We start from the raw sequence: 71,488 nt of genomic DNA, 5'->3' as shown, positions 1-71,488 counted from the left end.
TATTATAACTAGAATATCCACAAGTACGTCATCGTGACATGTCAGAAGTTTTGATTGGTGGGGGTCCGAGCACTGAGACCCCCACCGATCGCTAGAACAAAGCGGCAGAAGTGCTCAGGTGAGCGCTGAGCCTCTTAGTTTCGGATCGGCTTTTTTCGGAAAGTCGATGTAGCGGTGTACAGGCCCGTAGACTTTCTATTGAGTCCGTACACTGTTACATTGGCTTTCCGAGAAAAGATCAGAAACTAAGAGGCTCAGCGCTCACCCGAGCGCTTCTGCCGCTTCGCTCTAGCGATCGGTGGGGGTCTCAGTGCTCGGATCCTCACCGATCAAAACTTATGACATCACTAAGGCCTAATAGGTACACAGCACTGGCAGCGACCAGTGGGGGACAGGAGAATAATTTCAACAGTAAGTATAATTGGAGGGGGGGGGGGTAAAAACCCCTTTAATCCTAAACACGTAGAGCGCAGCGCTATACTTACAATAGACAGAGTGGTTCTGTAATGCGACTTGCGACGCTTGGCTGGACACGTTGACAATAGCACCGGGCACTCCGCGCTCAATCATTTGACGGGCAACAATCTGGTGGGAAAAATAAAAGGGGCATTTAGAACGGAGACATGAAAGATCTGCACTGTGCTATACTAGCGATGACTGACCTGCGACACCAAGATGGCAGCTCTCACATTCACATCAAAGCTCCTACAAAATAATAGTGTAGACATAAGATAAAACAATGCTGGTGTCATGCCAAGCGCCATCGTGACGACAGCCACTGGCACCAATAACAGGACCATACCGGAAGTGAACAGGAAATATTGTTTCTGTATATCCTGGATGTAAATTTACCTGTCAAACGCTTCCTGTGTGACTTCAAGAAAGGGCTGCAGCAAAGCAACACCCGCATTATTCACCAGAAGGTCCACAGGTGCAGTGTTACTCAGTGCAGCCTCTGTCGCTGACCAGTCCCCCAGGTCCACGCACACAGTCTCCACTCCTGGGCACTGGGGGGAAAACTTTTATATAGAGCGTATCTGATATGACATCATGTATGGAGCAGAGGGTCAACTACCACAATGCACCTGATTATCCTGCCGGGGGGGGGGGGGGCAGGAGATGCTGTTCTAATGTGATCCTCGTACTTTGTTTTTTTTTAGAATATAATTTTTTATTGTTGATTTAAATAACAAAATATTCCATACTACATAACAAAAAAAAACTAAGAGTGTTCCGAGTTAACGTTATAATAAACCAAAATATTATATCGTACAGACACTATCCCAAAAGTCAATGCTGGAAAATCAAGTCACCCCCTTAAAACCCTGGAAAGTATTGCGTGGGGAGGGGAGAGAGAGAAAACATTTTTTATAAAAAAAATTAAATAAATAAAAAATTCTAATAAAAAAAAAATAATACAGTATTCCTCAAACAACTACTAACACATAAAACCGGCCCTAAGCACCACGTGCTTTTCTGTTTACAAACATCCGAACGGAGTGTCTTAGAGATGACCGAACCGAACTTCACCGGGTTTTGACCGAACCCGGCAGGAGACAGTCACTATCCAGGGTGCTGAAAGAGTTAAACTGTTTCAGCACCCTAGACAGTGACTTCCAATCCCAATATACATGAACGTGTAAAAAAAAAAAAAGTTCTAACTTACCGATAACTCCCGGCTTCTTCCTCCAGTCTGACCTCCCGGGATGACAATTCAGTCCAAGTGACAGCTGCAGCCAATCACAAGCCAAGCACAGGCTGCAGCGGTCACATGGACTGCCACGTCATCCAGGGAGGTGGGGCCAGATGTCAAGAGAGGCGCGTCACCAAGGACGCGTCACCAAGGCAACGGCCGGGAAGTTCTCGGTAAGTACGAACCTCTTTTTTTTTTAAACAGGTTACTCGATATGGTGATCGGAATTCACTGTCGAGGGTGCTGAAAGAGTTACTGCCGATCAGTTAACTCTTTCAGCACCCTGGACAGTGATTGACGTCGACTAGCCTCATCTCTATGATGGCGGCTGCGCGAAAATCACGCAGCCGCGCATCATACACTGATGACACACGGAGCTTTCAAGTGCCTTTTGCGCACGCCAAACGCTGCGTTTTTTGGCGTGCGCAAAACGCACACGCTCGTGTAAATGAGGCCTAAGTGACAGACAGCGATCGAGCCGCTTATCAGTCACCACCTGCATCTATCAGCAGACTCCATATTTGTGAACCAATGTTGCTACATGAGGGTCATAGTCTATATACTTCTCTCTGGGACACATTGTACAAGTAGCCATATGAAAAACCTATTCTTTTCCTGCAAGCCTTTGGTTTGTGTCTTCTGGGAGAATGTATCTCAAAAGGGTTGTCCAAAAGTTTTAGGCCCTGTTCACACAGCGTAATCTTTGTAGCAGAACACGGAACAAGTGGATGTACAACAGGTCATCGCTGCAGGAAAATAAGCAAAGACCCTCAGAGACCACCAAAGCAATGGCGCTGAAGCAGCTGGAGATTTATCAGGTAAGTAACGTTCGTCTTTTATTTTCCATGATTTCCTGCAGCTACTTTAATTCATTCAACTCTGGGACAATCCTTTTAATGTTCCTAAAGCAAGTAACGCCCACTCGGATAAGGTGTCCCCCATGCTCTGATCATACGCAGTATAGTACCCTATAGAGACATGGCGTTCACACCCTGCCGCACACATGCCACAGGTTAAAGAGACTCTGTCACCACATTATAAGTGTCCTATCTCCTACATAAGCAGATCGGCGCTGTAATGTAGGTGACAGTAATGCTTTTTATTTAAAAAAACGATCTTTTTTCACAAAGTTAGGAGCGATTTAAGTTTATGCTAATGAGCTTTCTTAATGCCCAAGTGGGCGTACTTTTACTTTCGACCAAGTGGGCGTTGTACAGAGGAGTGCATGACGCTGACCAATCAGCATCATGCACTCCTCTCCATTCATTTACACTGCACTAGCGATATAGATATATCACTATGTGCAGCCTCATACACAAGCCCTAACATTACTAGTGTCCTGATAATGAATACACATGAAATCCAGCCTGGACGACATGTGTACTCAGAATCCTGACACTTCTGAATCTTTTTTTGTGAGATTCCGGCAAGTGAAACCAAATCTCGTTTAGCTCCGAGATCTCGCGAGATTTCGTATCCGTTGCTGGAATCTCACAAAAAAGATTCAGAAGTGTCAGGATTCTGAGTACACATGACGTCCAGGCTGGATTTCATGTGTATTCATTATCAGGACACTGCAGTAATGTTAGGGCTTGTGTATGAGGCTGCACATAGTGATATATCTATATCGCTAGTGCAGTGTAAATGAATGGAGAGGAGTGCATGATGCCGATTGGTCAGCGTCATGCACTCCTCTGTACAACGCCCACTTGGTCGAAAGTAAAAGTACACCCACTTGGGCATTAAGAAAGCTCATTAGCATAAACCAAAATCGCTCCTAACGTTGTGAAAAAAGATTGTTTTTTTAAATAAAAAGCATTACTGTCACCTACATTACAGCGCTAATCTCCTTATGTAGGAGATAGGGCACTTATAATGTGGTGACAGAGTCTCTTTAAGGACCTAGGACTGCGGCTGTCAGGACTGTTGTGGTTTCACAACAGGTGAAGGGCCGCAGGTTTCAGGCCACAGACCTATGATCTAGAGGAGGACAAAAGGGCGAGATCAGACGCATGAACAGACAGCTTCTAAGGTTAAAGATCACTTAACTATGTCTAATAATACAGTGTTTCGGAGGATGGACTGCCGCTTATCAGATTCAGAGACGTCCTGCAATACCTACACTGTACAAAATACACTGTGAAAGATGCTAGCACAAGGATGTGACCCCTCTCTCTACTAGGTCTAGAGGACAGTACAAGCCTGTACTTACCCCAGTACCCGCACTAGAGTGCCCGGCCAGAGAATCGCAAGATCTCTGGCCGGGGACTCCGGTCTTGGGAAAGCCCTTGACGTCAATGTCCATATATGGACAGTGGCATCAGGGTCTCCCTCTGACCCCCCTGTAGATAGCACCAACCCCCCCCCCCTGTAGATAGCACCCCCTGCCTGTAGATAGCACCCCCTGCCTGTAGATAGCGCCACTGTAGCTCCCCAGGGAGCGGAATCCCCAGCAGCCAAAGCCTGCTCTGGCCGGGGATTCCGCTCCTGGAGAAGCCCCCGACGTCACTGTCCATATATGTACAATGACGTCTGCTGTTACTCCTGAAGCGGAATCCCTGGCCAGAATGCTGCCAACGCTCTGGCAGGGGATTCCGCTCTTAGAGGAAGCCCCTGATGTCAGTGTCCATATATGGACAGAGATGTCAGGTGCTCCGTCTATGAGCGGAATTCCCGGCTAGAGGGATTCCGCTCCTACAGGGAGTTACCGTGGCACTACAGGGGGGGGGGTTGCTATATACAAGGGGGTGCTATCTACAGGGGGTTGGCGCTATCTACATGGGCACTATATGGGAAGCGTGGCACTATCTACAGGGGGACACTGGCGCTATCTACATGGGCACTGTGGCACTACGTGGGCTCTGGCACTTTGTATGTGGGCACTGTGACACTATCTACATGGGCACCGTGGTGTTTTCAGAGGGTTGGGACAAAAAAAAAACCTGCCAAATTAAATCCATCCTTTTTTTTTTTAACGGCCAGTTGATCAGTTTTTAATGGCCAGTTTTTTTCCGCTGTCGTGTAGATGTAGCCTTATTATCTCATAGGCCTTCTAGAGGGCGATATAATAGTATAATTACCTCTCAAACCCTCCAGGGGGTAGTAGAATACTGAAATAACCATCTAAAGGGCGGTATAATAGTGTAATTATCTGAGGTGCCCTCTAGGGAGCAGTATAACAGCGGGATTACCACTAGAGGGCAGTAGAACAGTGTAATTACCTCCCGGGCCAGGCTGTCCAGGTCTTCAGAGCTCCGGCTCAGCGCAATCACTTCTGCTCCGGCTGCCCGAAGCGCCTTCACCGTGTCCCGCCCGATCCCTGCGGGGAGAAGCCTCGGTTATTCATTACAGTGCCAGCAATGTCTTCCCCCTCCGGCCCTGCACTCACCCTTCCCTGCCCCGGTGACCAGGGCTCGGTGTCCTGTGAAGCGGATCTCCATCACGGCGGGGATTGTGGCAGAGCTGCGGGCACTGGGAGGATCCGCGGATGTAGCGGAAAATGTCAACTCTGCAGAAAGTGAAGCGGCCACGAGAGTGAGCAGGAGGCGGCGAGCAGTACAGGGAGGACAGCCGGCCCTGCCTCCCCTGCACTCACTGCTCCCATTATACAGGGTGTGCGCTTCATTAACTGCTCAAGCTCTGGTGTAAAGCTGCATTTGGCCTTATTCACACTGTCGTTTTGGTACGGTGTTTTTATGCTGTTTTTGAAGCCACAAACAGGAGTAAATAAAGGGAGGGGAAATATAAAAAAAAATTATTCTGCTTCCCTCAGGCCCAGTTCGCAATAAGTTGTTGATGTTGAAACCATATCGTCGTAAGCAGCGCCAAAAAAACTTCTGAGATGTCTCCCCATTGATTTAAATGGGAGACAGAGGCGTTTTTTTCCCGTGAAAAAAAACCCCCACTTTTTAGGGGAAAAAAGAAAGCATATCCCTTCTTTCTGCAGTCTGCGCCTGTGACTTCCCGTTGAAATCAATGGGAGGCTGGAAAAACCTGCGGCACTCGTTTCCGAGCGTTTAATGGCTGCGGGCAAAAAAAACAAATCCGTGGCACAAAAATTGCAGGCTGGTCAAAATCTGCCTCAAAATTGCTGAAGGAATTCTGAGGCAGATTTTTTTTCTGCCTGTAAAAAAAACTCAGTGTGAACAGCGCCTAAGGGTATGTTTGTTTACATGAGTTGTTTTTTGACCACGTGGTTATACCACGAATTGACACGCAGATGTGGTTTTCGGTCATGTGCTTTTTTCAACATGAAAAATGCACAGGACGAACACTACACTACAAAACCGCATGCAATTTTTGACCGCACGGTCAAAAACGACTCACGTAGGCATACCCTTAGGCCTTATTTACACAAACATGTTTAACGGCCGTGATACGCGCCTGACTATGTCGATTTTGACGCAGAAACCGCGGCGGAATCGGCACCAAAAAAACGCCCCAAATCTACCTCCATTGATATTAATGGGTAGGTGGAGGCATCCCCCCCCCCCCCCACCCGGTATTTTTTATTCACTCGGGGGGGTGCATACTGCGATGTCTTGGAGCTTTTTCCGCCTCTTGACATTTAAAGGCCTCATTTGCATATCAGGCACCAAAACTAACGGCACCGATATCTCAGCAACGGCGGGGGCTGTACCGGGTGACTGGTTCTCTTTAAACTTTTCCAAGTGAAGGCGTAGCAGAAAGACTATCGATGGTCCAAATACAGGATGATCTGTAGGCACCTGCTGAGCCCTGACCTTAGTGCACCCAATTGGCCAGAAGGTTGATCCGCGACCTATAGACTCTTTAGACGTGGGAAGTCCTTGAATCGAGGCTGGAGGCATCACATGAGCCTCCTCAACCCTTCTGAATGGTGGTCAAGACATGCCGTGGGCGCCCCCTTTTCACATAATTTACTTAATTTTGGTCTCCTGGCACTTCAGAGGCCATAAACGTGGAGTACTATCCCGGGAAAGACATTGATAAGGAACGGACAGAGTACATGGACTATTTCTAGCAATATCCTCAGGTGTCTTGAGAACGCACTGTCAAACAACAACTCAAAAACAGGTTGTCTGGGGTGCGGAGATCCACTATTCATACAAGAATTCATGGTCAATGAAGCGCTTCGTGAAGCTCGCCTTGAGGTATAGTCCTCTTGCACTGATGAGGGTTGTGATCATCTATGGTGATAGGTTTGACATATTCATGTTTTTCTTTGCAGCGTAGAAAGCTCATCCCATGGTCCGCGCTGTAAATACCATTACGCTGCATTATGGCGCTTACTTCAGTTGTCCCTGGGATAGTCCCGTTTACATATGTAGTTGGCCCGATTATGACCAAATGACAGAGGGGCTTGTCACCATGACTACGGGTACGTAGAATCTGGCAATTCAAAATCCCTGAAGGAATTTTGCTGCAGATTTTTTTGCCTACAAAAAATTTGTAACTCCTAGTTTATATCACGAAGTGATAATTAGAGATAAATTCGAAATTCTGACTCCGCGCCTACTTTGTTACTCCGTATACCAGGTTGTTAAGGGAAATTCACCCGGTAAACGGATCCTGTTACGTCTCCATGTGAAATACATATACCAGACTAGCTATCTGTGTATACGGGCTCCTTCCCCAGCGTCCACGCTCCCGATGTCTTCACGAAGACGTCACTGTTCGTGCTTTGGCAATATCCGCCTCCACTGTTGACGTCGTAACTGTAGGCAACGGCTCAAGTTTTGTATCAAGAATCACCGGTGCCACTTATACGCACCACGACTCGTCATTGTCCCAGAAACTGAAAGTGCCGTGCGTGCTCCTGATCCAACCACATTGAATGCTGGAGAGTGAGGGCGCCGGTTGTGTAAAGCTCTGACAGCATTACCTATTGGTTACATTCTCCACTGCTGCAATGTAAGGCTTCGTTCACATCTGCGTCGGAACGGAGCCCTGACTGACACAAACTGTCGACTACGGAATTCATCAGGTCAAAACGACGGAACCCTTGCACAACAGAGACAATCTCAAACCATTGGCATCGGGTCCGTCACCATTGAAATCAATGATGATGGAAACGGAAACCTACGGTTTCAGTTTCTGTTAGTCAGTGCTCCGTTCCGATGGAAAGCTACGACGGAACGGAGCCCTGGCGCAGATGTGAACGAAGCCTAAGGCTATGAGCAGTCCGAAGCCTAAGGCTATGAGCAGTCCGAAGCCTAAGGCTATGAGCAGTCCGAAGCCTAAGGCTATGAGCAGTCCGAAGCCTAAGGCTATGAGCAGTCCGAAGCCTAAGGCTTTGAGCAGATGTGGCTTTGTACAGCCATTGCATCCCAAGTTGCAACTCAAGTAGCCATCCCTGACCTTACGAGTCTAGCTAGCTACCACTTTAGAAACCACCAATGAGTTTACGCTTTACAAAATACCCAATTTTTTAAGCCTATCATTACGGGAAAATAAAACGTGGGATCTCAATGGAACATCATTGTTCACATAAACATGGTGGAAAGAAAAAGTGGGGGGGGGGGCAGAGCAGAGGTGTCTTATGAAGCTCCCAGCCTTCCCATCATCATGTGCCAATTATGGTACTGGTGACCTATGTGGTAGAGGGGCCCAGGTGCGACTATAATCTCTGCACCCCCTATAGCTAAACCGTACCAGTCTGTAGCAACATAATAGTCTCCTTTATTATAGACGAGTGGTGGACAGAATTTAAAAAAAATAAATCTGTAATTTTCAGTGAATGCTCACACCAGATATAGAGGTCAGGGCATAAAATGAGGAGGCCTGGAAATATCAAAATAATCTAATGTGCACCCTCAAGCAAAGGTAGTAAGGGCTCTTAGACCTGAGATACGAAGTACGTGTAAAGGATCTGCAAGGCACAACTTCTGTGTATACGCCCATAGGTAATCAGTCTGTCTCTGAGACTGACTCCATTTTCCACCACTCAGGATGGCAGGCTTAGGAGTGGGAGAGCCTATCGCAGCCTGGCCAGACGGAGCTAGCTCCCGCCCTCTGTCTATTTATACCTGCCTTTCCTGTTCCTCCTTTGCTTGTGATTCTTCTCGTGTGGTTTCCTAGCCCAGCTACAGCTTCTGACTATTTGATCCTGCTCCATACTGACCCTGGCTTACTGACTACTCTCCTGCTCTGCGTTTGGTACCTCGTGCACTCCTGGTTTGACTCGGCTCGTTCACCACTCTTGTTGCTCACGGTGTTGCCGTGGGCAACTGCCCCATTTCCCTTAGCTTTGTGTACCCTTGTCTGTTTGTCTCGTGCACTTACTGAGCGTAGAGACCGCCGCCCAGTTGTACCCCGTCGCCTAGGGCGGGTCGTTGCAAGTAGGCAGGGACAGAGTGGCGGGTAGATTAGGGCTCACTTGTCCGTTTCCCTACCCCCATCATTACAGTACGGCTTGGAAATTGCCACTTGGTGGATGACCAGTTCAATGGTGGGCCACAAAGGCTTTTGAGCCCAATAGCAATAGGGTGACTTGCTTTTATCCCACTGATAGTAAAGGGGAAAAACTAAATTGACCTATTAAGTGCTTATTGTTTCTCAGTCGTCCTGGAAGTGTACAAACCATATGTATGAAGTACTGACGGGTCAAATTTTGCTGCAATTTTGGGAATGTAAATTATTTATTCATTCAGGTACAAAAATGTTGTTCATTCAAATTGTACACCTAGAGGAAACATGCCAGCCATGCAATAAGTACATTCATCGTCTTTTTTACGTAAAATTGGAGCAGTGATTTTACACGATACCTATTCACTAAACAGTTGGGTCACAGAGATGGGTCATATAAACCATTATATCTTCATGGAAACTTTATAGGGATTGTCTGAGATTACAAAAAAGGGTCTTCCGTCCCCCAGAAACAGTGCCACTCCTGTCCATGGCCTGTATCTGGTATTCAGCTCAACCCCATTCACTTGAAAACGGGTAAACTACAATACCAGAAACCACCTTCTATCTACTCCGACAACCCCTTTCACAGGGATAAAGAAAGACACATGTCAATGCTCCAATCACATGTCGTCTTTGCTGTCTGGCGTTCAGGCGGTTAGGAACCCTCCTTCCACATTAAGGCAGGATCCGGTGGTCATGGCGCTCTTATCGCTGAGCAGGAAGAGAATGCTATTGACCACATCATCAATCTCTGAAATAAAAAAAAAAGAGGTATAGGCAAGTAATGCAAGGGTTCAAAGGTAGGGAGCACTGGGAAGCAGGGAGAAAAAGCATCAACAAGAATTATAGTAGTTTAGTACAAAGCCCCAGGTTGTCAATGAAAAAACTGCATACTTAAAGCGGAGATCCAATTAATTAGGGCTGGGCAATTAGTCGAAAAATAACCTAAATTCAGCGCAATTAGCAGATCTTGCGCTTTTTCATTTCTTCGGGTTTTTTTTCCCAAATTTCAACTTTGTCTGCATCCTCAGGACGCAGATACTGTTGAGTCCAATGGTAGAAAAGGGAGCTGTAAGGTCCCTGCTCTACCATTCACTATGTATTGCTGGATGCTCACGGCTCGGCTCAGACAGGTGCGAGGCAGTGATGTCATCACACCTGTTTGCGCCGAGCCACACAGACCAGAGGGATCTCCTCCACTCGTCGTTGGAACGGGTTTAGGTGAGTATGTATTTTATTGGGCCTGTGTGAGGGCATTATACTGTTTGGGGGCAGCTGTGGGGCATTGTACTGTGTGGTCGCAACTATGGGGGCCATTATACTGTGTGGAGGGCAGCTATGGGAGCCATTATACTGAGTGGGGGCATTATACTGTATGGAGGAAAGTTATAGGGGCATTATACTGTGCATAGGCAGCTATGACATTATGCTGTGATGGGGGCATTATACAGTGGGGGCATCTATGGGAGCATTATACTGTGTAGAGGCAGCTATGGGGGCATTATACTGTGGTGGCAGCTATAGGCATTAGTGTCAGGGAGTATATTATATACAGTAGTTTACAGCAGGTTCAGGGGATAAATATTAATTCAATGGCGTAGCATGCAAATAGGGGGCGTGGTATGCAAAAAGGCATGTGGCTTAAATACTCGTTCATTAATTGTAATCGAGATTACATGTTCAATTAATTGTGATTTTGATTTAGGTCATGATCGCCCAGCCCTACTATTAATACATATGAGAAGCTGAAATCCAGAAGAAAGGACTGGGGCTCATCACTCATCAATGCATGCAAACCCCTTCATTGTTTTTTGCAATCGTCCATTACTTGGGTTCTACCATACAGCCTCAAAGAGGGTTGAGTTAGGGGAATCTCCAACCAGTGTCATAGTCCCTTTGTTTTGGGAACTGTTGGAGGTCTCAGACCACAACGCTATCTCACTCTCATACGGTCTACGAGCCTCTGTCTAGATGTTCCCAGTAAACAAGACGACCCCACGTGGCAGATTTTATATTGGTTTTGCGCCAGAATTCTGGCCTAAGTTACACCTTCTTTTTGGTACACATCATTTTAGACAAATTTTTACGTTAAATGCCCCAAAAAGAACAGGTTTGTGACACATCCACCAAGGGGGCATGGCATGGCTTAACACGACATTATATTTCTTCATAACATCCCATGAGAATCTCTATACGAATTCCATTGTGGATCATGACGGATGCAGGAACCTATGATGTCATGCTCCTTCCTGAGCATATAGACAGAAGCCTGGAGATAGGACCCCAGGATATTAAAGTGGAACTAAACTTTCAACAAACTTCTGACATGTCGGAAGTTTTGATCGGTGGAGGTCCAAGCACTGAGGCACCCACTTAATGCTAAAACAAAGCGGCAGGAGAGCTCAGTCGCTTGGTTTCTGATCGGCTTTCCTCGGAAATAGAAAGTCTTTCCGAAATAAGCCGATCAGAAATACCTGAGCGCTTCTGCTGCTTTGTTTTACCGATCGGTGGGGGTCTCAGTGCTCGGACCCCCACCGATCAAAACTTCTGACATGTCAAAAGTTTTTTGAACGTTTAGTTACTTTAAGGTATTCTGTGGGAGGTTAACTCGTTACTAGGAGTAGGAGTTTTCTATTTTAATTTTGGTGTGATGTCAGACACGGCTATGAATGATGAATGGCACATTGCAATAGGCTGCTTTAGTCTAGGGAAGCGGTGGGTAATGCCTTGAATTATCTAAAATGAATTTCCGAAGAGCAAAGTCATAGCTGAAAGCGGGCATACACACCGGCAACACACCCTAAAGGAATACGACTTAATAATCCTGCAATCTTCTCAGGGTTATTCATAATAGACTGTCCCATTTTAGTCATTACGATTGTGGGGTTAACACAGTTGACACGGATCTGAAAAATATGAAAAGTTGACGGGATGACAGACTAACATGATGTGAATAACAGTAACAGTCAAATGCCATCTATTATGTCATTACTTTCTAAATAAGTCCACGTGGCAGAAGGTCTTCCACTTATTTGGGGCAACTAAACCACCAGGTAACTGATACGCATACGGTAAACTGTGGCAAAAGGGCCTCTTAATGGGTGATCCTGCATTAAAGCTGCTCATTACGGTTGGTTTTTAATAAACACTACCGTGCAAACGGCCTACATAATGGCGCCCCGAGTTCTTGTATAGAGTATAAAGTGTATGTCCGCTATACTGTGGTCGGAGCCTTCTGATTCTGGCACCGACCCCTGAATAGCTTCTGGAGGCAGCCAGAAAAGCTGATCGGTGCGGGATCCACGTATCGGACCACACCGATCATATAATGATCCTGTATAAAAAACAGCCCCCCAACATGGACAACCACTTTAAGTAAAAAATAAATAATCTACTATCGTTTTGTTACCATGCGGGTCACAAACCATGTGCGTAGACTGACAGCCATTCTCACTTTCATCTATCTCTTACTTTTCACTATGGTTTTTCACATGACTGTGTCCGATTTTGCATCTGGAAAAAACTGACGCACGGACCATTTAGCATGTCTGTGTTGCATCAGATTTGCATCCGTGTGCCCGTTTTTCTCGTCTGGATAACATTAGTTTTTCTCGTTATACCATTTTTGTCACATTTTAGTCCTAACCCTCTGAAAATATCCAAGGAAGGCTACATGATCGCACAGATGCCCAAGGCAGAAGCTGTGCCCAATTGTCATGTTGGGCAGAAACAAAATGCCGAAGATAATTTTCTAATATTTAATTGGTCCTTTCCACTTGACCATTATACTGTGGGTGATAGGCAGAAGAGAAATCCAACTTCACATCCAGGAGATTACACATGGCTCTCCAGAATTTGGACGTGAACTGTACTCCCCGGTCCAAGACAATATTGGAGGGGTAGTCCGTGTAGGACCGCCAGAAAATTAGCCAGTACCTTAAAGGCGTCTACATTGTCTGCCAACAGCGGAATGTACACTATAACCACAACAACCGCAGAGAATTCACGTAGTGGATCATAAGGACGAAGGGTGACCGCTAAAATCTCAATACTTCGACAACAGTGAGGCACCCGAACAGTCGCATGCCCTTCATGACAATATTTTGTGTTAATGTACAATACTCCTTTCTTTTTCCCACTCGACCGCACGTTTCTATCAGTTCTCAGTAGATGAAACCCAGGTACTGACACATTAGTGCAGGTCTCAGTAAAGAAAATAAGAGATTAGACTCCCTGAATTCCCTCTTGACTCCCAACTAAGGCCCGTAATTTGTCAACCTTGTTACCCAGTAAGCGTACATTACCCATGATAATAGACGTAACGAAAGGTTTAAAGGGGTTTTCCAATCTAGGACATTTATGGCATATCCACAGGATATGCCATAAATGTTAGATACGCATCCCACCTCTGGGACTCCCACGTAACTGTAGGACGGGGCCTCCTAAAACCCGTTCTAACTTTCTCAGCTCCCACTGCCTCCCGGCCACTTCCTGATTAGTTGGTCGGGTTACGAAAAGAGCGTAGCTTGCTGAGCGACGCTGTTTCCATAACTCTCATAGAAGTGATTGGCAGATACAGAAGCAGCGTAGCATGCGAAACGCACTCCACTCGCTCCATGGCACCAGCCCTCACCAGTTGAGCAAGACCTCTCCAGATCAGCGTCCCTAACGGCCTTCGGTATCGGCACTCGTCCTCCATGCCTGTGCTCGACACTACCTCACACACCGCTCCAGCACAACCAATCTTCACTCCACCATCGCTCAGGCAGAGGCCGGGCACCCAGACAAGCAGGACACCCCACGACTCTGAAGCAAACCCACAGCTGGAACATCTCAGCAGGATTAGCCACCAGGACAACACGCTGAACCACAACCAGGGCACAGGTAATATTACACAGTGCATGAGACAAACCGCACAGAACAAAGCGACCAGCTGCCATAGACATGAATGGCCTAGTCCAATCCAAGAAACTGAGCTGAATAGCACATGCACTGAGTTTCTTGGACCGGACACTCAGATCTATTAAAAAAAAAAAACGGATGTGTAACTAGCTCGATTGACTTGTATGGGTCAGTATGCTGTACATTTTTAGAATGGACAGCACAATGAAGAGAAAAACGGTCGTGTGAATAAAGCCTGACATACATTTGGTAGATTAGCAACGAGTAGAAGACAGATGGACGGGAATATGACTGCAGGATCAGACTACTACACACGGTTTGTTTGTAGTTGTTACCGTGGAGACACATAAGTCTCCATAGGAGCTGTAGACAGAAAACGGTAAGTGTTTTTTACCTCTACATTTCAAATACATTGGAACTATAAAAAAAACAATTGCAACGGTGTACCTACCATTTAAAGCAAGAACAAAAAATACCTGTACCATGCAAAAGAGAGCTTTCAAGATGTCCAGGTAAAATACGTCCATAGGTTTAATGGGGGAGATTTATCATGTGATTTGCGCCAGTTTTCTTCTGGAAAAAAAAGTCTAATTTTGGCACAAGCCTGTTTTGCTTAACAAAATGTGAGTTTTGTTCCATTCTATACCGCTCTCGCCACTTTTCTAAAAATTGGATGAGCCTAAGCAGAAGACAGCGGGGCCACCCGCAGAATATGGCGTAGATTTCAGTTTGTAGTGCATGGACAGCCTAAGATGTACAAAACTTGTTAAGAAGTTAGCGCCCCTTTACTCCAGCGGCATATGATACACCAGTCTAAGTAAATTCTCCCCAATGAATCGTTGAAGGGGTCTTCCCAGTATAGAAATATATCACCTATCCGTAGGATAGGTGATAAGTGTCTGAATTCTTGGGGCCCCACTGCTCGGACCCCCATCTAATTACTAGAACGGTGTCTGGCACCCCCGTTCCTACTCACTACACCCCTTGCAGTGAGGAGGAGCTTGAATGGAGCGGATGATGAGCATGCGCCCTGACGCTCTATTCAATGTCTATGGGTTTGATGGAAATCGAAGCGCTCTACTCAGCTGTTTCCGTAATTTCTATAGACATTGAATGAAGCGGTAGAAGGCATGCTCGACCGCCGTTCCATTCAAAGTTATTCTCACTACTGTCTTGCAGTGAGGAACAGGGGGCTCCCGACCACCTTTCTAGTGGGGCCTCCAGTGATCAGGCACTTATCACCGATCCTGTGGGTAGGTGATACATATCTATTCTGGGAAAACAAATATAAATTACATAATCTGTTTAAATATTCAAACAGCAACTACAATCTACAATGTCACCTTTTGGGGTCCCAGTTCAAGTGCCATAACTTTAGTTAGCATGTCCAGAGCTGCTTTACAGGTACCTGAAAACCAGAAAGACAATGTTATCAATAATTAGAATTTCAACTACTACTTTGGCTTTATTAAAAGTTTTTCCCACCACCCACGGTACATGGCATGAGTGTTTGATAAGTGGGGATCCCATCTCTGGGCCCCCCAATCTGTCTGGTGCTGCCGCAATCAAGCGGAGATTGAATGGAGAGATTGCCACACATCTACGGCTTTCTCCATTTGAGTCTATGGGAGTTCTGGAAACAGCCGACCTTTACATCTGAAACGTTTATGGCATGTCCCGTGGGTGCGCCAAAAATATCTCCCTAACCTACAGTTGTCTATCTGGAAACAGATTTGTAGCACCATATGTAACCCCATGGAGATGCCAAATCATTCTAGTCCAAAAACTATATTACGCAGTGTACGAATTGAGATGTATTGATGATCTTATGTTGGCATCCTACAAGAGTGTCATCTATAAAGTGATGTAATCACTGGAATTGTAATTTATTTTCTAGTATCCATGAGTTTATTACACTACTGTTTTTACTTTGCTTCTGCCAGATAATGATATGGCTGCTGTGACTGGCACGGTGATGAAGGCATCGTCATTCAGGTGGTTTTCTAGGGGTAGATCACAAACCCGGTAACTTGCACCGATCAGTCGATCAACACTCGTTTGCTCTATTTACATGGAGCAATGATCGTGGCTGTATCGGGACGATTGATCGTTAATACGATCGTTTGTCTGCCTATAGTTTAAATATTGTCAGCAGCACAACTCCGTTTACAGAGGGAGATGTGCTGCCGACAAACGATGCTTTTATAGCAGCATAAAAGATCGGCTCAGCCGACGAACTAGTGTTTGTACAACATCGGTCCGTGTAAAAAGACCTGTAGCCAACTAAAGCTAAACATCTGATAAAAGTATATTTACCTTGATGACAGTAAAATTAAATTTTTTGTAGGAAAAAAAAATTCCTGTAATTTTGTTTTTAGGATTGCTGGGTGGCCAACTATTTAGCTCTTGCAGTTACGCTCCTGCAGTGGTTGTGTTGATCCTATCCCACTTCTCTGTCTTTCTTCCTATCAGATTGAAGGGTGGAGTATTTAATTCTGGATTGGTTCTGTTTTCTTTGCTTGTGATTTTCCTTGTTTGCATGTGTTTGATCAAGCTTCCAACTATACCCTGTACCTTTGACTATTTGCACTTTTTGGAACTAGACCTCGGCTTTTCTCTGGATTACCCCTTGCTTACTGATTTGGACTTTCTGCTCCCGCCTGGTTTTGACCTCTGCTATCCTGGATATCCAATAGCTTTGTGAATTGGACTTTCTGTTTACCCTCTGGCTGCCTCGTTATCCGTTCTGGTTTTGCCTGCATTGCACCTCTTATCCAACACTGAACTCTGTTAAAGCAACCTGGGTTCTATGCTGCAAAGGTCCAACCTGCCTTGTGGTGGGCTCTGGTGAAGACCATAGAGTAGCCTTAGACTCTGTTGATCAGAGTTGTGACGGATTTGAGGTTGCGGATTTATTTGCACGCTCATTCCTAACAGTCTCTAGCAGCCTTTGGGGAATCGCTCACCTAGCAATTCCACAAACCTCCACCCTGGGAATTGCTCAACTGGTGATTCCATAACCGGCAAATCAATATGTCTAGTTATGAAATATGGGTAGAAGGATGTATTAGTGCTAGGCAGATTTGACATTAATATTTTGCAAGCCATACTCGTGGCCATATTAAACGTCACTCAGTTTTACTACAAATCGACGTTTTAGAGCAGTGTTCCCCCAACCAGTGGCTTCGGAGCCACATGTGGCTCTCGGGCTCCCTGCATGTGGCTTCCAGCTGTTGGCAGCTGCCGATGCCAACGGCACCAGGGGAGTCGTAGCATTATTAGAACTTGATGCCAGGGTCAAAACCAATTTGCTTTAGAGCTTTGGCCTTTAACCCGCGGCTCTAAGGCCATTGTGAAACTACAACCCCCAGGTTGCCACAGCCACATACATGTTATGGCATGCTGAGAGTTGTAATTTCCCCAGCAAGGTAAGAACACATCCATAATTGAATTTGCTTGAAGAGTTAAAATAATTTCCTACTGGCCCACATTTCTCATGAGCCGAGTCACATTTTCTTATGAAGGATCCATGTGAATATATTATACCAATAACTCAGTGCTTACCGTAGACACCAAGATTCTTCATTGCTGCTTGAGATAATTGGCTGGAGACGTTGACGATAGAGCCGGGCACCCCACGCTCAATCATCTGACGGGCCACAATCTGAGGGGTTAAGAATATGATAATTAGAAATTACTTGTTTATTGTCATCCAAAGTAATAATCGGTTTTATGGCCTGTATTATGAGTGTTTTACCTGTGATACAGGGATTACTGCTCTTGTATTAATGGCAAAACACCTAACAAGATAAGACAATATAATATTGAGACAGAACCATGCATGACTAGGAAACCACAAATCTATACTTAGTATAGACATAGCACTTCTTAAAGGGAAACTCCAGTAAAGTGATTTTTCAATACCGATACCTTCCGACTCCTTAATAAATATTTTGGCACAAGTATGAATTGGTTGTTGCTTTGCAGGAGATAGTGTCCCCATTGGGCGACAACTCCAGATCTTCACTTTTGGTACTAGTGCCAGTAGAACATGGCTGCTCACTACTCGTTCTATTAATCAGAATCATTATTGTGCCGGTTTTAAAGAGGGCACCCACTCTCTGCCACAGTTCTTTATTGGCACCACATGGAGCTAATAATGAGGGTGAGACCAACATCTTATTATAAGGAAGTCATCAATTTTAGTAGTAGGCAAAGTTTGTGTAGTCACCTAACCCACATAGTCAGCACCACTTGCCTTTGAAACATGGCATTATGCCGTTAGTATTGATGACCTTGTGTTCATACTGGCCATGAGTGGCAAGGTGGGTGGTATTTACTGTGTGTATGAAGATGAGTAGCCCAATTCTATCTACACACCTGGACCGTAAGACCTACTAGACTTGGTCTACAGAATGCAGCTTGAGGTGCCCACTTATCAAATATGATGGGAACATACGGTATATGGATATGCAAAACTGAACAATATCTGGGCAGTAAATGTCCGATAAAATGACGTAATAGGTTAGTAAATATGTCGGTCATGTCAAGCCCAATTCTTCCATACGTTTTCAAGCCAAGGGCCCATTCAAGCATGAGCCCCATCTGTACTGCTATCTGGTAGCTAGAAAGTAGGTAGAAAACTCATAAAAGCCCTAGTCAAGTCTGAGCAGAGACATTTACAAAACGTTAGTTTACTAATAATATCTTCGATTCCCCCATGATTTGTATGGATGGAGATTGTATAGGGCACATGCTTCCGCTAAATAGATCATACTGTGCACAATTGGACACTATATTGTACATTAGAAATATTTAGAGATCGCTCGCTTGAATAATAACTGCATCCAGAACGATCACGACCCTCATAGAGATGATGATCGTCTTGTGTAGGAGACTTACCTGTCAAACGAATCCTGTTTAATATCAAGAAAGGACTGTTCTTCGACAATCGCTGCATTGTTCACCAAAAGGTCCACAGGTCCAATGGAGCTTAGGGCAGCCTCTGTTGCGGGCCAGTCCACCAAGTCCACACACACGGTCTCCACACCAGGACACTAAAGAATAATTCCTCATTTAAAGCAGCGGTTGAATGACTGAAGAACCATCAATGATGGACAGAACCTGGTCATTTACTCATAAATTCTTCCCTCCCTCGAAAGAGGCAATTCCTCGTCAGTGGTTGGTATTTCAATTGCCTCAATCTCAAAAAAAAGGACCAAAAAGCCTGGTGAAGTTGGTACCTCTTGAGGAGCTAATGCTGTACCTCCAAAATATGTAGATTTAGAGGGTCTGCTATTGGGTATGTTAATACTGTGCTTTGAGTCTTTATATTAAAGGTACATTTATGCCATTTTATTCTTGTGTGTCAATAAAGAGTTTATATATATATATATGCTTGTGGTATGTGCACTTTTTCTATAAGTATTTTATATGAGAGAAATGGCTCTAGCAGTGATATGCCTGTGCTGTAGATGAAGCGCTTTATACAGTATTGATTCTTCTATGTGGAGTATACATTAATCCCTTCTTGCTGTCAGTGAATGTAAAATGACACAGATAAAACTAAATCCCAAATAGGGTACGGCAGATAATGGGGCCCAAATAAAAAGAAGAGAGGAAGCAATCCGATGACTTCCGTTCTAGTTTTATACCTATTATCTGCATTATTATTATTAGTGAGAAGAGGATTTTTGAGCTATACATAAAAAACAAGCTTTGTTGAGGGTCATAAAGCGTGAACAGAGCAAAATCAGCAAACCTTATGAAACATGCAGAGTATTACAAATTTTTTAGAGACATGCAGAGCATATTTATTGTCAGAACGATACCTACTAGAGACAGTATATGGGTCAAATTACCTCCTGGACCAGACTCTCCAGGTCTTCTGAAGTCCGGCTTAGTGCGACTACTTTAGCTCCCGATGCCCACAGAGCCTTTACCGTTCCCCGACCTATCCCTGCAATAAGAAACCTTAGCTATACAGATCGACTATTCATCAATGCACCATGCACGGCCAAAGTTTTCCAGCTTGATCGTCTATTAAGATGTCAGGTCGGGAAATCATATTTTTAGATATTTTCTATAGTCTTTGTTGGTAAAACTTTCTTTAGGGACAATCTTTGGTCCCTATGGTTGAAGAGTCAGCAAAACTAAACCATGAATAAAAAGGTTACTTAGTGCCACTACCACACGGTCAATGAGTTCAGTTAGCCTACTTACCCTTCCCTGCCCCTGTCACTAGAGCTCGTTGTCCTTTAAAACTGATCTCCATCACGCCAGCAATGCAAGATGGTGATGAGGGTGCAGTGTCTCCTGTTTACGACTCTTCACAAATTTTTCAGAAGCTGCTAGAAGTTTCTCTTCCCTCTGGGGTAAACAGAACAGGCTAGAACAAATACCAGCAGTCCTGGCACCAGCTAAATTCATTAACACCTGCAGAGAACCATCCCTTAACTCTTCCCTTACTTATACCATAAGCACAATGCCCACGTGGATTCTCACCTCAGGGAACATCCGATGGAGAACAAGTTAGGCTTGGGTGGCATAATTTAAAGGGAAACTCTAACCAAAACTAAAGTGTCCCACGTGTTCCTTGTGTCAGTCTCTTACTGTTATAATATAACACTGGGGCGGTTGAATCAGGCTTTAGTGACACTTTCTCTACTTGAGTCAATGGGCATAAGACTGCCACTCAAACAGGCACCAGAACTTCCCGTATAAAGTAATTGTATTGACTGTTCCACACAAGTTCTCCACAGGGGGAGCACAAACACTTATTAGTTACTGCTGATGATTTGCCCGGCACCGGTCATACAATAATACGAAGATTACAGTTCAGCCTCCCTGGCTCTATACTTACCTCTTAGCTTCCAGCATAATTGTACATACAGGAAGATGCCTCATGCCCACTCCAGTTATTTTCTTCAGTTTTAACGGATAGCACACTGACACATTCATTTCTATGGGGCCATTCACACTTCGGAACCGTGTGGCCGTTACAAACAAAATAGGACAGGTCCGTGTGGAGTCCCGTGTTTCACGGAATCTGTCATTAGCGGCCGTACGACAGCCAACGGAAATGTGCATGAGGCCTAAAACAAAAGGGAAGAGTAAAGGAAAAATAATAATTGTCCTGAAGTCAGGACTACAAAGTATCGGGGGTAACCGAGTATTACTTGGTACATTGACCTAATACAATTAAATACTACCTACAAAAATAGGTAAATTAACACGCAAACGTAGAAAAAAAAATAGACACTTTATTAGACAATAGTGTATACAAAGGGTTAAAAATGAGTCATACAATGCAAAAAAGGAGGGCGTCTGCCTGTGCAAGGAGCCTATACAAAAGCTAGTATATGGGCAATTGCTCCAAAAAATTATAACAGTATAAGATGCATACATCCACGAATTGAAATATAATCCCTGCAATATCAGATGATAATAATAATAATAATAGCTACTCTGGAGTGTGACATGTGACAAAAATACGAGACCAAATAGAAAAAACGGTGTGTGTGTGTGTGTGTGTGTGTGTGTGTGTGTGTGTGTGTGTGTGTTTAAAGGGAATGTGTCGCTATAAAAAAAATTTTTTTTTTTTTTTAAGTTAAACAGTTAGTGTATACATGATTAGACATTGTTATAATTTTTTTTCATTTTTTCACAAGTCAGGAAATATTATAAATTTGATTCTAATTTATAACATTTCCCTGTGCTGGTCACTAGAGGGGGCAATTCCCAAAATTGCAGCATTGGCATGTGGTAAAGCAACCTCATTGCTTTATGGTGCAAATTTGGTGTAAACACACACGCTCTAGTGTCCTCACACAATCCCCCCTCCCTTATCCTGGCTAGTGCCAGGAGAAAAGAGGGGATTGAATGTTCAAGCCTCCTACACTGTGTGTCACCATTTTTTGACTGAATACACAGTGTAGTAGGCTTACATACAGTGGTTATAACACAAAACATACATAAACATAACTTACCTGCTCCTGCCGCCGCCTCTCCCTCCGGTCCGTCTGCTCCCTCTGCTTGCTCTGAACACATTCCCGGAAGCCGCAACCGGTAGTCGTCATCTTACTGTCCGGCTGCGGCTTCCGGTGCATAAGAAAATGGCACCGGATGTCGCTCGGCCGAAGACCTTCCATTTGGACTGTGTGGGAGCGGCGCATGCGCCGTTCCCACACAGACGGCGTACAGCATAGTGAATGGAACGGCTCCCGTTCGCATTCTCTATGGGGATGTATGTGTCGTATTCCATCTCTGTATGTGTCGTTAATCGACACATACAGAGATGAAAAAAAAAATGGCAGGCCCCATAGAGAAGAAAAAGTTTTAAAAAAAAAAGTTAAACACAAACACACAAATAAACTTTTTTTTAATAAAACACTAAAAGCAAATTTATCGAAAAAAATATTTTTTCGCGACACCCTTCCTTTAAAGACCACGTGGATGAAACAAGTTGTATAAAGGGAGGTGGCAGGGAAACTTAATGGCACCAAACCTACAAAGCAAACACATTATGTGGCAGAAAGCAATTAATTCAGTGAACTATAATGCAAATAACAAAGGTGCCAAAAGTGAAGGGTACGTAAAAGTATAAATGAGGGTGGGGGAGAATCCCCGCTCTTCATAGATGGGGACATGTGGAAGTAATAGTCGAAGATATGCGAGTTAACTAAATAGATGCAGTACTACGAAAACAGCGCAGTGGAAAAACAAAACTAGGATATAATAAAGACAATATACTCATCAGATATATATATATAAAACTTGCTCATAAAGTCCCACTTATGGTATTAGTCAAGTCTTCCAATCTTTTTCAATGATACCGGCGATCTTTTCAAATTCATTCTTAACTGAACCAAAGTCTTCATATCACCCGTTCTTAGGCCGGTTCAGACGACCGTAGTATACATCCTTGTGACGGTCGTCACAGGGACGCGTGTATTTCAATGGGGCCGATCACACGGCCGTTGTTTCAATGTAACTTGTGATGGGTCCGATGAAAAATATAACATGTCCTATCTTCTACCGTTTTCATGTCCGAGTTTGCATTCGTTCGTGTGAATCTGGCCTTACAATGAGGAAAGAAATTCTATACAAAGTGATATTCATAAAGTAAGAGGCAATTAGATATCTATTCATAAATGACCATATTAAAAACAAAGAAACGTTAAAAACAGACCCGCTAGGAGTCAATGTTCATAGAAACGGGGCAAAACTCAAGGTCTCATTTAATCCAGATGGGTGCATTGTTTTAAGAGTTTAGATCCATTTGGATTCGCATTGCGCCAGTTTGTGTGGTAGCTCCTCCATGGATCCCACTCGTGTTCCCTTACCCCCACTTTCAATTCTCTGGGGGTTAAATCAACATAAAGTTTTGGACAAGGGCATGTGGCAAAATACTGCTTTCGTGGAACACGTAATATGGTGAGTAATGACGAATGTTTTTGTACATGCTGCATCGGAGAAGTTGATTGCTCTTTTGATGTTAGGGCAGGCCACACACAGATAACGCCACCCCCGGAACACAGGCATCGCAGAAACGTGGGCCGGGTTTAGCGTCATCCCTGTGAAGGGGCTCAATAATGGGTATGCTTTTATTCACATTTTTTTCTATTGTCGTTCGCTGTAGATGTATGATCTATTTTGTTTTTTTATCATTATATAATTCACCATTAGAAACAGTCATGGGAGAGCGATTAGCTGAGAGAGATCGGAGCGATTAGATGAGAGAGATCGGAGCGATTAGCTGAGAGAGATCGGAGCGATTAGATGAGAGAGATCAGAGCGATTAGATGAGAGAGATCGGAGCGATTAGATTAGAGAGATCGGAGCGATTAAATGAGAGAGATCGGAGCGATTAAATGAGAGAGATCGGAGCGATTAGATGAGAGAGATCGGAGCGATTAGCTGAGAGAGATCAAAGCGATTAGATCAGAGCGATTAGATGAGAGATCAGATAAGCAATATTAGGATAGAGAGATATATATATATGTATATATACACACACACTCGCTCTATCCATTGTAATAGCTATTATTATCATCTGATCTGCAGAGATTATATTTCAAATCGTGGATGTATGCATCTCATATGGTTTCAATTTTTTGGCACCAATTGCCCATATACTAGCTCCTTGCACAGGCAGACGCCCTGCCCTCCCTTTTGCATTGTATGACTCATTTTTACCCCTTTGTATACACTATTGTCTAATTGACCTCTTATTGTAGGTAGTGCTCTCTTAGCTGGTTTAGGAGAATATTGAAGGGAGGATAATCACACTGTCCTCCCCAGCAGGCAGCGTGGTTACTGGCTCTAGCTGCTCATGTGATGCTGTACTGAGGCATCATGGGATTGTAGCATCGCACAGAGGGAGCAGCGTGAAATCTAAAATTCAATATGGCATCTGATCAGAAGCAGACAGGAGGCCAGACTGTAGGGAAGTAGATACAATATATATAAAAGTCGTCCAAAACTACCTAGACAATCAGATTGGGGCAAGGGGTGCAGCGATGCAAAGTTGTGTTGCCGCAGTTTATTGATACCGTCACCTCCCTAAAACAGTAATCTGCAAATAACTTTAGATGCCGATTCAGAATCTGCAATTTTTATCTTTCTACTCACTTGCATTCCCCCGCTGTAAGGCCGCACACTGGGACGCGGATGTATAAAAAGGACGATATAATGGAGGACTCCTTGGACTCGTCATCCGCATGCAGCGCACGGCCCGTTTGTGGGTTTGCAGCAGGGGAATACAAGTGAGTAGACAGATAAATCATACAGATTCTGAATCAGCGTCTTTTACAGATTATTGTAGCAGGGGGGGGGGGGGGGGCGGTCATGCAGATGACAGTCTATTTAAAGACCAGAGGCACTGCAATTACCATTAGCCTGGAATCCCAGAGTCTTAAAAAGGGATTGTTTGTAATAAGAAATTTAAAAAAATTAAATATAGGGGTCTGCCCACGGGGTCTGCCCACCCCCCCTTCCAGAGGCATTTGCACTCATATAAGTAGAACAATGTTAGCTAGCAGCAAATTAGAGGGTAACTAAAAACTTTCCAAAAACTCTTGACAGGTCATAGAAGTGGTGTACGGGCTCAATAGAAAGTCTTTCCGAGAAAAGCTGATCAGAGACGGAGCAGCACAGCGATCACCCGAGCGCTTCGGGTCTAAATACTTTGACCCCCAATGTGACGATCGCCAATCTCGTCACAGGGGTGAATTACACTACTGAGCTTATTAATTTACCACATAAATCCAAGCCCACCTACTCTAGATGACAGGATTATGCTAAATTACTCACATAGTTTCCCAACACCCCAATAATTTATACCACAGTATGCTACCACCGCCTATACTTATCTAGGCAAAAGGGGCCTACATCTCTATGTCCCTTAACACCAGTTAGGGTATGTTCACACGTACAAGTCCGATACGCCTGAAATTACGGAGCTGTTTTCAGGAGAAAACAGCTCCGGAATTTCAGACATAATGGCAAGTGCAGGCGTTTTTCGCAGCATCCATTACGGACGTAATTGGAGCTGTTTTTCTATGGAGTCAATGGAAAACGGCTCCAATTACGTCCCAAGAAGTGACATGCACTTCTTTCACGCGGGCGTCTTTTTTACGTGCCGTCTTCTGACAGCGGCGCGTAAAAAAAAATTACCGTCGGCACAGTACATCGTAAAACCCATTCAAATGACTGGTCAGATGTTTGCTGCCGCTTTGGAGCCGTATTTTCGGACGTAATTCGAGGTTAAACCGCTCTAATTACGTCCGTAAATAGGGCGTGTGAACCCAGCCTTACAATAACACAGGTTAACTAAATGAAACATAAAATACAGGTAACGTTCTTCACCTTCGGAAGATTAAGTTCTGTAAGACTACAAGGAAGAGACTTAATATTTCAAATTTAATACACAATCGTGCAGTGCAATACAAAAAATAGTTGTCAGATTAAAAGATGAAAAATATACATACAGTTACAATGCATTCAGTTTATAAAAATAAAACGGATAAAAGAAACAGAACAAAACTGTTGTACGGACGTACAGCAGTGATATCCTGGCTGTGGGGACAGCTGAAAATGTGGGCAGTCACTCCAACCGAGATATAGATCCCCAACGACTGACACTGACCCTCTTCTCCTGGCATTTTAAACCCATTTTTTCCCCCCAGTCCACTGGCTGGTGATGTCACTGAGAGGCTGGTGATGTCACTGAGAGGAGGCTGTTCATATGATAATGAAGCGTACTCCTCCCATTACACAGTTGTATTTCTATAGAGAAACATAAAAATGATGTGTCCTTGCAGGAATCCCCTAGAAATATAATATTACCTGCATTCACCTGTGCAGACATTTACCAACCAGGGCATATCATACACCACTATAATAGGCCCATGTTTTTAGCCAATTCCAGGTAGTTCCTCTGGGTGTATGGATGTGAATTTGACATATGAGGACTATTTCCCCTGATCATAACTAGTTATGTGGGTCTCTCCAAATATCAATTATGATGGGGTTTGCCTTGATGTATCATACTTTTTCTAAGTGTAGGCCATTGTTACATGTTTCTCCTGGTCCACATGGCAGACACACTACAGGCATCCATTTGCATAGCTTTAGATGTTTGGTCAGGATGTGTGGGCAATTACTTCTAATCCTGGGGGAGAATGTTATCTGATGCGAGATACAGGCCCTGGTGACAAATTCTTAATCAACACATCTCGAACCTTGGCGAGGAAAGGGACAATTACACATTTGCCTGATAGTGGACGTCCTTTGATGGCCAAAGATCTGCATATCTTCGGGAAATCAGATATATCTTCTGTCAGAAGGGGTTATGAACTGACCACGTAGTAACATACTTTTCATGATAGGTTACTAGAACACCACACCCACGATCAAAACTTCTGACAAGTCACAAGTTTTTGGAAAGTTTAGTTACCCTGCAAACCTAGTGAAGCCACTCAGGGCAAATACAAGTCAATCCTTATGTTCAATAAAGTAAAAAATAAAAAAAGACTGAGGCTGCAACACTAGGACATCAGTCTCTTCCAGCAAACGTGACTCCCCACCCTTTCACAACAGGGAAGAAATGATACCCAGATGAGACTCTGTCGGGGTCCTGTTCTTTCCTATGTGCCTCCATGCAGCACTTTCCCACTAGATGTAGAACAGAATCCGAGACCCAGGATAGTCTCGCACCGTTATTCCTGTATCGGGTTTCCAAAGGGGACACGGTGCGGATACCTCTGACACACAGAGAAAGGAGATGGATTTTATTTTTGAGAGTATATGGAATAAAATGTAACATAAAAACATGTGGCACACCAATCCTTAAGCCAACGCTGGGTTTCGCCCACTTTTTGGCTTCTTCCAGACATGCGCAAGTGGGACCGAGCTGAAATACCTGACCAATGAACCTACTGCCCAGGAGTCCTAGTAACAGAAGGGCTATAGGTGGAAGACCAGGTAAGACTATGTCAAACACTGTATAGCAGCTACTGACATCGGAGCGTACCAGTGAGAATATCACACAGAACACCAGTGAGGATGTGGAGCCCAACTGGGTATTGAGGAGGGGGGGGGGTCTAATAAAGATATGTACTGGCAGGGATATGGTTTTGACCCTGATGGCAATTGTCAGTAAGAGCCACTTGTTTGGGAACGCTGCTGTATATGAAGCGCTTACATAAATGTTGGCTCTACGGTGTGGAATATGTTGACCCCTTCTTGTGGTCGGTGAATAGAAAGTGGATGGTTCACGTTCTCAATACAGCGAGAAAAGAAAAACTTTGGACACAAGGGCAAAAAATATATACATTTTTATTTACAAGAAACTCTGTACAGATGACAAGATTTATAAGTTACAATACAAATCGCAGTTGGCAAAAAAACCAAAAACAATAAAAACTTCACTCAAAGCAAAGTACCGAGAGAATAAAACCACAGGCAGAGCTCAACAAGTGCATAAAATCAAACACAAAAGAAAACACAAGAGTTTCCCCACATTAGAGCTTTACAACATGTCAATAGGCCATTGATTGGTGGGGTCTGGCCTAATAGGAGGATTTTAGTCCCAGCAGGCAGTGGAGAGAAGGAGTCACTCTCCATTAGGCGGTGCTTGAGTTACAGAAATTGCTGACTGCTCATTGAGAACAGGCCACACACGAGCAAACAGGACGAATACTGCCGGTCCTGACCATCTCGGAAGCTGGACCATCAGCTAGATGTTATATGGGAGGTCATAAAACATTATAATGGGATATTCCTTCAAAAGGCAATGGACAAATTTGATATGGGAAAAAAATAAATAAAAATAGTGGTTATTTTGAGTTAAAAAAAAGTTGCACTAAGTTTCAGGCTGAAATCTTCATTCATATTTAGACCCCCTGATTACAGGTTATGACCTGCACCTAGTTTTAGACTTCTCCTTTAGCGGTGTCCCTCATACAACGTTTACGTATAAAACCACACTGGTTAGAGAACATCTGTTTCTCTATGATCAGGTAGAGTGCCCGGTGTATAGGAGCGCTCCTGCCCAGCTGTTACAGGGGTTGTCCCATGTACATCATAAAGCTTCTATGAGCCAAATCAGAGAGCCGCTGCAAAGAGCCCAAAGAAACCCTAGATTACATGGTTGCGCATTTATTAGAATAGGCACCATGTAATACTACATTTAAAAACGAACGCACGCAGCTTCCCCCAGCGGTAAGAAGAAGAGGAGTGGGGGGGGGGGGGGGTAAAGCTTTCTTCTGTTATAATAACTGGAAATATTTCAGATAAAGCAATGATCTTACAGAAGTAAACAGCAGTGTGCATGCCATGGCTAATAGCAGGGAACGGCAGAACATGCAGCTGCACCACGTGGACATAAGAGACTATAAGCAGTGCAGAGAATAAAGAGATGTAAGGCGTCTGCGCCTTCCTGGGGGTCAGCATTGCTGTAGTCCAGAGGATAGTCCCGGCCGGGGATCACTTGTCAGGGCACCAGCGTGTGTCAGGATACAACAGACAATGGAAAGACTTGAATCTGCAGGAAAGGTGAAATATTAGTTGCACACATTAACAAAAAGTCTGCGAGCCTGCGCCATAGAACGGGACGGGACTTACCGAGTGGGATCTTGTTCTAGGGTCAGGGACCCGTCAATACGCACAATATTCCTTCTGTTTTTAGGACCACCGTAGCTTAGAGTCACCTGAAACAGGAGGAAATTTCGTGTAAGAACATTCCCGTACAGCTCCTCTTACAATGAAGCCTTGGAGACCGAGCGCATGGCTCTGTCCAGACCCCTAAATGGTTATTCCCTGCTCCCTAGTTCATTTTTTTTTGTTTAGAACATCACGCTATAGAAAAAAGATAAATATTGCACATCTGCATGTGTTTCACCCACCGTGATTTCCTCATTATCCACGCACATTTCCCTGCTTCTCGTTCCTCTTCAGCTTTAGAAACATTCTCCATTAGCATCACCAGCAGGTGGCGCTGTGATAACTTCACAGCACCGCTTTCCTCTACAAGCGCGACTTATATAAAAAAAATTCCTATGCGGTTTACCGTGTGTGTTAATAACGATTACATTGTAATAGTTCAGACTTTTACGGATGTGGCGAAACCAATTAGGTTTATTATTATTATTTCAGATGACAAACTTTTAAAGAAAGCAGATAAATAAGTGGTTAATGCAGAATTAACATTCAATACTGCTGCACTCATGAGTTCCCAGACGTTCCTCTTTATTTAGACCATGGTCATGGGACGTAGAACAAAAGTATAGCCTACAGCCGTTGTGCGTGCATTGACTGAGCGTGGGAGCACGTGAACCACCACAGGCGCTGTTTTGTTCCACAGCCTGTAACCAGTATTTAATTAAAAAATATTTGCGAATATAGTAATAAGTATATTGAAGTATATTAGAATATTTATTCTAATACCGCTGAGCAGCCCTGAAGCACTTGTGCAGCTTTACTCAAGAGATATCATGTGCGGGTCTGCAGCCTCCTGTGGTTATGAGGTAGTGTCGGTCTTTCCGCATTCTGCGGGTTTACGTAGCACCAATTTAAATGAATCTCTGGTTACAATGATGGGGCTCTGCTAGCCGGTGCCAATTCATTTGAATAGACGCCGTACAACGCGTTACGGTCCATCGCACACGTAGCGGATTTGCTGCAGATTTTCCGTCTGGATCTGCGGGCGGAAATCAGCAGCTAAAGACTGTAGCAAACAAGTGGATGAGCTTTTAAAAAAAATTTAAAAAAATTTCAACCACGTTGCTGAACTATTTCCGCACGGAAATTAGACCGTGCATGCTCTACCTGTTCTGGATTGTCAACGTAAAAGGGGTGAAGTCCGAAGCAAAATCTGCACGCAACTCGTGTGGATTTTGCTGCGGAAATGCTGCAAAAAATAAAAAAAATTGCTATATATACTCTAACACCGCCATAAGCTTTCTTCAGGACGGAGCAGACCCCCCCCCCCCCATATATCCTGTTCATGTCATAATAGCGGGGAAAGAATATATAAAAGGAGTTATGAAACCGAATTGAACATAAATCTAGAGACGTAAAGTCCCCAAGTTCTTACCTGCTGAAGCAGAGAGTTCTGCTGGAGCCGCTGTAGGTTCTCCAGGTGTGAATGAAACAGGTGACTGTGCTGCATTTTGACTTCCAGCATCCCTTCAATAATGTACCCTATAGTGCAGTCATCGGGTAGACGAACCTTCTCCGCCGTGCTGATGAAGTTCCCCATACTAAAAGCAAGAGGGAAACTTAGGATTCCATTCATCAATGGAGGAACAGGAACCAGAGACTGACATGCTCACCTCGCCCAGGGACTCATCTTCAGGGCAAGTCCTCGGCTGAAACAGAAGCCCGCACCTCCAGTAGCGAACCAAAACTTCAGAGACGACTGAAAAAAATCGACACAAGACAACAAGGTCTCAGCATAATAGATCTACTGTACAGACCTGTGGTCAGGCTTAGACAAACCAATGGAGGCTGGAGGCGGCCATCCACTCAGATTCTAGATTATCCATGTCCTGCCGAGTACGTAGCGCCGACACATTCCAGAGAGCTGTACGAATGTTATCACAGCCACCCGTACATACAGTGTTTGGTCATGATATACAATATAACTGCTGTGGAGATGGTTGGTTGGTGAGGGACCCAGATCACCGCTGATGACCTATCCTAAGGATAGGCCATGGATTGAAAGTCCTGGACAACCACTTTAAAAAGTGTAACTAAAAATTTTGCATACATTTTTTTGGTGAGGGTCCGAGCACTGAGGCCCCGACCGATCGCTAAAACGAAGCGGCAGAAGCGTTCAGCCGCTTAGTTTCGGATTGGCCTTTTCTTGGAAAGCCGAGCAATTGGTGTAGGGGCTTAATAGAAAGTCACCAACTGCTCGGCTTTGAGAAAAACCGATCAGAAACTAAGCAGCTCGGTGCTCACCTGAGCGCTTCTGCCGCTTTGTTTTAGCGATTGGTGGGGATCTCAGTGCTCGGACCCCCGCCGATAAGAACTTAGGACATATCACTAGGACATGTCATAAGTTTTTTGAAAGTTTAGTTACCCTTTCAGGATATATAACTATAGATTAATAATAAATATTTCTGCTTACCGAACCATCTCCTTTCACTCGGTCTAGGGTCTCCACCGGATGATCTAGACTAGGTCTTCCCACATAGACGTCAGCGTTGGATGGGAACGCAGAGAGAAGATTTAGCAGAGCTCTCAAGTTCAGATAATTATCATCATCCAAATGACAGAACCACCTGGAACAAGAAACAACGGATTTAAAATCAAAACCCCCCAAAAGATTGAGGAATCGCTGTTGTATTTCAGCCCACAAGGAATCCCCGCCCCACTACATTATATGGTACAATAAATGGTGCCGTAAAAATCTGCAATCTTGTCCCACAAAAAACAAGCCCTCATGCGAAAGAAAGAGAAGAAAAGAAAAATAGAAAGAAGAAAAAGAAAGAAGAAAGAGAAGAAAGAAGAAAAAGAAGAAAGAGAAGAAGAGTGGAGAGGAAATCACAAAAGTGAAAAAAAAAAAAATGGCTGCGACGGGAAGGGGTTAACAAGATCATGAAATAAGGGAACTGGTAATCTGCATAAAATGCGCTTTCTTTTAGGGTCAACCTGCATATAATGTGTTAATATTACAGATCAGGTCTTACTTTTTGGATGACAACACAAACTTGTCGTACTCCACAGCCATCTTACAACAAAGGGCCTGGCGAGTGTGAACTGCGGAGCAGTTGGTGTTCACCATCTGATTCCCTGCAAAGCAAAAAAATAAATAAATTCGATTTTTGCGTGTGTGTCGATTGGATGAGCGATCACACGTAAACCACAAATACTTAGAGGGGTATTCCAGTTATAGTAAATTATAACCTATCCAAATTAGAGAGGGTCCGACCACCACACTCGGACGTTCCCATCAGTGCCGTAGACTGAATAGAGCGGCAGGGTGCATGCTCCAACACCGCTCCATCTAACTCCTCCTGGCACCGGTCTTGCGCCGGGGGGGGGGGGTGCCCATAGTGGCGAATTAAAGGGATTTTTGCACTATAAAAATCCATGGCACATTCATTCCACACGGACAAAAAGTTCCCCCTGTCCGCAGAAGCGAGATCGTTGCCATTCTTGTGATCAGTAGATCAATCATGATGGGAAAGCCACTTTAATGCTATACAATGCCTAACCGGAGTGATGATCTAGAATGGATACGAAAACCCTCAGCCACGTTCCATAAAGTGTAGGCGGTTATAGTCATTATCTGGATTCTTACCCGCTTTCTGCCGCAGTTCTTGGTCTTCCCAGTCTGTGAATATGAAGGTCTGTGACATAAGGAGAGATTTTAATATGAACCTGCTACTAAACACAGAAATTTACCCCACTAGTAATACTGTTGCGCTAGAGAGATATATATAATTATTTTTTTTATTATTATTATTTTATTTTTTTTACAGAACATTGGAGAATATTCCCTTTAAATGCTATATAATCCTCACCTGTTCCTTAGCCTGGGAGATCCAGGTTTGCAGAAGAAGGTCTAAGCGACTCTTGTGATATTTCCTTGTAGTCTTCACTGCAATAAATAAATCGTCGATCCGCAGAGGTCCCTTTAAGTAATTGGTGTCTTTCAGGCCACCTCCTTGTACATTGAAGTTCTTCCATCCTTGGAGAACGTCACTTTGGTTGTGACCGCGTGGAGAAAATCTGGCAATTTTCAGCTGAGACTCGAGGTATCTGTTGCTACAGGTGAGGTTACAGGCAAGGAGTGGGTGCTGTGTCAGAGAACCATGCGTCATCCATGGAATAAATAGGAAAAACACAACACATACAGACACAGAGAGCAAGAAACAGATCTTAGTCAACCCAATACAGGAGATCTTCATTCTTCAGCCCTCTGGAGATGGGCCCAAGTCCGCCAGCTCCGGCATTGCAAACACTAAAGTTAAGAAAAATTATTGAAATATTTTCTATAGTTTTCATGTATTCAGTACTTTGTTTTAAAGAAGACCTCTAGTGGAAACACAACTTTCCATGTCTGCACCCCCACCTGACTGTATACCACTCTCTACACTTCTGTTATGTATACTGTACTTACTTTTTGAACTGCTGCCTTGTCTGTGATTTAAAAAAGCCTCCATCTTGCTTCTTAGAGTTCCCAGCTTTCTCTTCTTCTCTGCTTTGCTATCAATCCCAAGATGCTTCAGCACAGCATCACATGACAAGCTAAAGACCATACCATTTCTCCATGCTGGGGGACACTGTCATTGTCCTTCTCTCTATATTCTCCTTAAAGAGGCTCTGTCACCAGATTTTGCAACCCCTATCTGCTATTGCAGCAGATAGGCGCTGCAATGTAGATTACAGTAACGTTTTTATTTTTAAAAAACGAGCATTTTTGGCCAAGTTATGACCATTTTTGTAGTTATGCAAATGAGGCTTGCAAAAGTCCAAGTGGGTGTGTTTAAAAGTAAAAGTCCAAGTGGGCGTGTATTATGTGCGTACATCGGGGCGTTTTTAATACTTTTACTAGCTGGGCGCTGTGAAGAGAAGTAACATCCTCTTCTCTTCAGAACGCGCAGCTTGTGACAGTGCAGATCTGTGACGTCACTCACAGGTCCTGCATCGTGACGGCCACATCGGCACCAGAGGCTACAGTTGATTCTGCAGCAGCATCAGCGTTTGCAGGTAAGTCAATCTTACCTGCAAACGCTGATGCTGCTGCAGAATCAACTGTAGCCTCTGCTGCCGATGTGGCCGTCACGATGCAGGACCTGTGAGTGACGTCACAGATCTGCACTGTCACAAGCTGGGCGTTCTGAAGAGAAGAGGATGTTACTTCTCTTCACAGCGCCCAGCTAGTAAAAGTATTAAAAACGCCCCGATGTACGCACATAATACACACCCACTTGGACTTTTACTTTTAAACACACCCACTTGGACGTGTGCAAGCCTCATTTGCATAACTACAAAAATGGTCATAACTTGGCCAAAAATGCTCGTTTTTTAAAAATAAAAACGTTACTGTAATCTACATTGCAGCGCCTATCTGCTGCAATAGCAGATAGGGGCTGCAAAATCTGGTGACAGAGCCTCTTTAATAAGCTGAGAAACCATAAGTATACAGACAGGGAGGCTGCACTATATTCTTCTACATTATACCGGTGTGACAGGAACCTGTGTAAGTATCAGTGGTGGCTGATGATAGAAGTTTCTGTCCCCCCCCCCCCTGTGTAATACTAGTGTGGTACAGGAACTGCTGAAGCCTGTGATGGGTGACACATAGATCTCCATAGACCCAAGTAGAGAAAGTAGTCACTGAGACACATGGAATACCAGAACGGTACGTTTTGGCCGGAGTGTTCCTTTAAGCGGAATTGCCCTTTAATAGCTGTATCCCCATCTTAAGCATTTATTGATATACCATAAATGCCTCATTTCACGAACTGATAGGGATATTGTTACACATATAGCTAGGTGAAAATAGCGTGGAGGAAAAAAAAACAAAAAACACACAGGCCTCCCACGTCAACAGGACGACAGACACGGAAACGCCCAAAGGGCATGACGCTTCTTTTCCCAGCCAGCGGAATTATTTCCACTGGCAGGAAAAAAACTCCTCCGCCTCCCACTGAAATCAATGGGAGGCGTTCTCTGGCTATTTTTGGTGTCACCGCGTCAAAAGCAGCACCAAAAAAAACCTCAGTGCGAACAGGGCCTTAGACTTCAATTGTTTATAGCACGTTTAGCATGTACGCTGGGAAAGCTGTATCTATAAGGTTACGTTAGCCCAACAGAAACCAAAAAAATAAGTTAAAAAAAAAAACACGTATACCCTATGGGTGACTGTTTGGTAACCTTTTAACGTATACGTCGGGAGCTCTTCCTGGTGCGTATATTAAATGGAGGCCATAAAAGCGATGTGAACCATCAGTTGCACAGAAGTCAATAGACGCGCTGCAGGACGTCATCACACGCGCTGCATGACGTCATCACAATTACAGGCAGCTTTTATTGACTTTAGTGGAGTCAGACAATGAGGAACTGCACGCTGGTCTATGGGCTACAACATCTTCTGCCATATAGTTAGTGAAATGCCCACCACATAGTTGTAGCCTAATGCATTGAGCTGACCCCGGACTACAAGTCACAGCATAACACACTTGCCACATCAGTAGTCACCAGGGTTCCCTGCACACGTTGCCATACCTGCAAGCCTCTCCTGCCCGGGAAACACAGCTGAGCTAGCGACGGAAAAAAAATGACGTCATCCCCGGGATAAAATGACGCGGCTTACACCACGTGACTTCTCCGCTCCATTCCACCGCTATTGCTTCTGACTCCAACTTGACGTCATGACGTCAAGACGTTCACCTCTTGACAGACTGCGCCGGAAGTGTAATGTGCGTAACCCGGAAGTCGTTTGAGGGTCCGGGCCGGAGCAACGGAAAACGAGGGGAAGATGCCTCTCCCGGTGCAAGTGTTCAACCTGCAGGTCAGAGACGGTCCTGCTTTTGTGAAGGTGCCGGTCACACTGTGTAGAACGTGTCCGGCTTATTTATGGGTGTGCAATGTCCTGGGAGAGGGATTTGGCGTGTCATTTGTGTTCTTTCACTGATCTGTCACAATAATATGGCTATATATACGGAGCAGGACTGATAATCGATTGCCGATTTAGTAGGGTATTGCTGTGGGAATGTAATCTGTTTGGGAGTAAATCCATTTAATCATTGTTGATCTCGGTGAGATTTATTATTAGGTCTGGAAGGTGATCATAGCAGAGTCTGAACGAGTCTCACCCCAGGCATGATTAAACGATCGTGAATTCTACATTTTCTTATGCATGCGCAATACGTTTTTGTGGACGATAAACTTTTTCATATACAGTAAATAACCGCTTTAGAAACTCCGGTTATCCGTAACACAGCACGGTATTGTCACCGTTATCAGTAACACAGCACGGTATTGGTCACCGTTATCAGTAAGACCGCACGGTATTGGTCGCTGTTATCAGTAACACAGCACGGTATTGGTCGCTGTTATCAGTAACACAGCACGGTATTGGTCACCGTTATCAGTAACACAGCACGGTATTGGTCACCGTTATCAGTAACACAGCACGGTATTGGTCACCGTTATCAGTAACACAGCACGGTATTGGTCACCGTTATCAGTAACGCAGCGCGGTATTGGTCACCGTTATCAGTAACGCAGCGCGGTATTGGTCACCGTTATCAGTAACGCAGCACGGTATTGGTCACCGTTATCAGTAACACAGCACGGTATTGGTCACCGTTATCCGTAACACAGCGCGGTATTGGTCACCGTTATCAGTAACACAGCACGGTATTGGTCACATTGGGTCAAAAATTGTGCCATGCAGATAGGCTGACGTGTTTTACCAGTTTCACGTAAACACATGTGAACGTTGTACAATGTAAAGTTCTGCTACTTCCTAATATACTTTGTGTTAATTCCAAACTATTTCTAAGATCTCTGAATGGGAATATTCTTGTTTACATCCGGAGGCTGAAGACCCGTACAGAGCCGTTTGCCTGTATTCACACGTGCAGGGATTTTTTTCATGCAGTTTTTGAACCCAAAACCAGAAATGGATTCAAATAAAAGTGGTATTTGTCCTTTACACTTTGGGTATGTTCACACGTCCTATTTACGGACGTAAATCGGGCGTTTTTGCCCCGAATTACGCCCGAAAATAGCGCCTCAATAGCGCTGACAAACATCTGCCCATTGAAAGCAATGGGCAGACGTTTGTCTGTTCACACGAGGCGTATATTTACGCGCCGCTGTCAAAAGACGGCGCGTAAATAGACGCCCGCGTCAAAGAAGTGACCTGTCACTTCTTTGGCCGTAATTAGAGCCGTTATTCATTGACTCCAATGAATAGCAGCGCTAATTACGCCCGTAATTGACGCGGCGTTCAAGCGCCTGCACATGCCGGTACGGCTGAAATTACGGGGATGTTTTCAGGCTGAAACATCCCCGTAATTTCAGCCGTAATGGACGCCCTCGTGTGAACATACCCTTTTTCTCTGACTTTATGATCCACACTTGGCTTAAAAAGCTGCATCACAAAACCTTCATGTGTGAATAAACTCTAAAGGGTCCGTGAGCATATGAGGATATTCCACTGATTCCAAGGACACCGGGGCCCTGGCACTCCTGCAATGGCATTTAATGGCACTGTCTTGTGCGAGGGATTCTGAGCATGATGGAAAATGTCATTGTCAAGGAACTCATCATCTTTATGTGAATCATTTTTAACCCCTAATGAATCTCAGAGTCAATGTTTCAACTTCGTACCTGTCACCAGACCAACATAAATCCCCTTGTATTGAAGTTCATTTGCCTCGGTGTGTGTGTGTGTTGCAGTTACCGGATAATCTTCCTTGTATGCTTGTTTGTAAGAATTCTGTTTTTTTCTGTAATGGAAATCATCCCTTTTTGCATGAACGTCCATGCGATCAGCCCATCTGAACAAGCAGACCTGCAGTGTAAAGCATGAGGAGACACGTGAGATGTCAAACGACCTTAGATTCCCTATAGACCTATCACAGCTCTGTCCTACTGAAGCAGAACTAAAAATGAGTCAGGCGCCCAACACTTTAGAAAATAAATAGGAAGACGTTACTTGTATTCCCCATGAAATTACAATGCTGGGAAATATCTTCTTGGAACCTCTGCGTTGTGACGTTCCTCTGTTATTCCTCATGACAAATAAATTGACAACTGGGTGTTACTCTTCCGCTTGTCCCTACACAGTCTCACTCTGTCAGCTCTGATTGGACGGAGTCAGTTTGTGTAGGGACACACCCCCCCCCCAATTGGTAATACCCAGTTGTCAATTTATCAATACATTTCTAGGAAGAATAACAGAGGAACGGCACAACGTAGAGTTCGAAGAAAAATAATCCAGAATTTTTATTTCTTGGGGAATACAAGTATTTATTAAGACAGACCTGTCCGGAGGAGCACAGATCCTCTTTAAAGGCTATGTACACCTTTTAAAAATGTCTGTCAGTGAGTTTGGTGCAACTTTCTAAATACTTTTTTTTTCAAAACTATTTTAACTTTTTGAGATACAGCTGCTTTGTATCCTGTATCTAGCGCTGACTGGTTCGGTGTCCGCAGGTCCTGCGTGTCTCTTGACATGCTGACAAAAAATGTGTACATAGCTTTTAAGCAGCCCTGCAGAACAGCACCCCGGATCTCAGCTTCTTGCTTTCTTTCTTTGGGCCGTATTTCACGTTCGAGTTGCCCCCATACGGGTCCCGTTTTCACGCATCCCTCATAGACTCGAGTCTGCGGAAGGATCCGTGAGAATGGAAGAAAATAGGACACGTTCTACTCTTCACCGGACCCTTCACCCGGTACGTTAAAACAACGGCCCTGTGAACGCCCCCATTGAATTACCTGCGTCCGTGTGAATAAGCCGTTTTTATAGATGACACTAGATCCTGTTTCTCCTTATCGGGGCCGCAGCGGACAGGTTTGACAGCGCAATGTAGATGACGGGCCCTGATCTCTCTATAGATATTAATGGAATATCCTAAGTTGCCTTGATGGGAAAACCCATTTAACAGGGCTGGACAAATCCTAAGAGCCGGGTAGCCAAGGTGCGTAAGACCTAGCTAACAGTACCAAACTTTTTGGGTTGTTTTCTATTGATTTCTAGGACAATTCTAATTATTAGGCCACTAAAAAAAAAAAAAAAAAACGCTCACCCCGGCTTCCGGCGTCTGCGCTGATCTGTCCAGCTCTGTTGCCGTCTCTAGTACGAGCGGCTTTCCTTGGCAGGAGAATGTGTGATGGTTGTGTTTGCTTCCAGCAGGTGAGCTCTGTGTCAGGGTCGGAGAGTTGTGACAGTCAGGACAGTCTGAGCGATAGCTCAAGTTCAAGCTCCCCATCTTTGTCAGGGACAGATCCCTACATGCAGGGTACCTATGGAGAATGGATCCTGAGCAGCGGCCAGTCCAGCGGCACACTGATGTCAGAGGTATCAGGGAGGGACAGGCGGCAGCGCAGATGTATTCACAAGACATGCCAGAGAAACATTGGGGCAGATTTATTACCATTGCCTAAAATAAAGACCGCGTAAACCTAGAGGTGACCGGCAGAAGTTTCGCCAAATGGATCACGGTGGTGCACGCTGTGAGAGATTTGGCGCATTTTAATTAATAAAATAATTGGCCCATGTAAAAGGGCCTTTACTCCACTTTACTCTTGGTTGCTTACTTTAGATCAGTTTTTTTGAGTCAAATTTGTAGCGCACGTCATCAATAAATTTGACGCATTTTAGGACTCCACTTAGCCATGCCCCGTTTTTTAGGGTCCGGCATAACAAGTGCCTAAAACACTTAAAGGGATTTTCTGGGACTTTTCTATTAATGGCCAATCCTTAGGATAAGGTGATCAATATCAAATCTGTGTCGTCTGACTCCCGGCACCCCCACAGATCCGCTGACTGAAGGAGCCGCAGCAACACATAGCGCGACCGTCATAGTTTACCTGGAACATGGCAGTACACGTGGCCGTTCCGGGACCATTCAAGTGATCCGGTCATATTGGTGACCTATCCTAAGGATGGGCTGTCAATATAAAAGTCCTTCAAAACTCCTTTAAGAAATCCGGCACATGGCATGCACGCCATTTTTTTTGGGCAAAATTTGTGCCAGAATTGCGGCACATTTACCATAGTAAATCTGGCCCACTGTGTTCTAGAACCTTTCTTACTCTTTGCTCCTTACGACGCTTGTTCTAGTCCATGATCTAAGCCGACGTACGGACTAGCTCCTAACATTGCCTGATGATTCTGCATTGTACCACCAGGGGGCTGTGGAGCCCATGCAGATTGATGCGGACCCCCAGGATGACCAACAGAACGCCCCAGACATCAATTATGTGGTGGAAAACCCTACCCTGGTGAGTGTATAGTGACCTACGCCCGCTCATACATTGGCTACCGGTGAATTGTCCAGCCCTAAACCCTAGCACAGTAACAAAACCTTCCCTGTTGCTATTGGATACCATGTATAGGTCCATATCCCCCCCCCCATTAGAGACGTTCCATTTTGCCCCTTACGGCCGTTCTCCTGTCTCTTCAGGATCTTGAGCAGTATGCTTCCAGCTACAGTGGCCTCATGCGTATTGAGAGACTGCAGTTTATTGCCGACCGATGCCCTCCGCTGCGGGTGGAGGCCCTAAAGATGGCTCTATCGTTTGTACAGCGAACCTTTAATGTCGATGTGTATGAGGAGATTCATCGGAAGTTAACAGAGGCATCCAGGTAAAAAAAACAGGACCACTTATAATCCAGTCTCTTTGTTTGTTTCGGAATCCTCCTATAACACCTCCTGTCATTCCTGAACTTTTCTTCACTCTCCTTGTTTCTTGATCCCTGACTGGAGTATTATTTATTTTCTTTGACCACTTCCTCTGCATCTTTTTTTTTTTTTATTTTCTACCTCGCCCCTTCTATACAGTTTTTGTCATACATCATTCACGCCATTTCTGTCCGTTTAACTCTTTGTCGCCTATCATCGTTTCCCATTTCCAAAGCGCTCACTTGTTGTATTTGTACAGGGAATTGCAAAACGCGCCAGATGCTTTGCCGGAGGGCTCGCTGGACCCTCCTCCACTGGACACGGCCTGGGTGGAGGCGACTCGTAAAAAAGCACTTCTGAAACTGGAAAAATTGGACACTGACCTGAAGAATTACAAAGGGAATTCCATCAAAGAAAGCATCAGGTACTGACCACGTCTATTGATACCCTAGAGAAGGGTGCGTATATAGGATCCGTGAAGGGGCAGCGCCATCAGGGACTATTTATGGCTATAAAAAGGCAGGAAGTAGGCGGCTACGTCAAGGTGTTGGGGTTTTATATCTACGATCTTATTGGTGTGCTCATATTTTCACAGGAGGGGTCATGATGATTTGGGGGATCATTATCTGGATTGTGGAGACCTGAGCAACGCTCTGAAGTGCTACTCCCGTGCCCGAGACTACTGCACCAGTGCTAAGCACGTCATCAACATGTGCCTGAACGTCATCAAGGTGAAGATCCGTCATCATCATGCCTGCTGTTGTCTTCCCTACCTAGATTTCCACTGACCTTGTGGATTTGCTTTCCAGGACCGCTTGTCTTGCAATTGTGTTTTACTGCAAGATGTTTTTGCTTACTATTTCCGTTTTTTTTATTATTGTTTTTTTGTTGTTGTTTTTTTTTCTAGGTCAGCGTGTATCTCCAGAACTGGTCCCATGTTCTCAGCTATGTCAGTAAAGCCGAGTCCACTCCTGAAATTGCTGAGGTGAGCCCTTTCTGCTGCATACATTCAGGAATTGGTGATCTATATATTACATGACTGGTGGCGGCCCAACCTCACGTCATTCTGGAGACCTCAAATGGGCACCAGCTTTTTTGAAGATCTCTAGCCATTGCAGTTACTACGATTGGTGACCTTATTCCAGACAGGTGCTCTGGCTTTAAAGAGAACCTTTCACCCGCCCATACACGTGCAGCATGTAATTCGCCGGGCTTCACAAACAGTCTCACTTGACACTTTTTTTCCTATCTTCCTCCGTTATTTACATACCGGTGCCGTTATATTTGGCGCCCGATATGTAAATAAGCCCCTGAACTGTCAATGGGGCGTTTCTATCTAACTAAATGGCAAGGGGGCGTGATCTCTTCGCTCTGACACTGTCCAATCAGCTACGGACAGTGTCAGGGCGGCTTGCGCTGTGTTCCCTCTCGCGAGATCACACACACACAGACTGGTGGTCCTGCAGAGGGCGCTCTCTCCGTCTGTGTGTGATCCCGCGGGAGGGAACGCAGCGCAAGCCGCCCTGACACTGCCCGTAGCTGATTGGACAGAGTCAGACACGTTCTATTTATCCATGGACCGTGAAAAACGGCCTGAGTGGCACTCGGTCAATTGCAAGAGCCCTTCGAATTGTTAGATGCAGTTACTGCTTCTAAGATGTCTAAAGGGTGGGAAAATGCCGACATACAAGTCATCCCACTGGTCAAATGTATATATAATCTATCTATAATCTATCGCTACAATTTCTCTTCAGTTTTAGAAATTGCTTTGACATTTTGGTTTTTTTTGGAGGGTTTTCATTACGTTACTGGTCCACTCTGAACCAGTCATTTTCTTTGACTGACTCGTGTTTCTTTTGGCTTTACAGCAACGAGGAGAAAGGGACAGTCAGACTCAGGCTGTGCTAACCAAACTAAAGTGCGCTGCAGGTCAGTAGTAGCCGGACACTAATCCGGCAAATGAACACAAGCCTTGACGTTAAAGGGGACATCCTTCTAAAGAGGACCTGTCATGTCTGTTTTAGTAATTACTCAGATTTTCCATGAAACAACATTCTGGTTCCTGTTTTCTTGGAACTCTGTGTGGTGTGGTTCCTCTGTTATTCCTCTTGGAAATGTATGAGTAAATTGACAACTGGGTGTTACTATTCCCCTTGTTCTATAGGTCTGTCCTCACACTCACTGGCAGCGTCCGCACTGATTGGACATTGTCTGACTGTATGGAGACCCAACCTTTTATCAAGGGGAATAATAACACCCAGTTGCAAATTCTTCATACATTTCCAGGAGGAATAACAGGAACGTTGTGCACTATGGAAATCCTTTTAATTTAGCAGGTCCTACTGCGTCCACCACCCCCTATGATCCGCTGTCATCGCCATGGGGAGAAACGCTTGGGAAATGAAGCGTTACACATCGGCCAGGTAAAAGCTGTATGCCCTTGTGTAACGGCACGGGTAGTCCTCCACAGTGAGAGACGTGGTTTGTAGCCGCTCTCCGCTCTGTCTTTTAGTAGGTGATCTTGATCAAGGAACCCCCCTCTCCTCACGATAACGAGGGAAACCTCTGGACTGCGCTGGGTAATGTGCTGTTCTCCTCGTCCTCCGGCTTTTCACCTCTGAGATCGCTCTAGGACTTGGCTTCTCTCTCAGATCTCACCTTCTTGAAGTCTTTCAATGAAATTCTCCTGGAAAAGATTGGATTTAGCTATTGAAGCGTGTCTGGTACTGAGGCCGCAACATCAGTTTTTTTTGTGTACTTTGTGTTATAGATTTGGGGGATGTGACAGACTACTTATAAAAATGGGTGGCACTGCTCTCTGTACGAGTTACACAACTCGTACACAACTGTTGTTTCTCAAGATGTACAATAAAGCAGCTGCATGTCCATGTTTAAAAAAATAAAATAAAGAACATTTAACCTTTTTAGGGTATGTTCACGCGCGGAGTTTTCAGGTGTATTTCAGGGTGTAAACGCCTCGAAATACACCTAAAAAAACGGTAGCTGGACGCCTACAAACATCTGGCCATTATGTTCAGAACGGGCGTTTTTTTACCTCGCTGTTTTTAATTACTGGTGTGTAAAAAAACAAAAAAAGACACAAAAAAAAAAACGCCCCGTAAAAAGGAGCAGCATGTCACTTCTTGAGCCGTGTTTGGGGCTGTTTTTCATTGTGTCAATGGAACAGCTCTAAAAACGCCTCAAAAAAACGTTTTCAGCTTTAAAAATGGCTGAATATCAGAGGCTATTTTCTCTGAAAACAGCAATGTAATTTTCAGCCGTTTCTGATTTTTCATGTGAACATACACTCATGCCGTACTTAGTTTTCTATTGACATCAAATCGGAGGAGAAGCTAGCTACTTCCTCTTGTAGTCCATCATGTCGCTGCACAATGCGAGGCATCGAGAGTGGGATTCTCACACTGTGATTGAATGCCAGGGAGAAAGGGACATGGGAGGAGCCCTTGGGTGACTGGGTGACAGAAAAGTCGACACCATGAGAACTAATATGGTTGACCATGGGAGTTGTTGGACAGTGACTTTCTGTCCAAAAAGGTGAAGGCAGGAGAAGTCTAGATAATAAACTTTGGAGATAGTAAGAGGGTTCAGTAGCGCGGTACATTTTTCATTCTTGTAGGTATTCTTTCATTGTGACTGTATGCAGGAATGGCCCGATGCTTTCTGACTATGTGGTATGAAAAGCGTCCATCTTTGTTCCACCAAATCTCACGCGGAGCTCTGTCCTATGTAGATTTCAGGAAACTCTTTCTAAATAACATTGTACCTCTTAGTCCCTGCAGGGAGAGGTAGTGTTGCTGGATCCGGCGGAGGGATTTCTGTATACACAGGATGGGGTGGACCATGATGCTACTCATTAAGTCGGTGACGAATGCAAAATATACACGGTCAAGGACTGTAATAATATTTAATGGGGTATTCTAACAAGAAAAATGTATCCCCTATCCACAGAATAGGTCCTAGATTTGTTATCGCTGGGGACCTCGTCTATCACTAGTATGAGGATCACTGTCACGACTGCTGTCAGGAGTTTGTATGGTACGGTGGTCGAGCATGCTCCGCGCCGCTCCTTATATCACCTATGGGAGTTACGGAAGCGCTCCGGAGACAGACGTCCCAACATTACCAATAATTGTTAATATATCAGCCCGATGTATAAAACTTCATTGTTTAAAGACATTTCGACATATTGTTCTGATATGTCCCTGCCTGAAGTCCCTGCAGCTTGTATACCGCCTCATGTTTCCTCTATGGACTTTATTCTTGGCCCGATCCAGCGATTAAAATCGAGCCATATTTTGTAAGCTTTAATTCTGGGGGGGGGGGTCATTTTTAACTCTTCTGCCGTTCCTGTCACTTCCTACAATACTCTTAAGCCTCATGCACACGGCCGTAGCTGTGTGCACGGTCCGTGATTAAGGCACAGACGGCCTGAGGAGTGGCATCCGCGGGCCGTCCGCAATCACGGACTGTGCACACATGTAGCCACCCGTAATTACGGGAGCCCCATAGACTTCTATAGGCCTGCCAGTGCCGTAATTAAGGACATGGTCCATATTTTTCAACGGCCTGTGCACCATCCCGTAAGCAAACAGGAAGGTCCCCGTGGCCAATATAAGTCTAGGGGCCCGTAATTACGGGCGTTTTTACGGTCGTGTGCATGGGGCCTAAAAGTTTATTTCTACAGTAACTAATCATCTTCAAGGCTACCCTCACACGTGGCGGATTTTCTGCAGCATTCTTGCACAAAACTCTGCCACAAGTCCGCTATGTGCAGGGATTTAAAAAATCGAATTTACATTTTCCGCACGGAAATCGGATCGTGCTGTGGATTTTCATTCTGTTCCGGATGTTTACTGCGGATTTCACCCTTTTCAATACAGAAGGGGTGAAATCACAAAAAATCTGCACATAACACATCGGGATGTTGCTGTAATAACGATGCGGAAAATCCACAACATGTGCGGCTACTTTAAGGGCATGTTGACATGTGGCAGATTTGTCGCAGACCTTTCTGTCCTCCTGGGCGATCACAAGATTATTGGTAAAAGGAAAGTATGGAGTTAAATGTAATGCTTGAGGAGTCTGGACACCCAACCCCCAATCTAATTAGTCTTCCCTGTCACTGCCCTGCATGTTCTGGCAGCCTGTATTCTGTCAATGCGCTGCCACAGAGGCTCCCGCAGTGCCGGACAGCAGTAAACCGCGGCCATTTTTGTTATTTACATTGAGAAAAGGCTGGTAGGCACTTCTAGGCCTCGAAGGAAAATTAAAAAAATGAAGTTCCTCGTCTCGTTTGCCGCCGCGGTTTTTGTCCGGTTATCTACAGCAGAGAACGTAAAATGATTTTCTATTCTTTCAGGGTTGGCAGAGCTTGCTGCCCGGAAATACAAGCAGGCCGCAAAATGCTTTCTACTGGCATCCTTCGATCACTGTGATTTTCCTGAGGTAAATCCCAGCTCCATTTTATTAAACCCCTCATAATCTGGTCATTTCTCCTTACTCTGCTTAATCCTCCTCCTCCTTTCCGCAGCTGCTTTCCTCTAATAATGTGGCAGTATATGGGGGGCTTTGTGCCCTGGCCACTTTTGATCGACAGGAGCTTCAGAAGAACGTCATCTCTAGCAGGTGAGCGGTGTGTGGGGGGAGGGGCGGCTGGATAAAATGGTCTGCTTATAAAAAATACTATTATGTCTTCTCTTTAGTTCATTCAAACTGTTCCTGGAGCTGGAGCCTCAAGTGCGCGATATAATCTTCAAATTCTATGAATCCAAATACGCGTCCTGTCTAAAGATGTTGGACGAAATGAAGGTGAGTGGGAGGACGAGCCGTAATTGTGATGACTTCTCCCGATATGATCACGGCTGAAGAACGATTTATTCTTTATTCGGTTTTTCATACTGATGACCTATCCACAGGATAGGTAGTCAGTATATGATCGGTGGGGTCCGACACATGTACGGAGCCATTTGCTTTAGACACTGGCCGCTATATAACATCCGGCTGCCTTCGGGCAACGGTACAGCTGATCAGTGTGGGTGACTGTGTGTTTTGGACCCCCGCCGATCATATACTGATGACCTATCCTGTGTATAGGTCATCCGTATGAAAAACCGCCCCGTGCCCGGACAGCCCCTTTAAGACAGGTTCACTTTAAAACTGGTGTGAACAAGAACTTAACAGTGGATTCCCATTATAAACATTTATGGCATATTCACAAGATCTACTATAAAAGCCTCATTGGTCCGGTTCCCCTTCAGACCCTCACCTTTCAGGAAATGGGGTCGTAGGATGGCCAATGAAGTGGTGGCCACGCTTTAAAATGGGAATATTCCTTTAACTGAATGAAATACATTCTACCTGCAATAATCATGTCGCATCCTCTCATTTGTTTTACACGTGTGACTGTTTTCCCATCAGGATAACCTACTTCTGGACATGTATCTCGCTCCTCACGTCCGGACACTTTACACTCAGATCCGGAACCGTGCTCTTATACAGGTATCTTTCACGTACCGTTCTGCCTTTCATGTCCGTACACAAGGTGATTGCTATTCTGATGCTCTCTGTTGGGTTTCCGCTGCCCGCTGTGCCTGCTCCTAACGTTGCGCCGTGTTATGTTTCATTTAGCTCGCCTGCTGTTACTTTGTATTTCTCTTCCTGCCATCCTACGTCTGCACTTACTGTTATTTTATGTCTGCGCTCTGCAATTCAGTGATTTTATATTTAGCCTGAAAGACACTATATCATCCGAAAAAAATATTTATTAATTTTTAGCCTGGGATTTTTTTTGCCAGTGGGGATTTTGTTTTGACACGGAAAAAATATGGATTTCCTTCTTCAAATTGTGATATCTAGGGGGCAATATCTGCACTACAGACTGGTAGAGAAATTATATAAAATGTTATGGCTTTGATAGGTCAACTGTACTGCCTGAACCAAGATAAGCAGATTTCACATTAATAACAACAAAGGGAAGAGCATAGCCGGTGACACCGAGATTATTGAAAGGCAAGGTTATCTGGGTGATGCCACTGCCCACCGCCAGTTCTAGGTACCAACTCGTTTTTGTTTTAACATTTTGTTTATTAAAAAGACCCTTTGGTATTAATTAAAAATGGAAAAATCTTCAATGCTGAGAGACCAGTTCTTGAGGGCACGTGCCGAGGGTCGGAGGCTGGAGCGGTTTTCATGACATGTCTTCGAATTTGTTTTAGGGGCAGTGTTGTCATGGGGACTTTGTCCAAATACATTGCTGACCCCACATACAGATGTAATTGGAATTCGGTATTGTTGAAGTTGGGGTTTAAGATCTGCACAAATTCTTCATGACAATACTGCACCTGACAAATCAGACAGAATTTCATCTGAAGCTCTCAGTGGTGCGGCCTCAGGCTTTGGGTCTGGTACTTTACCCCCTTCCCACCCGTGCCATGCAAATGAACAAAGTAATGGCACTGTTTTTGTGACAGGAGCTCGTTAATTTACGGTTTGTGTTTGATGGCACTGTGTGCGCTCCTGCATGCAGTGCCATCCACAGGATCGGGCTGTCACACTGACCGCCTGATCCTTTACTGTAACAGGGAACTGAAATATTAGGTTCCCTGTCACAAAAAAAACCCTGAACACAGCACTCCTATTGAGCGCTGTTTTCACGAATGCAGAAGCACTGCTTCTGCATTCGGGCGGTTGCTAGGGAACACAGTGACGTCGGTATAATCCCCATCGTTGTGCATGTTGCGGTGAGGGTACGGCCACAGGAGTTAACCCTGTCCCTACACCAGCTGGAGCCGGCTGTGATTGACATCCGACATCCTGCTGCAACACCCGAGATAGAGACTGCAGTACCTAAGGATGTAAATAACGGGACTGTTGTCAACTTAGTGGCGGGCCAATGAATTGCTGTGGGCCTAACAAAGTCCCTGAGGACTGCCATCACTAAGTCCCTATTAGGCTATGCCTAATAGGCTCAGTTATGAATGAAAAGCATGACCCTAGTGTGAACAGAGTCTTATGACTGGAGCATTCTGATAATTCACGTGCAGGGCTGAAGACCAAGTCAGTGGATTTCAGTCAACAGGACTGGCTTGTCTGCTACATTTATTCCTACATAGCAGATGCAAATATTTTCACATATAGAAAGCTACTATTATGTTTTTATTTAGTTTTTTAAGCCCAGAGTCGTCCGTGGAAATCTGTTTTTATATTGGATTTTATTAACAGGCAAGTAGGATACATGTCTTCCAGGAACGTGACCAGGATTGCTAAAATATAAGCGTGGCTAGGAGGCTGTATAAAGCTTTCAAGCAGAAAATCAGGACATTCCGCACTACCATAATCTATACTTGTGTTACTTCAAGGGAAGCTATGCTGATGACATGACCGGGATAGGAGACCATAGGTTTAGTAGTGCGGCAGCGTTTTGGGATTGATTAGAAACGGCTTGCAAAAAGTTTATTTTTTATTTTTTTTATATAATATTTTTAATAGTATGAACACAATGTATAATACCACTCTATTAAAATACTGCTGCAGAGAGGCTGTTACGATGTAAGGCTCTCAGGATGAAGCTCCGTACAATGATTTCTATGTTAGGAGCTCCGTTCTGAGAAGAGCACGCAAGGAGACGGTAGGACAGATTTCTCTTCTCTCCTGCTTTGCCAGCTCCCCACCCCCATATTGTTGCAGTAATTTAGTAGCGTATACTGTCAAATTCTAATAATCCGGCATGTTTAGCACCTCCTAGGTGGTGGATTATCAGAAATTCGCTCAGCATGCAAAAATTCACTTCTTTCATCCCTGCCCCCCATATTTCTATAAAAAAGGGACGCAACGGCGCAACATAGGGTATTCTCTCACGATAACGTTGAGCAATAACTATTTCAAATTATGCTGACCTGATGATGTCATGCTAGGAGCAGAACATCCTTGTAGACGTGGTAAGAACCAGGGAACTGCAAGCCGATGGGTCTGTCCGGGGGAAGAACACTTGCCCGTTATAGACTGGTAATGGTAGAAACGCTACTTGCACCAGTGGTCGGGTGTAGAGGAAAAAAAACGGCCCACTGGTTGGCGCTGTTCCCTTCTTATTCAATTGAGCTCCATGTATCAAAATGAGAATAGCCGTGGAGTTATCAGAAGGTAAATCCTTTTATTGGTGTACCGTGACCGCAGCAACGCGTTTCGGGGCTTAACCGGCTCCTTCCTCAGGCAATATCACATAAATTAAATAAGTGAAAGGGGCCGACGATCAGTGAAAGGGGCCGACGATCAGTGAAAGGGGCCGACGATCAGTGAAAGGGGCCGACGATCACTGAAAGGGGCCGACGATCACTGAAAGGGGCCGACGATCACTGAAAGGGGCCGACGATCACTGAAAGGGGCCGACGATCACTGAAAGGGGCCGACGATCACTGAAAGGGGCTGACGATCACTTAAATGATTTCGTCTATATTCTGTTCCGCAACTAATTTTAGAAAGATTTCACAACTCCAGCATCATCTAAACCCTCTGGGTGAACACCCAGTATAGAAGAGTCCAATTAAAAGCTTAAATAGCCACACTGCTGCCATTTATTTCATTTATGTGATTTATCCTGAGGCAGGAGCCAGTTTGGCCCCGGAACGCGTTGCTGCAATCGATGTACCCAAATAAACGGATTTACCTTCTGATGACTCCGCTGCTACTCTCATTTTGATACACAATTGAATAAGAAGGGAACAGCACATACCAGCGGGACATTTATATATTTTTTTGCTTCTACACCCGACCACTGGTGCAAGTAGCGTATCTACCGTTACTACTCCATATTTCTGTGGCGGTCCGTCTTGTGTATGTTACTCCCATAGTTACACCTCCTGTTTTTCTTGGAGTAGTACACAAGGGGGCAGCAGTCGGGCACATCCTGGGAGGGAACAGGTATAAAAGTTTGTTTTTACTAATACATCCTGAGGCGCATCTCTGCTTGGAAACAAGTCCCTGGCATGAGTCAAGAGGAATGAAAGGATGGGGTGTATTACATGGTAATAATAGTCGTCATGCGGACCTGGATCTGCTGCCGCTGACTGCTACGTCCTGCAGGTTTCCGTGGACCAATCTTTTTCTTGAGATTTAACGATTTATATTTTTCCTATTCCAATTCTAACCTGTCGGGTATTTTTCTCGTACGCTGTCACGGTTTTCTTTCTCTCAGTATTTCAGTCCATATGTATCAGCGGACATGTATAAAATGGCGACTGCGTTTAACACAACCGTGCCTGCGCTGGAGGACGAACTGACTCAACTCATCCTGGAAGGGTTAATTAACGCTCGCATAGATTCTCATAGCAAGGTAAGGCCCCTGGAACCTCAAGGTGGGGGTTGGGGACCCGGGAAATGGGCCGTGTGACGTTGCCGGTTTACTTCCAGATCTTATATGCACGAGACGTTGATCAGCGCAGCACCACATTTGAGAAGTCATTACAGATGGGGAGAGAGTTTCAGAGGAGAGCTAAAGCGATGATCTTACGAGCTGCTGTCCTGCGTAACCAAATACATGTCAAGGTAAGGGGGTGTGGAAATGTGGGACTTCATATGACTTGACGGGAAAAACTGAGAAGGACCCAGCACCTAAGCAGCACGGTGGGCCCAGATCAGTGGAGGTTCCAGCAGTCTGATCCCCACCGATCGCCAAGTGATCACATATTCCAGTCCTATGCCATCCATTTGTTTGATGGGAATAACCCTTTAAGATGTGGTTGAATGGCGGATTTGTGGGAACAAGTTTTGCACAGCGCTGCGGAATATGTTGGCGCTATATAAGTTACATAAAGAAATGATGAACACACGGGCAGGGCTCGTTACAGAAAAGATATTGGAACATTTTTATAATTTTTCATTATACAATGAGTATCCTTTTATTTGCCAAAACCCGAATACCCCTTTAAGTGGCAGCAGCCCCCTCTCAGAGACATGACAGACGTTCGTTGGTGGGGGTACGTGTGCTGTGACTCTCGTCAATCTCTAGAATGAAATGCTCCGGAGCTTCTTCATTCTAGGGATCTGTGCATGGACCCCCACAGTGAAAACGTCTGACGTGGTCCTGAGATGTCAGAAGTTCTTAGAAGTTGGAGTGACACTTTAAGAATATTTTCCCTAGATGTAAAATTGACCTGTTTAGTCTTTGAGCTATATGTTAGTTACATGTAAAGCTGGCTGACCGCCAGTGGTGCTGCCATTACCGTGACGGTCATCCGGCTTTCCCAGGCTCCGGGAAGGTGTATTTGGACAGGTAGAAATCGAACTCGCCGCATAATGTCTATGACCGGCCTACCATGTCGACTGCCAAAACAGATTCAAGCTTACGATCAGGTTATCTACACTGACAGGTGGAGACTTGGAGGAGAAATGATATTCTGATATGTCATAGATACTTGGAGAAGATCCTTTCATTCTAGAAACTGACAATGGGATCTTCCCACACGTATCTATAACATCAGAAGATCATTTCGTTGATGGACCATTGATTGCCACGTGTCAAGAAAGGGGCAGAGCCAATGTGATGTTGACCTATCAGGGTGTTGGTTCAGTGATCGTTGAGTACTTGGCTCCGCCTTGATGTATGTTAAAGGAAAATTCCAGGTGAAACTGATACTGTCGTTCCTTTGGTTTTCTTTTAATTCTTGTGTCATGGACCCCCCTCAGGTGCTGCACAGTATCAGTTTTGTCTAGAGTGTTCCTTTAGGGTATGTTCACACGGCCAAATTTCAGACGTAAACGAGGCGTATTATGCCTCGTTTTACGTCTGACAATAGGGCTACAATACGTCGGCAAACATCTGCCCATTGATTTGAATGGGTTTGCCGACGTACTGTGCAGACAACCTGTCATTTACGCATCGTCGTTTGACAGCTGTCAAACGACGACGCGTAAAAATACAGCCTCGTCAAAAGAAGTGCAGGGCACTTATATACATTATATGCAGGACACTTATATACATTATATGCAGGACACTTATATACATTATATGCAGGAGACTTATATACATTATATGCAGGACACTTATATACATTATATGCAGGACACTTATATACATTATATGCGGGACACTTATATACATTATATGCAGGACACTTATACATTATATGCAGGACACTTATATACATTATATGCAGGACACTTATATACATTATATGCAGAACACTTATATACATTATATGCAGGGCACTTATATACATTATATGCGGGACACTTATATACATTATATGCAGGACACTTATATACATTATATGCGGGACACTTATATACATTATATGCGGGACACTTATATACATTATATGCGGGACACTTATATACATTATATGCGGGACACTTATATACATTATATGCGGGACACTTATATACATTATATGCGGGACACTTATATACATTATATGCGGGACACTTATATACATTATATGCGGGACACTTATATACATTATATGCGGGACACTTATATACATTATATGCGGGACACTTATATACATTATATGCGGGACACTTATATACATTATATGCGGGACACTTATATACATTATATGCGGGACACTTATATACATTATATGCGGGACACTTATATACATTATATGCGGGACACTTATATACATTATATGCGGGACACTTATATACATTATATGCGGGACACTTATATACAGTATATGCGGGACACTTATATACAGTATATGCGGGACACTTATATACATTATATGCGGGACACTTATATACATTATATGCAGGACACTTATATACATTATATGCAGAACACTTATATACATTATATGCAGGACACTTATATACATTATATGCAGGGCACTTATATACATTATATGCAGGGCACTTATATACATTATATGCAGGACACTTATATACATTATATGCAGGACACTTATATACATTATATGCAGGACACTTATATACATTATATGCAGGACACTTATATACATTATATGCAGGACACTTATATACATTATATGCAGGACACTTATATACATTATATGCAGGACACTTATATACATTATATGAAGGACACTTATATACATTATATGCGGGACACTTATATACATTATATGCGGGACACTTATATACATTATATGCGGGACACTTATATACATTATATGCGGGACACTTATATACATTATATGCGGGACACTTATATACATTATATGCGGGACACTTATATACATTATATGCGGGACACTTATATACATTATATGCGGGACACTTATATACATTATATGCGGGACACTTATATACATTATATGCGGGACACTTATATACATTATATGCGGGACACTTATATACATTATATGCGGGACACTTATATACAGTATATGCGGGACACTTATATACAGTATATGCGGGACACTTATATACATTATATGCGGGACACTTATATACATTATATGCAGGACACTTATATACATTATATGCAGAACACTTATATACATTATATGCAGGACACTTATATACATTATATGCAGGGCACTTATATACATTATATGCAGGGCACTTATATACATTATATGCAGGACACTTATATACATTATATGCAGGACACTTATATACATTATATGCAGGACACTTATATACATTATATGCAGGACACTTATATACATTATATGCAGGACACTTATATACATTATATGCAGGACACTTATATACATTATATGCAGGGCACTTATATACATTATATGCAGGACACTTATATACATTATATGCAGGACACTTATATACATTATATGCAGGACACTTATATACATTATATGCAGGACACTTATATACATTATATGCAGGACACTTATATACATTATATGCAGGACACTTATATGCAGGACACTTCTTTGGACGTTTTTGGAGCTGTTTTCTCATAGACTCCAATGAAAACAGCTCCAAAAACGGACGTAAAAAAACGCCGCGAAAAATGCGAGTTGGTAAAAAAACGTCTGAAAAGCAGGGTCTGTTTTCCCTTGAAAACAGCTCTGGATTTTCAGACGTTTTTGTTGACTACGTGTGAACATACCCTTAACCCGTTAGTGACAGCCAATACGCCTTTTCACGGCGGCCACTAACAGACTTTTATTCTGATGCATGTGCCTTTTCACGGGGCTGTATTGGATTAAAGCAGCGCCGCCGGGTAAAAGCTCCCTGCCCTCAACTGCCGGAGGTAGCTGAGGGCTTGGGGCAGCGCTGCTCGAGCAGGCGGATCAAAAGACGCCCGTTTAACCCCTTAGATGCGGCACTCGTCAGCGAGCGCCTCATCTAAGTGTTTTTGGACGGAGGGGGCTCCCCCGCTCACTACATCGGCAGCCTGCGAGGCGAGCTTCTATGGCAGCCTGGGGCCTAACAATGGACAGGTAATAATACACTGCAATACAGAAGTATTACAATGATTTATAAAGGCAATCAAACGATCGCATAGTAAAGTCCCCTAGTGAGATTAATCAAAAAGTTTAATCAAGTTTATAATAAATAAAAACCCGATGGAAAAAAAAATGAAAAACCCACCTTTTCCCCTTACAAAATGCTTTTATGATGAAAAAAAACGAAAAAAATAACACATATTTGGTATCGCCGCGTCCGTAACGACCCCGACTATAAAGCTATTACATTATTTATCCCGCTTGGCGAACGCCGTAACAAAAAAAATAAAAAATGCAAGAATTGCTGTTTTCTGTTCATCCTGCTTTTTAAAAAAAATGTGATCAAAAAGTCGCATCTACTCCAAAATGGTACCAATAAAAACTACAAGTCGTTCCGCAAAAAAAAAGTCCTCGTACAAGTGTATCGGCTGAAAAATAAAAAAGTTATGGCTCTTCAAATATGGAGACACAAAAACTAATAATTTGGGGAAAAAAAGTGTTTTTACTGCGTAAGTAGTAAAACATAAGAAAACTTTTATAAATTTGGTATCGCTGCAATCGTAACGACCCGCTGAATAAAGTTATTGTGTTATTTATACCACACGGTAAATGGCGTAAATTAAGGACGAAAAAAAGAGTGGCGAAAATGCTGTTTTTTGTTTTTTTTGCTATTACTCTGAAAAAACGTTCATAAAAGTTAATCAATAAATTATATGTAACCAAAAATGGTGCTATTAAAAAAAAAAAAAAGAAAAATAGTTCCGCAAAAAAAAGTCCCCATATAGCTATGTCAACACGAAAATAAAAAAGTTATAGCTCTTGGAATGCGACGATGGAAAAACGTAAAAAAAAGCCGCTTGGTCATGCAGGCCTAAAATAGGCTGGTCACTAAGGGGTTAAGGCTCGCATAAAATGGTTTTTTTTTTATCTGTAGGTCCATTGCCACCCATTTACTAGTCCTGTATCTCTCTCCATTTAGTCCCCTCCCAGGGAAGGAAGCCAAGGAGAACTGACACCAGCGAACAGTCAATCCCGACTCAGCACCAACATGTGATCGCACCGTCCTCCTGCACTCCTGGCCCTGTCATCCGCACAAAACCACGCGGGCGATCACATAATACCGCAGAGACATTAACCACCTGCTTACGTTACCTTCCCATGGGCTGCCTCAGCTGTGTTTGTGTCAGAGCTTGACAGGAGCTGCATGGTTCGTCGCAATGGTCTCCGTTTATTGGACATGATCGCCCTGCTCTCTCCGGTGGGAGCGATGTGATGCTGATTCTATATCTGGATGGTTTCCAGGGAGCAGAAGAGAAAAGTAATTGTGATGTAGGTGGCAGGGGAACCGTTCCAGACTGGACCTTCCTTTCAGCAGCTTACGCGTTCGGCACCACCATGTTCTCAGGCCCTCGCTCCTCCCTCACCTCTACCCTGGTTCACGGTCTCCCCGTCTGCCCCTGCCAGAGACATTAACACTGCAGCGACCGCTACCGATTCACTCTACAGAGAAGACGCCGGCTCTTCCCGTTTTTCCTTTTGTGACGACCGGACACATGACTGCATTATTATCTCATAGGAAAACCTCCTCTGCCCCCCTATAAAGCATTGCCAGTTACATGTTCCTTGTTTCTTCTGCTTTGGAATTAAACATGTTCCTGTTTTTTGCGTTTTTTTCTCCCTGTGACCTCTTTTACTTGATTTTTAAGGGTTTATTATTTTGTTTTAACCAGTTCAGGACCGGGCTATTTTGCGCCTTCAGGACCAGACACCGTTTAGCCCTTTTTAGCACACGTTAGTTAAATGGCTATAACTTGTTGGGCTAACGACTTGATTTTTTCTATGTTTTTTCCGTAGACAATGCAGGTTTCTTTTTTTTTTTATCATTTTTATACACATCCTTTTTGTTATTTTTGAATTTTTATTCTTAAAGTTTGAAAATAATAGTAAAAAAATAAGCTTTTTTACGTTTCAGCTATTTTTTTGGTAATAACATAGTTTTACCCTAAAATAGACCTTTTATTTGTGATCGTCATTGTCCGCCGTAAATTTTAATATATTACATGTCTATATTAGGGTAATTGGGTCAGCGCTAGCGTTACAACAATGATTGGTGGGGGGGTGGAGTTTTTTTTGGGGTAGGTATTTTATGTCTATTTATAAAAAAAAAATTGTATTTTACTTATTTTTTTATTACTATGGTCTGTCCCCCAAAGGTCAGAAAAGATCTTTGGGGAACTTTATATATTTTCTTTCTTTTACACCATCTTTTCCACTGTAACTGGAGATGCACAGCAGCCCCAGTTACAGGGAAAATCAGCCCTCTCATAGTGACGATTGTCACTAATAGGGCTGTGCTGGGTCTAGTAAGACCCAGCAGCAGTCTGTCAGTAATGGCACCCGGCGATCATGTGACCAGTCACATGATCACCGGGAGGAATAGAGACAGCGCCGCTGCTGCTGCCTCTATTCCTATACACAGCGTTCATTGAGCGCTGCGCACAAGAGATCGGAGAAGACAGAAGCAGCGAAAGCTGCTTCTATCCTCTCCTCAGGGTCACTGACAGCCGGAGGCCCGACATTCAGCTGCCCGATCGCGCGGGCAGCAAGTTAAAACCCGAGCCGTAAAAAGTCTATGGCAAGGGTTTTAAGGACCCTGACCGCTGGCCGTAAAAATACAGCCAGCGGTCGGGAACCAGTTAAAAAAACAAAAATGAGAATAAAAGTTCTGCGTGGGCTTCTGTGTTCGTGCAGATCTTTTATTCTAATTTTTTGGCTCATCTATTTGTATCAAGTTATTTCAGCTCCTTTTATACTCTCCATTAAGGCCTCATGTACACAACCGTAGCCATGTGCATGACCGTGATTTCCGGGTCATCCGCGGCCATTATTTTCAATGAGCCCGGACCGCAGAACACGGCCGTAATAAGGCTTGCCCGTTCTTTCTGCGGCCCGGGCTCCGGGGCCATGCACAGACCGTGAAAACCACGGTCGTGTGCATGGTGCCATAGGAATGAATGGGGCCGCAATTCTCCCGTGGATTTTCGGGGGAATTGCGGCCGCAAAAGCACGTTCGTGTGCATGGGACCTAACTGTATACATTAGTGTGGTATTTCTATTTTTTATTATTCGGTTCAGCCTCTACAATAGTATGGATTTAACCTTCATACCGTAGACTTCTCGGAGCCAGTGGAACATGACCATTTGGCCCTATAGATGCCAATAGAGAAGTTTCCAAAAAGTTAGCAGCCAGTAGCACTGTTCTTGGGGCGTTGACTATTTGTCTGTTGTGCTACTTATACTACGATCTATTTCCTAAAATATTATTGTGACTTCTTCATTTACATAACCCACCGCTTCCATTTATGGCTGCCTGGGTTACGTCCATGGACAATTCTGGATTGTTGTGATGCGCCCAAATAAGACCTTCATTCACAGGACACTGACTACACTGCTGATCATTTTTTGGTCCCTACATAACCCCTTTAACAGTGCCCAACAGCCACTGATCAAAATCCGTTATGTTTGTACAGGAAGCCGGTCCCATAATAACATTGGGTCCCTTCTAATGCAATTCCCTCTTGTAGTCCATTGGCTCCGAACCGGTTACTTTTACAGTCATTTCAGACACGGCGTCCTACTTCTGTGTAGGTGGCGGTTTTCTGGGTTTTTCTTGGATGATTGTGGGCGATCAGCAGGCAGTTTATTATTTGCTGTAACAGTCACTTGAGAGACGCTGTGAACGGCGTTTATACCAGAAAGGTAAAAATAACCCTTCTGTTTGCTTTAGAAAGGAGCCTCTGGGGGGCCCCGTCTGTTTCCTAGTCAAACTATTATCGCCCGCTGTTCATTCTGTACATTTTTAGATGCCGTTCTCAGTACCGCTGAGACGCTGATGTGTTCAGTCGCCTCGTCTGTGTCAGGCTTGCACGCTTGTCTGTACGTTGCTCCCTTTACATCTCACACCTCGCCTAAATTTATCACAGATCAATAGCAGCTCGGATTATCGGCTCCCTTCGTTCCTTGTGGAGTTTTAGCTGGAATTAATCGGCTTACAAGTCAATGACACCCATTCACGCATTTTACTGTGGGAAATGGACATTGTGTAATGATTAAAAACGGTATTACAAGAATGTTGATGGGAAATTCGGCATTAGAGACTTAAAGGAACACTCCAGGTAAAGCTATAAACTTTATACCCAGATTTTTAAAGAATACAATCATTAAAAAAAAAAAAAATCCAATCGCCCCATCCATGGCAGTGAGAAATAAGTGTAACCTGCGTTTCCTTCTCTCTGATGGTTTCTGTAAATTCACATTTGCGCTCTCCATGTTTGCTAAGTTGACGGACTCAATCTGGTGTGATGTAAGAATCTTCCACTGCAGCTGCATCCCCCTCCTCCCTGTCTTCTACTTACTGTTCACCATGTGGGGACCGAAGATTATTATCAGTGTAGTCCCTGCAGTATGTGATGCATTCACTAATATACATTCCGGTCCCCGTCGCGCTGATTCTTAGATTTTCATAGATTTTTATAGTGCGGCCGGGGGACCCGAAGTCTAGTTGCACAGCCTTCTTTGATGACGATACGACTCTTTGTCATGTGATCAGCCCCGCTGTATATGTACTCGCTGTACTACTGCTTGTATATAGAGTACAGCGGGGTCGGTCACATGATGAAGAGTCGTATCGTCACCAAAGAAGGCTGTGCAACTAGACTTCCGGTCCCCCGTCAGCGCTATGAAAATCTCAGAATCAGTGCAACGGGGGACCAGAATGTATATTAGCGAGTGTACACACAGACTGCAGTGACTACACTGATGATAAATTTTGGCCCCCACATAACCCCTTTAAGGTTTTGTACAGGTGAAGCGAATGTGGGCAAAAACCATGACATGTCCGCATCATGTGCCTTCAATGCCTGTGAGCCATGGCTAGGAGAAGACTGCCTACACTGAGAAAAAGTACAAGTTAAAGATTAGCGCCTTTTCTGTGTTTTTGTACCCACTCCTGGTTTTGGATTAGAACTACTGATGAAAAATGCTGACCAAAATACTGACATGTGAATGAGGCCTTAACCTGGTTCTTTTTTTTGGTGAATGAGGAAGTCTCCAAACATTTAGACTATGTTCACGCGCAGTATCAAAAACGGCTAAAAATGGCTGCTGAAAGGTGAGTAGCAAACCATTTTACCCTAATAAGATATATAACAAAGCTTTATGTATTCACTAATCCAGAAATGGAGAGTCACCAGTGCAGTCAAGCTTAAAGGGGTTGTCCAGTCCAAAAATCTTTATGGCTTATCCTCAGGATAGGCCATCAATATTTGATCAATCGTGGTCTGACAACCGGCCACCGATCAGCTGTCTTGAAGGGGCTGCACCTCTTGTATGAGCGCTTCTTCATTCACACTGAATCGCCGACTTGTAGCGGTGGTTTACAGTATAACAGCCCATTTGTTGGCCTTTAAAATAGCTGATTAGAGGGATGCTGGAAGTTGCAGTGTCCCCCAGCATGCAGAAATGGTATGGTCTTTAGCTGGTCATGTGATGATGTGCTGAAGCATCATGGGATTGATAGCAAAGCAGAGAGGAAGAGAAAGCTGGAAAATCTAAGAATCAAGATGGAGGCTTTTTTAAAAGCACAGACAAGGCAGCAGCTCAAAAAGTAAGTACAGTATACATAAAAGAAGTGTAGAGTGGTATATAGTCAAGTGGGGGGTGCAGACTTGGGAAGTTTTGTGTATACTGGTGGTCTTTAAGATGGACTCTAGTTAAGCATGTGGCTATGGAATTGATATAGTTAAAACAATTAATCTGGCGCAGAGAGTCATTTTTTTAAAATCTGAGTCAGTAATAATTTATATGTATTTATGTCTACATTGGAAATGACTGTTTTATGCTTCTTTTTTTAACATTGGAAATAGATTTCTCTGTCTTAATTATACCAATTTAAATGCTCCTTTTGTAGAACTTCATTCTTCTTACTTCGATAGATATCATATCCAAATCTGCTAGAGGTAATTGTAAGCTCCCGTGCCATTACCTATTTGTGATGTGCGTTGTACTATTATTTACAACTACCAGTGGCGCAGCTATAGGGGTCGCAGCTGTTGCAATTGCGACCGGGCCACGAAGCCAGGGGGCCCGCGGCCCCCCGCACCACATCTATAAAAAGTTACTATAGTAACTGACAGTACTTACCTTCTTGGTTCCGGAGCACAGCGGAGGTCCTGACGTCACAGTGCTGTCCGCAGCGCATGACGTCACATTAAAGATTACTGTCTGCTGGACCCTGTATCTAAGCCTACCTTGTGGTAGGCTTAGATACAGGGTCCCACAGACAGTATTACACATGGGCCCTGTATCTAAGCCTAACACATGTGTTACTAATAGTTTTTTGTGTGTTTTCTTACAGGTTCGGTCGTTCGACTACGTCGGATTCCAGGACTACTTTGAAGACGGCTTTTTTATTATCAATAAAATGGTTAATGAGGGTTGTGTGTTTTTTTATTTTATTTCAATAAAATATTTTTTCTATGTCTTTGTGTTTTTTTTTTTAAGCTATATTACTACCGCCTTAGTAATGGCTGCCGGCTGAGTGACAGCGTCCATTGCTAAGGCGGGGCTTAGTGTTAGCCGGTGCAGAGGTGAACACTAACCCTCGTTATTACCCCGATACCCACCGCCACCAGGGGTGCTGGGAAGAGCCGGGTACCATCCAGTACTTGACCATCTGTAGTGAAGGACGGGCAATGGGATGGCCGCAGGCTGTTAGTATCAGGTTGGGAAAGGCCAGAAACAGCAGCCCTTCCAAACCTGGTAATGCTAGGCTGCTGCTGCTTTATTGTATCTGGCTGGTTATGAAAAATGGGGGGCACCACCCCACGTCATTTAAAAAAAATCAAATAAAAAATAATTGGAAAGAACAATGTGGGGTCCCCCCCAATTTTCATAACCAGCCAGATACAGCAGCAGGCAGCATTACCAGGGTGGCAAGGGCCACTGTTTTTGGCCTTCCCCAGCCTAATACTACCAGCCTGCGGACGCCCCGGTTCCTGCCCGTCACTCCAGATGGACGGGTACTGGTTCATACCCGGCTCTTCCCAGCACCCCTGGTGGCGGTGGGTACCGGGGTAATAATGGGGGTTAGTGTTGGCCTCTGCACCTGCTAACATTAAGCCCCGCCTTAGTAATGGAGGTTGTCAATCAGCCAGCGGCCATTACTAAGGCGGTAATAATAAAGTTTAAAAAAATACAAGCACATAGAAAAAATATTTTATTGAAATAAAAAAAAACAACACACATTAACCATTTTATTGAGAATAAAGAAACGCTGTCATTGAAGTCCTCGAATCCGAAGTCCAACAACCGAACCTGTAAAAAAACACAAACACACAAAAATAATCAGTAACACATAAAGAAGCAAAATTATTATTCTTACCTTTCCTGTGTCCAGCGCTGGAGCCGCAATGTCAGCGAGCTGAGTCCTGTATCTAATCCGATCATGTGTGATACTGTCTGCTGGGCCCTATCTCTAATCCTATCATGTGTGATACTGTCTGCTGAGTCATTGTATCTAATCCAATCATGTGTGATGCTGTCTGCTGGGCCACTGTATCTAATCCTATCATGTGTGATACTGTCTGCTGAGCCACTGTATCTAATCCTATCATGTGTGATACTGTGCTGGGCCACTGTATCTAATCCTATCATGTGTGATACTGTCTGCTGGGCCCTATATCTAATCCTATCATGTGTGATACGGTCTGCTGGGCCCTATATCTAATCCTATCATGTGTGATACTGTCTGCTTAGCCACTGTATCTAAGCCTATCATGTGTGATACTGTCTGCTGAGCCACTGTATCTAATCCTATCACGTGTGATACTGTCTGCTAAGCCACTGTATCTAATCCTATCATGTGTGATATTGTCTGCTGGGCCACTGTATCTAATCCTATCATGTGTGATACTGTCTGCTGGGCCACTGTATCTAATCCAATCATGTGTGATACTGTCTGCTGAGCCACTGTATCTAATCCAATCATGTGTGATACTGTCTGCTGAACCACTGTATCTAATCCTATCATGTGTGATAGTGCCTGCTGAGCAGTGTATCTAATCCTATCATGTGTGATACTGTCTGCTGACCTGTGTATCTAATCCTATCATGTGTGATACTGTTGCTGAGCCACTGTATCTAATTCGATCATGTGTGATACTGTCTGCTGAGCTACTGTATCTAATCCTATAATGTGTGATACTGTCTGCTGGGCCACTGTATCTAATTCTATCATGTGTGATACTTTCTGCTGAGCTGCTGTATATAATCCTATCATGTGTGATACTGTCTGCTGAGCCACTGTATCTAAACCTATCATGTGTGATACTGTCTGCTGAGCCACTGTATCTAATCCTATAATGTGTGATACTGTCTGCTGAGCCACTGTATCTAATCCTATCATGTGTGATACTGTCTGCTGGGCCAATGTATCTAATCCTACCCATAGTTGATAGGGTCGTAGTGCTATAGATATGCTATGCTGTCTCCTATACACACACACGTTTTCTTGGCGGACACATATGTATTGGGGCTATTTCCCCTGACATTTTAAGTCCTTAGTGACGCCCCCGGCTGCTAGTGCTGCAGTGTTGGGTCACTTAGGAGACCCAGCGATGCAGCTGAAAGCTGCGGACCGTCGGCCATGAGAAGTTTGTGGAGAGGGCGGGGGCAATAAGAACTTTTGCATCGGGGCCCGCGAGCCTTTAGCTACGCCCCTGACAACTACGTTCCGAAATTGACCTGATTAAACTTATTGGGAGCAGCCACCTCCAGGTTACCTGTAAATAAATGGGTTTTCTTGGTGTATCCAGACCATATGCATTTCATAAAATAACACCTGTAATGCTGAGGAAACCCAATGGAATTATTTTATTACCTGCGCAAAGTCCTTCTGGTGATTTTCGTTTTTTAACCACAAAGATCTGCTCTCATTGTAATTGAAATTTGCTGAACCAGTAAGGGTATGTTCACTCGGCTTATTTTCGTAAACGGCCGAAAAATCTGAAGCAATACGCTTCCAAACATCTACCCATTCATTTCAATGGGAAAAACGGCGTTCTGTTCCGACGGGACGTTTTTTTTACGCGGCCGTTTTGAAAAAGGGCAGCGTAAAAAAAAAAACGCCCGCAAAAAAGAAGTGCGTGTCACTTCTTGAGCAGTTTTTTGAGTCGTTTTTCATAGACTCTATAGAAAAACAGCTCCAAAAACGGCCGTAAAAAATGCTACGTTTTTTGCTAAGCGTGTGAACATAGCCTAACGGTAAGTTCACAGAGCGTGAATACTTGGTGCGTTCTTTTGTCCGGAATTCCCTGCGGCGCCCAGGGCAGATTTTTACCCAGTGTATCCGCCCTGTGTGAACATAGCCTATGGCTGTGTTCACAAGTTCAGGATTTGCCTTTGCTGCGCCAGAAATAGTGAGGATTGTCATCCAATAGGGCTAATCCGCAACTTTTGCATGTAAAATCCTAAAGAATAATGAACATGTTTTTATTTCCCACAGCGCGGATATCCTATTCACTTGCTTTGGATGGGAAGTGTTAACAGATTTGATGAGGATTTAGGCGCGGAATCCTCAACAAATCCTGTACGTGTAAACATAGCCTAGTGAAACAATCTATTGCGGGTTGGGGGGGATGGGTGAGCGTACATTATTATACGTGCAAATATGATAACTAATGGTCTCTCCTTTTAAAGAGCATCTGTTCTTATATGTGTATGTTAGTAAATACTTGTATTTCTGGAGAATCTTTTCTCATTCCTCTATTATTCCTCCTGGAACAGTATGAACAAATCAACAACTGGGTGTATCCCTACACACTCTGAAATTGTCCAATCAGAGTCAGACTGCGTAGGGATACATCCTATCGGCAAGGGGAATGGTAACACCCAATTGTCAAGGTTTTTTCACACATTTCCAGGAATAATAAAAGAGGAACAGCAAAGTGCAGAGTTCTCAGATAAGATTTTCCAGAATTATTATTTTCATGGTTTTTACACATCCAAAGTTAATGAAGCTTATTTCAAGTCTATATTAGTAAGTCCCGAATACAGCCTCAGCATTAGGCAGCATAGGTGTTAACCCATAAACCTACCTAGTCCGGTAGAGAGATAATAAAGCAACTTAAGCCACCATAATAATAATTAAAGGGGTATCTTCACCACATTTATGGCATATTGCCACTTCTTGCCCAGCTCTTTCCATAACTCCCATACACTTCAAAGGTGAGGGCCTCGCACAAGACCTCTCCATTGAAGTCTATGTAGACCGCAGCGGCCATGAATCAGCGAACAGGGGTCACCGGACCTACGTTATGCTGATGTGTGAGGGTCACAGATCAGGGACCCACACCCATCAGATATTTATGGCATATCCTGTGGTTATGCCATAAATATTTCATATTGGAATATCTACTCAACCCCTAAAACACCCTAATCTATCACAGACTACCAGGAATATTTAAAGGGAATACCTCATTTTGGTCCTGTGAAGAGCAGCTACTTGCACATCCATGCATTATGCGGACATCTAGCTGATTTGAATGGACATTGTGTAATGCATATTTGCCCCTGTGGTGGCGCTGCAGGAGAATTTAACACTTGCTACCGGGTTCCTCCATTTAAAGGCATATTCCAGGCAACAAAAAAAAACTAAAAAAAATCCTAACCTTTTCTCCTTATTTCTGTTGATTGCACCAATTTTGTTTTTGATTGGTAGGCCATGTTTGTAATAGTGTGTTAGTCCATAACTACGTTGTTCCCACAGCTCTGTTTCTAGTATACTGGTCATACCCCAACCCCATGTTTTCAGGGTCTGTTCATGGAGGGAGTGAGTAAAGTGTTGTGTGTACAGACTTCTATCTGTTTCATTGGTTCTCATCTTGCATCAACCAATCGTAGTGTAGCGTGAGTAAAATGCATGGTCCAGAACCTGTAGGACTTATATCCTTCCTCTCGCAGACCGGGCTTCCTTCATCTCATAAATAAATATTTTTTCATCTCAAAGCTTGTAGTGCAAGAGGGAGCACAGGGACGATCTATAAATAAGGGAATCCTGCTCATGTTACATTACAGATTGTACAGGGTTAGACACAGGCAGACAAGAAGCTCACCCTCCCGCAGGGTGAGAAAAGGAGATGCAGCTTCTAGCATGAGAAAAAGTGATGTGTTTCAGATAGCGTGACTACAGATAGATATGGATGGATATATATTAGATGGATGGATATATATTAGATAGATAGATGGATGGATACATAGATAATTAGATGGATGGATGGATACATAGATAGATAGATATGAGATAGATAGATATGGGACAGATGAATGGATGGATATATATGAGAGATAGATAGATAGATAGATAGATAGATAGATAGATAGATATGAGATAAATACATACATAGATATGAGGTAGATAGATATGGGACGGATGGATATATATGAGATAGATGGATGGATGGATAGATAATTAGATAGATGGATGGATACATAGATATGAGATAGATAGATAGATATGAGATAGATAGATAGATAGATATGAGAGAGTTAGATATGAGATAGATAGATAGATAGATAGATAGATAGATAGATACAGTGAAGGAAATAAGTATTTGATCCCTTGCTGATTTTGTAAGTTTGCCCACTGTCAAAGACATGAACAGTCTAGAATTTTTAGGCTAGGTTAATTTTACCAGTGAGAGATAGATTATATAAAAAAAAGAAAATCACATAGTCAAAATTATATAGAACAATAGACTATAGTCTCCCACTGTACCGTCTACATAGAAAAGATTGATTGCCTTATAAATAAGATTATTATTTACAGATATATTATCCACATGTATCATTTATCGGGCAAACACATCTCCCAGCCGTCGTTGCTTCATGAGCAATGCTTTGATTTGCTTAGAGGACTATAAATGTGCTCATCAGGACCAGTAATGAAGGGAACGGTTCCAGGGATTGCAGGGTGATTAACAGGGAGCAGTAGGTTTGATACTTCCATAGAAACAACCTCACTCCATAGTGCATCCATTTATTACTCATATGCTGCCATGGACAGATCAAGAAGACAATATTCTCGAGTTTTTAGGCTGCACTTGATATTCTGGACATGCTTGGCACTTTGTAGTCCCATTCAGAAGCTCATGTGGGCATTTTAATTAACACACATGCCATATTACATCAATAAATGCCAGGACAGCTTAACATTACACATATGACATAATAATCAATAGATGCCTAGAGAGTGAAGCACTCGTGGTCAGTCTAGTAAGTGCCCAGGCGTGAGGTTAGACCTCCATCCTGGTTTTAGATTTTTGCTGGTTTGGCCAGTCCAGGACTTTGGTCACAAATTTTGATCGAGGAAGAACTAGTATTCTTGGTGAGAGGTCGAAACGTTGTCCGGATTTTGCCTCTTTTGGGCTGCTGCTCCATTTGCCCTCTGGAAGCTTTGTAGTGTAATAACCTGGGCATAGCAGGGTCTCCTGGCGCTTGGGTCAGTGACATGCTGAAGATAGAGACTAACCTCTCTCTATAGCTATTCCTAAAGCGTTTTGCTGATCTGTACAAGTTGCCTACAAAGCAATAACATAAGGGATTAAGAGTAGAATTGGTAAGACCAAGCCACTGAGCGAATGGCCTCATCTGAAGAATCCAGTCATGTTGGAGATGCACCAATACCTCTCCAGAGGGCATATAGGACATGTTGATGTCAATCCAGATATCTACTACATAGAGGGGCAGCCAGGACAGCGTAAAAAGAAGTACCAATGCCACCACCATCTTGGCAATTTTCTTACGGGCCTTGAGTCTTGACCCAGATATGGACCAACTGTTATTGTCAATGACCGTGTCACTTGTCCCCCAGAGTCGGCGACTTGTAAGAAAGCAGATAAGTAGGTTAAATAAAACGGGGAACCCATAAAGTGCACAGAAGAGAAGAAAGTTGTAAATGAGTTTCATGTTTATACTGGGCCAACTTTCTGTACACACCACCACCGCCGGTTTCCCTGGAAAAAGGTCCAAGTTCTGGGTCCTGTTCATGAACAACAGGGGGATACAAAGGCCAGAAGAGATGAGCCACACCACCATGATCATGATCCCTATTCTTCTGGTGGTGAAGAAAGTTCTGGCATTCAAGGGACTATGTACACTGTAATATCTGTTCAGGCTGATCACCGCCAAGGTCAGGACACTAGCAGATACCGATACAGCCTGGACAAACGGCACCGCCCTACACAAGAAGTCTCCAAACACCCAAGCATTGTGTACCTGGTGGCCAAGATTGATCGGCATACAAATACATATCACCATCATGTCACATACAGCTAAATTCACTAGCAGATCCCTGGTCCCAGAAACACCAGAATACCGACATCTTCTTCTCCTGCGTGTCCCTAACACTCTCAATGCCATGATGTTACCTGCTAACCCGGCTAGGAAGGAGGCAGAATACATGACCACCAATATGATGGTTCCTGGTTCATGTGCGGAGAAGAGGACACTGCTGGAGAAAGGAGTTGACTGCCAGAGACTATCATTCCCAGGAGACCGATAACCAAAGAGAGATACATTCCATGGGAGAAGTTGTCCAAGCTTATGGTGGAGATCCACAGTGCTCATCTTGAATGGTCATTCACCAAGACTTAGATCCAGGTGGAGAGATGTCAGGATCTTCAGCATCTCTCTGTGTGGAGAAGTATTATTGCTGGTCTGGTCGGCTGGGTGGCAGCTCATCCTCTGTAGACGGCTGGCAGTAGTCGTGGATGGTTCAGCACTGGAGAGAATGAGGAGCTGTCCGGGGCTCAGGTGCTGAATGATGAGGGACGCAGCAGCACCAGCAGATTTATGGGCCGTGACTGAGTGACAAGCACCAATAACAGGCAGGGAGCGCTGCACCCATTGTGTGCTCCATCTCTGCCCCTCTATGTGTTTTATTATTCATAGTCATATAAAACTAGATGACAGACCGGATCTATGGGAGGAAGGGGCTGCAGAAGGGATTTACCAAAGATTATTATACCCAATTATACTTTAATTAAAAACCATAAAGCAAGTTGTTAGGATAGAAATCTAATGAGCTTCATAATAAACTTCTGAAGAAAGATAAGACAGAGATGAAACAATATAGAGAGATAGGACTGTATTGTGTAAATAAGCAGGCTGGCACATGTAACTACAGGATACCTCTATGTATATTTAGGAGTATACAGATGCAAGGAGTTAAATGTGTAGGATTTACCTGTAGTCCTGTGGAAAACAAGATAACTGTGAATCAACAATGAGTTGTGAAAAATGACAGCTCTGCTACATCTAGAGAGATAGATAGATAGATAGATATAATATATATAATATATATCGGATAGATAGATAGAATATATAGGATAGATAGATAGATAGATAGATAGATAGATAGATAGATAGATAGATAGATAGATAGATAGATAGATAGATAGATAGATAGATAGATAGATAGATATGAGGATAGATAGATAGATAGATATGAGTGATTATATATTAGATGGATGGAATATATATAGGATACATAGATATGACAGATATGAGATGATAGATAGATAGATAGATAGATAGATAGATAGATAGATAGATAGATAGATAGATAGATAGATAGATAGGACATAGAATATATAGGATAGATAGATAATGAGACATAGATACACATACTGGGGTTAACAACTGTCTCAGTGATAGAAAACATAGGGTGGTTATTAATGATACGTCCTCAGAGTGGGTCGCAGTTACCAGTGGTGTTCCACAGGGGTCAGTATTGGGCCCTCTTCTTTTTAGTATGTTTATTAAGGACCTTGTAGGGGGTTTACAGAGTATAATTGCCGTATTTGCAGATGATACTAAGCTCTGTAATGTAATCAAGACAGAGCAGGATAATGTAATACTACAGAGGGATTTGGAGAATCTGGAGGTTTGGGCAGAGAATTGGCTGATCAAGTTTAATGTGGATAAATGTGAGGTTATGCACTCGGGCTGAGGAAACAGATTTTATAATTATGTATTAAATGGTAAAACACTGGGTAAAACTACTACAGAAAAAGACTGGGGGATACTGGTGGACAGTACATTTACCTTTAGCAACCAGTGCCAGGCAGCTGCTGCCAAGGCAAATAAAATCATGGGATGCATCAAGAAAGGCCTAGATGCTCATGACAAGGACAAAGATTTGTCTCTATACAAATCACTAGATCACATATTGAATATTGTGTATAATTTTGGGCACCTTTATATAAGAAGGACATGAACTAGATCGGGTTCAAAGAAGGGCGACCAAGGTGATTTAAGGGAATGGGTGGATTGCGGTACCAAGAAAGGTATCAAACTTGGGGCTATTCAGTTTAGAAGAAAGACAGCTTAGGGGCGATTCAATTACAATGTACAAATATATAACTGTACAGTACAGAAATCTTTTTAATGATCTTTTTACACCTAGGCCTGTAACTAGGACAAGGGGGCGTCCTCTACGTCTAGGAGGAAAAAAGGTTTCACTATAATCATAGACGGGGATTCTTTACTGTAAGAGCAGTGAGACTATGGAACTCTCTTCCACCGGAGGTTGTGATGGTTCATTCTTTGAACAAGTTGAAGAAGGGCCTTGATGTATTTTTGAAAAAATATAATATTACAGGTTGAGAACTAAATTCTGGAGAAGGGACGTTGATCCAGGCATTTATTCTGATTGACATATTTGGAGTCGGGGAGGATTTTTTTCAATAATTGTCATCCACCTCATGGTGGTTTTGCCTTCCTCTGAATTAACATGGTAGGATTATAGGTTGGACTTGGAGCTTTTTAAAATTAGAATTGTATAACTATGTAACTGGATTTCAATATTTCCTGCAGAATATTTATACAGGAGTTGTATATACCAGGGCAGCATAACATTTATTATCCTGGATAACTAGTCCCCATCACCTAGCATTGAATTATCGCAGTCCTCTTTTCATACAAGGTCACCTAGCATGACATCTATCATTGATATCCTATTAAATAGCTATAAGGAAAAGAAACAAATAGTCCAGGATGTCCACAAATAACCCATCATATCATATCACTCGTACACTTGGGGCCATTTTAACTCCTAACTCACCACTGAGTATCTCATACCCACTCATTCAAGAACAACAGACAGCAGCCCCTTT

At 43.8% G+C, this 71,488-nt stretch overlaps 5 protein-coding genes across 7 annotated transcripts in view; 1 reads left to right on the top strand and 4 right to left on the bottom strand.

The window, feature by feature from the left end:
- Positions 1-5,300, bottom strand: part of DCXR (dicarbonyl and L-xylulose reductase) — a 7,957-nt gene extending 2,657 nt beyond the window's left edge. The window contains exons 1-5 of the mRNA XM_075846468.1: positions 5,082-5,300; positions 4,915-5,012; positions 853-1,007; positions 663-705; positions 486-585 (exon numbers count right to left, since the gene is read on the bottom strand). Of these exons, the coding sequence (XP_075702583.1) occupies positions 486-585; positions 663-705; positions 853-1,007; positions 4,915-5,012; positions 5,082-5,133 (448 nt within the window). The 5' untranslated portion in view covers positions 5,134-5,300. The remainder of the gene's footprint in view (positions 1-485; positions 586-662; positions 706-852; positions 1,008-4,914; positions 5,013-5,081) is intronic.
- A 4,073-nt stretch (positions 5,301-9,373) lies between these two features.
- Positions 9,374-20,391, bottom strand: LOC142666560 (L-xylulose reductase-like). Its single transcript, XM_075846656.1, has 8 exons — positions 20,207-20,391; positions 19,846-19,943; positions 18,887-19,041; positions 17,742-17,784; positions 17,549-17,648; positions 15,328-15,392; positions 11,871-11,988; positions 9,374-9,833 (listed from the first exon to the last, which is right to left on the bottom strand). The coding sequence occupies exons 1-8, from the start codon at positions 20,256-20,258 to the stop codon at positions 9,730-9,732; spliced, it is 735 nt and encodes a 244-aa protein (XP_075702771.1). The 5' UTR covers positions 20,259-20,391; the 3' UTR covers positions 9,374-9,729.
- A 7,450-nt stretch (positions 20,392-27,841) lies between these two features.
- Positions 27,842-35,882, bottom strand: RFNG (RFNG O-fucosylpeptide 3-beta-N-acetylglucosaminyltransferase). Its single transcript, XM_075845697.1, has 9 exons — positions 35,729-35,882; positions 33,019-33,458; positions 32,796-32,844; positions 32,182-32,284; positions 31,620-31,773; positions 30,820-30,905; positions 30,582-30,747; positions 29,111-29,196; positions 27,842-29,030 (listed from the first exon to the last, which is right to left on the bottom strand). Exons 2-9 carry the CDS (start codon positions 33,403-33,405, stop codon positions 28,973-28,975), a joined length of 1,089 nt encoding a protein of 362 aa, XP_075701812.1. The 5' UTR covers positions 33,406-33,458; positions 35,729-35,882; the 3' UTR covers positions 27,842-28,972.
- A 19-nt stretch (positions 35,883-35,901) lies between these two features.
- GPS1 (G protein pathway suppressor 1) lies at positions 35,902-56,925 on the top strand. Of its 3 annotated transcripts, none has more exons than XM_075845695.1 (15): positions 35,902-36,014; positions 39,372-39,536; positions 40,370-40,462; positions 40,645-40,826; positions 41,123-41,287; positions 41,459-41,594; positions 41,771-41,848; positions 42,732-42,792; positions 46,244-46,329; positions 46,415-46,509; positions 46,587-46,692; positions 47,302-47,382; positions 51,074-51,211; positions 51,289-51,423; positions 56,236-56,925. In XM_075845695.1, exons 1-15 carry the CDS (start codon positions 35,982-35,984, stop codon positions 56,308-56,310), a joined length of 1,629 nt encoding a protein of 542 aa, XP_075701810.1. In that variant the 5' UTR covers positions 35,902-35,981; the 3' UTR covers positions 56,311-56,925. The 3 variants fall into 3 exon arrangements, with proteins under 3 accessions (XP_075701810.1, XP_075701809.1, XP_075701811.1); XM_075845694.1 differs by having other exon boundaries at positions 39,369-39,536; XM_075845696.1 differs by lacking the exon at positions 39,372-39,536 and having other exon boundaries at positions 35,903-36,014.
- A 10,411-nt stretch (positions 56,926-67,336) lies between these two features.
- On the bottom strand, positions 67,337-69,121 carry LOC142665749 (QRFP-like peptide receptor). The gene has a single exon (XM_075845499.1). The coding sequence runs from the start codon at positions 68,937-68,939 to the stop codon at positions 67,626-67,628; it is 1,314 nt and encodes a 437-aa protein (XP_075701614.1). The 5' UTR covers positions 68,940-69,121; the 3' UTR covers positions 67,337-67,625.
- Positions 69,122-71,488: the final 2,367 nt, after the last annotated feature.

Source organism: Rhinoderma darwinii, chromosome 13 (assembly GCF_050947455.1).
Source record: "Rhinoderma darwinii isolate aRhiDar2 chromosome 13, aRhiDar2.hap1, whole genome shotgun sequence".
Classification (NCBI taxonomy): domain Eukaryota; kingdom Metazoa; phylum Chordata; class Amphibia; order Anura; family Rhinodermatidae; genus Rhinoderma; species Rhinoderma darwinii.
Note: the sequence above shows the minus strand (reverse complement) of the source record. Positions and strands in the feature narration are given on the sequence as shown.

What these genes read in the sequence shown, in the direction of transcription:
- LOC142666560 (XM_075846656.1), bottom strand. Translation starts at nt 20,258, where the DNA reads ATGGAGATCAGTTTTAAAGGACAACGAGCTCTAGTGACAGGGGCAGGG. An exon ending in AGTGACAGGGGCAGGGAAGG is followed by an intron (nt 19,944 to 20,206) that starts GTAAGTAGGCTA and finishes TTCTTATTGCAG; the next exon opens with GGATAGGTCGGGGAACGGTA. An exon ending in TCCTTTAGGGTGTGTTGCCG is followed by an intron (nt 9,834 to 11,870) that starts GTGTGTATGCCC and finishes TTTTTATTTCAG; the next exon opens with AGATTGATGATGTGGTCAAT.
- LOC142665749 (XM_075845499.1), bottom strand. Translation starts at nt 68,939, where the DNA reads ATGAGCACTGTGGATCTCCACCATAAGCTTGGACAACTTCTCCCATGG.
- RFNG (XM_075845697.1), bottom strand. Translation starts at nt 33,405, where the DNA reads ATGAAGATCTCCTGTATTGGGTTGACTAAGATCTGTTTCTTGCTCTCT. An exon ending in GAGTGAAAGGAGATGGTTCG is followed by an intron (nt 30,906 to 31,619) that starts GTAAGCAGAAAT and finishes GATTTTTTTCAG; the next exon opens with TCGTCTCTGAAGTTTTGGTT. An exon ending in CTAGAACAAGATCCCACTCG is followed by an intron (nt 29,031 to 29,110) that starts GTAAGTCCCGTC and finishes CCTTTCCTGCAG; the next exon opens with ATTCAAGTCTTTCCATTGTC.
- GPS1 (XM_075845694.1), top strand. Translation starts at nt 35,982, where the DNA reads ATGCCTCTCCCGGTGCAAGTGTTCAACCTGCAG. An exon ending in AAGAACGTCATCTCTAGCAG is followed by an intron (nt 46,510 to 46,586) that starts GTGAGCGGTGTG and finishes TCTTCTCTTTAG; the next exon opens with TTCATTCAAACTGTTCCTGG. An exon ending in GCATAGATTCTCATAGCAAG is followed by an intron (nt 51,212 to 51,288) that starts GTAAGGCCCCTG and finishes GTTTACTTCCAG; the next exon opens with ATCTTATATGCACGAGACGT.